At 41.5% G+C, this 72,089-nt stretch overlaps 1 long non-coding RNA gene across 1 annotated transcript; it reads right to left on the minus strand.

The window, feature by feature from the left end:
• Window positions 1–10,194: 10,194 nt before the first annotated feature.
• On the minus strand, window positions 10,195–41,573 carry LOC144584410 (uncharacterized). Its single transcript, XR_013538634.1, has 2 exons — window positions 40,783–41,573; window positions 10,195–35,353 (listed from the first exon to the last, which is right to left on the minus strand). It is a non-coding gene; the product is annotated as an uncharacterized LOC144584410 (long non-coding RNA).
• Between the last annotated feature and the right edge of the window lie 30,516 nt (window positions 41,574–72,089).

Genomic DNA, 72,089 nt, shown 5'->3' on the forward strand with positions numbered 1-72,089 from the left:
CCTCAAAATTTGGGGTGAGCTAACCCTGCTATCCACAATGAAAAGACTGTTTGACAGACAGACAGACAGACAGACAGACAGATAGAGAGAGAGAGAGAGAGAGAGAGAGAGAGAGAGAGATAGGAGTGCTATGGTCAACTCTAGCTGAGATCCTTTCTAAAGTAACTGAAACATATAATGAGTAGCTTCTACCAGTTCCACACCGCCCGTGAGTTCCCATCACTGGGTAGGGATTTGAACCCAGGCCTAGTGAGTCCCAGTCCATTACTTTATCCACTAAACTGCACAAAATGAGAGGTTGCTCTTTGGAGATGGAGCCTAAGCAGATCTGTGGTATCATGTACGGAGCAATGTTTCCAGAAGACTGAGGCCAGGATTTAGCAGGAGAAAAAAAATCAGTTATGGCCCCCTCCACCTCCAGATATCCTTTAAATGCCACATTTGAGTGGGCAATTTACCATCCTCTGGTGGAAACAGAGGCCTTCTTAGCAGCTGTTTCTTGGGGGACACCATTTGATCAATCCAGAATGGCCTAGACTTTATATTCTTCTGTGGCATTCAAAGAAATGGTTATTGTTACCCAAAATGATCCCAAAAAGCAAAGTCTCCAGCTTATACACCATCTCATAGTGCTTAAAGCTCTCTCTGGATGGCTTACAATTTAATTACGAAGGCTACAGGTTGCACACCCTCCCCCCAGAAAGCTGGGTATTCAATTTACCAAGCTCTGAAGCATCGAAGGCTGAGTCAACCTCAAGCCAGCTACCTGAGCCCATCCAGATCTAATTGCAGTCACGAGCAGAGTCTTGACTTCAATATTGCAGTTTAACAACTGTGCCATGAGGTTCTACCAGTGCAGATTGTGGCTTTGCCCCCGAATGACACACCAGACGGCAGCCAACACGAGGCTCACTATTGCAGGCAAGCAACAAAGCAAAAGGAACAGAAACAAGTAAGTAATGAATGTTACATGACTCTAATGAATGAATAATGGAACAGCTGGGGGGGGCTGCAATTACAAAAAAAAAAACAACAAATAGAATAACAAAACAAAGGGAGAGAAAATGTCTTGGACATCCTTAGAAAGAAGTAACACATCCAGGAGGCCATGAGATGCCAGGGATCCCCCCCCCTGCCAAAAAACCCCCTCTCCTGCTAGGATGTGGTTTTAATCAAAGAGCTTTTGACTGCATCTGCATATTTCCATGTTCTTGAGGATTTCAGAATAGTTGGCATAGTTAACTTCAAATCTTGCAAGTTAATTGTTGGCAAGAAAAGGACAAATTATGAGCAGGGGAACTATTCTGGGAGGATTTAGAATATTTGAATAATTTAGACCCCTGCCGTCAATGTGACAAGATTGTTTTTCTCTCCCCGTCACCTGCTGCTACAGGAATTAAAACTGTCAAGAGTGCTCTCCGGCCCAGGCCAGGCCTTTATAATGAGCTTTTTCAGTCTATAAATGAGTTTGTGCAGCAAATTAAACTGTAAATTTGGTGGGAGTGGTAAATATTTGGAGAATAGAGAAATGTGCAAAGATAATGAACAAGGTTTGGCGAAGGAAAGAAGGAAGGAGAAGAAAGAAAACAAAATGTCAGTGGTTGAAATCCTTTTCTAGTAGGGTTTCCGGAAGTTTACTGTCAAGGTTGACGGTACGTGTTACTCTGCATAAATATATATACCTCTCTAAACAGGAAGGGAACATTTAATTTCCACCCCCTTACAGAGGCATGAGAGTAAAGGTGCAGGCAGTTTGATTGCTGGAATACAGCTGAATTGAAAACTGCTTGCAAGATTTAATTAGTGGAGCAAAAATAAAAAATCTGTTGAATATAATCAGTTCAAATAGAAAGAATAACCATGTGCATAAAACTCCTTTCTAAACAGTTTCATGGCACAGAATTGGGAAAAAGCAGATACAGAACTTGGTAAGTGACTTTTTGGACCCCGACTCCAAAATAACACTGGGAAATGTGGACTAGGATGGTGGACGCTGTAACCGTTGAACCATGCCACCTTATGATAACCCTGATACGGTTTGCAAGTTACATGAGATATTTAAGAAGCAGCTTTTACCAATTTCATCCCAGTAAGCTTCTGTGGTTTTATGGGAGTTTGAACCCAAGTATCATTGCTGATCCACTGGGCTATCGATCAGAAAGTCGACCATTTGAATTATGAGATGGGATGAACTCCCGTCGCTTGTCCTAGCTCCTGTCAACCTAGCGGTTCGAAAGCATGCAAATGAGAGCAGATGAATAGATACCACCTTTGGTGGGAAGGTAATGGGGTTCTGTGTCTAGTCAGGCCAGCCATGAGACCACTGAAACTGTCTACGGACAAACAGCGGCTCTTTGGTTTACACATGGGGATAAGCACCATTCCTTAGAGTCGGACACAACTGGACTTAATTGTCAAGGGGAACCTTTACCTAGTCCATCGTTATATCAACTAAAGTGACAATACCACACTGGGTCTCAAGCTATTTACTTCTGCAGTATTGTGTTGCCATTATTTCTCTGCCAGGGAAGGACAAGTATCCCTTTCCTAAATGTGCAGTTGAAGTGAAATCATACAGCCATCCTTCCTCTCCGAAAGGCTCCCCTATTGCATGCATGTCCTTGCAGTGATTCTGAGATCAGGCATACAAGTGGTCATGCAATGTGAAACTGTCTCCATGAGGATTTAAGAATCAGTGGGAAAGATCACTATCTTCACTGACTCCCTCCTTCCACCCAAGATCATAGGATACAAGCAGTTTAGGTGAACAGCATGGTGTGGAAATAATGACATCTTCAAGCTTGGGAGATCTAAAGACCTATAATCTCAAACTAGTTAAATAGTGAAAGGTTTTGTATAACTTGGTTCAATCATCAATCCAAATGAAGACCATAGCCAAGAAATCAGAAGAAGACAGACTCCGGAGGGCAGCAATGAAGGAAATGTAAAAGCTTATCAAGAGTAAGGATGTGTCACTAGAGACCAAGATCATCCACACTCTGGTATTTCCGATCACCACATATGGGTGTGAAAGCTGGACAGAAGAAAGAGGAAAAAATGTTTCATTTGACATGTGGTGCTGGAGGAGAGCTTTGTAGAGATCCTGGACTGCCAGAAAGACAAAAAAGTAGGTCCTGGATCAAATCAAGCCTGAATAATCTCTGGCAGTAAAAAGGATGAAACTGAGGCTGCCCTACTTTGGGCATATTGTGAGAGGGTAAGATTCTCTGGAAAAGGCAATAATGCTGGGAAAGGTGAAAGGTAGCAGAAAAAAAAGGAAGACCAAATACAAGACGGATTGGGTCCCTAAAGGAAGCCACGGGCTTGAATCATTAGAGCTGAGTAAGACAGTTGAGGACATTTTGAAGATCTCTCATTCATAGAGTCACTGTAAGTCGGAGGTAACTTGATGGCATGTCACCATAAGTCCTCAGAAAGAACATATCCAAAATGCTAGTAAATTGTAAATCCACCTGCATCTGTTTCCGTTTTGCATCTGCCTCCTGCGTTTCACTTGCACATTTTCTAAGGCTCCTTACAAAAAGCACATTGATATAAATAATGTGTACATTTTACAAAACAATCGAGAAAGATTTGTTTGTTTTTCAGGCTGGAGCAGCAGAACAAAATGAGTGGTCTGGTAGTCCAGATAGGCGGGGTATAAATCAAATCAAATCAAATCAAATCAAATCAAATCAAATCAAATCAATCAATCAATCAATCAATCAATCAATCAATCAATCAATCAATCAATCAATCAATCAATCAATCAATCAATCAATGAAAGCAGTCAACAACTTAATAGCCCTCCAGTATTGTCCATGGTGCTGGAGGAGACTCTTGAGAGTCCCCTGGACTGGAAAGAGAACAAACCTATCAATTTTTAAGGAAATCAACCCCAAGGGCTCACTGGAAGGTCAGATCCTGAAGCTGAGGCTCCAATACTTTGGCCATCTCATGGGAAGAGAAGACTCCCTGGAAAAGACGCTGATGTTGGGAAAGTGTGAAGGCAAGAGGAGAAGGGGATGACAGAGGACGAGATGGTTGGACAGGGACATTGAAGCAACCAACATGAATTTGACCCAATTCCGGGAGGCAGTGGAAGACAGGAGGACCTGGCATGCTCTGGTCCATGGGGTCACGAAGAGTCGGACACAACTTCACAACTAAACAACAACAATTGTCCATGAATGGCCTCAGTATTTAAAAGAAAGCACACCTCAATCTTGAGCTAATAGTAAAGCCCATGTTCGGAATGAGACCAGGGTGCTCCTCTCCCACCACCTAGGTAGCCTCTGTTTTCACCCCAGCATCGTGTGAGGGGCTGGGGTGCCCAGTGGTGTGTCCAAAGGCAGCTACTGTGAGTGCCCTTAGCTCCTCATGCTACGCTGGTGCTTTGGTTGGCTCCCTGCTCTCTTGGAAATCTGCAGGTGGAAGGAGTGTTTGTTGGCTTTCACGAGTTGGGTGGCCCATTAGCGGTTAGACCAGCCTGAGGGGTGGGGTCCTGGTCAACCCCACAACATGTCATACCCATGTACCCTATGGAAAGACACAGGTGGTTCCCACATTGGGGGAGGGGTTTTGAAATGCTGCCACACACAGATTTGTATGAAAGTAGTAGACTAAAAAGTAATAGGGTTTCTCTCGGTGTCACTGACCTCCCATATAATCTTGAGTCAGTCCTCACCCCCCACCGAGTCTTTGCCTCAATTTCTCCTCCCACACATTTGTCTGTCTCAGATGGTGGAGAGTGTCTCTAGGAAGGCACCGTCTTTTAATATACAGGGTTGCCTCTAGGCAGCATTGTAATGCAAACACCACGCATTGCATCACCATATTCAAAGTTTGGGATTCTTCTAACCACATTTCCCGTGCCAGCCCAAATGACGTAAGTTGTAGAATTCCCTGCGTTATGCTGAGTATTAGAAAGAGCCACGGCCTCAGTTGCCCTGAGATGTGATGTTAACATGGTGCAAAAGCAGGTGAAAACTAAGCCCACCTCCCCCCAAATACCCTACCTAGAAGCTCTTGAAAGTTAAAGAGGGGCAAACTCATGGCTTATGAAGACAACATTTTGAACAGGCCCTTCTGGGCTGGGCGATTCCGGGTGCTCCAGTAAAAAGTGTTTGTGGCTTACACAAGTAGTGTGGCTTCTACGCTCTGGCCCATCAGCAGGGGACAGGTGATTTTTTTTTACTTTGTAGCCCCCACCCGGTGGTCCCAGACCCTTCCTCAAAGCTGATCTGTGCATGAAAAAAGAAGGCTGTCTACCCAACAAATAAAACTTCTCTCCCAAGTCAAACCAGGGGATTTTTTTCAGTATGCAGGGGGACACAAGACATACAGTGGGAAACAGAGAGATCTGCATTTGGTGGAACAGACATAAATGAGAGACCTCCTGTGCACTTCTTTATGAAGAACTTTAGCAGTGGTATCACATAAGACAATTTCCGGAGGCACCCTTGGTGTCCAACTGCACTCTGAAAAGCAGCAACGGCCCTGAGACAAATTGTGGGTTTAAGCAGGCTGTCATCATCATGACTCTAAGAAGGGTCCAGTGACAGTCAGAAGTAGAGATGGGCACAAACTGCTGGCTTGACGGTTCGTCCTGGTTCACTGCTGCAACAGGTGTTTGGCACTCTGCCCGGGTGCCCACTCAGAGGCAGTGCACAGAGGAGGCAGGGCAAGAAAGCTGGCATGCTGCCTCCAAGGGAGTGCCTGCCAGAGGAGGCAGGGGTGGAACCACCAAACATCTGTTGTGGTACTAAAGGAATGGGGACGAACTTCCAAACTGTTGGTTTGTGCCCATCTCCAGTTGCAACCTTCTGTAATGGAAGCTCTTGGAATGTATCTCCATTAGTATTCAAGACCCAGGGGGGAAACTGCTGTCTTCACTGACTCCTACCTCCCACTGACTCCCACCCCCCACCCAGGATCATAGGATACAAGCAGTGTAGGTGAGTGGCACAGTGTGGAAATAATGACAACTTCCAGTCTGGGAGATTTTAGGAGTGGTAAATGAACCGTGATGAACCACCAAAGCAGCAGTACGTGCCCATCTCCGGTTAAAAGATATGAGACTTTCCGATTAAGCCAAATAAATCTCAAAAAAGAAAGAAAGAGGCCCTTTCTTTCATTTTTGGTGTCTTTTGTACCTTTATGATAGAATTCCACTGAGATACAAATGATTTGGGATTCTGAAAAAAAAATCAATAATTACACTTATGGATTTCTTGTGTATTCTGTATTTCTGATTGCCCTGCTTTTTGACCTTTTGTCTTATCGATTTTTGTAGGGATTTCCCTTTATCTCCTTTATTTTGCCATGGCATACTTGCCTGTCTGCCCTTCACTTGGTGAATTACTCCCCACATTGCTGGACATGAGCTAGCAAAGTTGTAGGAGGGACAGCTGTCTCTATTATCCCCCATATGTTGAAGGCTTGAGGTTGGGAAATGTTGGTAACATTGCTCTTAGTATGTGAATTTTATTTTGATATGATCATGATGATCGTTTCTCTATCTCTTCTGTATTATTTCCCGCTAATGAACTGATGCAAATAAAGAGAATGATGGGTGACAAGTGTGAACTTCAAAGTACCATTAGTGCTTGGATAGTTCTGTGGGTTATGGATTTTTCTTTCTCCTGTACTGTTGTTGTTGCCCACTTTTGGAATGGATGATTGTCTGTTTGCCTGGCCTTAATTTTTTGGACTAGTTTTGGGGATTCCGTAGGGCTAATACTGAAAAATCAGGTGGGAAAAGCAAAACAAAAGCACTCAAAAATCTGGGAAATAATCCAGAAGTGAAAGGGGTGCTTCCTGAAGACATTGAAAGAAAAGCAACACAAAGGTTTTTCCCCTGCAGTTCTTTCCTCCCACAGCTGTTAAAGTCTCTTATAAAGTACATGTCAATTAACATCTTGTCCAGTTGAAGTTGGACTTTCTGGATAACGGTAAAGGTTCCCCTTCACAATTAGTCCAGTCGTGTCTGACTCTAGGGCATGGTGCTCGTCCCTGTTTCCAAGCCATAGAGCCAATGATTCTCAAAAGACTGTTTCCATGGTCACATGGCCAGCATGACTAGACACGGAATGCCGTTATCTTCCCACCGAGGTGGTATCTATTTACTCACATTTCTATGCTTTCGAATGGCTAGGTTGGCGGGAGCTGGGACAAGCGACAGGAGCTCACTCCGTCACATGGATTCAATCTTGTGACTTCTGGTCTTCTGACCTTGCAGCACAGAGGCTTCTGCGGTTTAACCCGCAGCGCCACCACATCCCTACTGGATATCTGGGTTGAAATCCCCACTTGGCTACGGAAACTCATCAAGTGTGGTAAACCACTCCTTGCACTTCTCTCATACAGTGAAAACCCTACTGAGGCTATCATGAATCAAACATGGCGCACAGCACACAATAAGTATATAAATATCAAGGACTTTTACCCTAACATTATCTTTCCGCATCCTTTTTAATGGGTTTCTTAACTTGGTCATCCATTTTTAAGTATATTTCCTTTTGCAAACGTAGGCTTATGCTAACATTGGTTGAGAATGCAAGCCCTTTCCCAGGCCTTGATATGCTCCTTGTGGAGCCAGTGGCTTACGAAAATGTGGTCTATCTGAATCTAGATCTATTACATTTATAATAAAATAATAGCAAGATAGAAATAGAAAACTCCCAAAGTATAATCTAAGCCAGTGCTTTATGCTGAAACAGGCTTTACCAGACCTATATTCTACTGCTAGAGAATTAAAATCTCAGCCCTGAGGACATACAAGCAACACTGTGTGTTCTGAAACCCTTGTAGTCTGCTCTACGCTTCTGAAGTTGAGGAAAGCTAATAAGTGGGAGATACCAGACAATTATAAGGAAACCAGACATTCTGTTTCAAGACCTCAGAAGGAGAACTGGTTGAGGGGATTGATTCATGTGTGAATCAAGACGAGCTGTCTGCTATTCAAATCACCTCCATGAGAATGTAGGCTTTACTGATTTATCATATTCTCCATCACCACTCCTTCAAGAAGACTACACTGTCCTTTTTCTTACATATTTGAGGTGTATGTGGACAACTGTTGGACTCCAGAATGGGATGCGGGGATCAGGAATGGTCTTAAGTTGCTGCTATCTGCCATCAAGTCATCTCTGACTTAGGCTGACCCTATTAATGAGGATGTGATCACATGGAGAAATACTGTAGATTACATCTCGAATTGCTTATGGAGCAGTCCAGTATAATCTTTCCTACAGATCACATGATGTACAGAGGATTTCACTCCAGCATGACCCTGATCCATACCCAAGTTTGACTTTCTTGGTCCAGCTGTAGGACTGCTACTTTTTCGTGCCAGGCTGGAGTAACTTACTTATTTATTTATTTATTTATTTATTTATTTATTTATTTATTTATTTATTTATTTATTTATTTATTTATTTATTTATTCATTCATTCATTCATTCATTCATTCATTCATTCATTCATTCATTCATTCATTCATTCATTTCCTGCCTATCTGGCCGATAACTCCCTAGCAGACTGAAGCATCGCTATCAGGAAAATCGCTCTCTGCAAAGTGATCCTTTCCATTGTGATCAGACAAGCCCCCTTTCCATCATCTGATTGCATCCTGACTAACTTCCCAAAATCCAGTCATTAACAGCCTCAGATCTTGCAAACTGAAGGCTGCCCCCACCTTTTAAGTAGAATCAATCCATCTCATGTTCAATCTTCAGCTGGTTTCTATGTTCAAGTAAAGGAACTTTACTTATTAAAATATATAATTATGTTGAAATCCACATTAACTATGGAAGTGGGGGGACCCGTCCTTGAATATTGCCAATAAAATGCTAAAGCAGTTCATTTATATGGCTGTGAATATTCTACATGCTTCACCTTCCTTGTGCTTTTTGTCTGATTGGATCACCTCACTTTAATTAACAAAGTTTGTAAAATGACTTTCAGAGCAGACATAATTTTATGCAGGTGCTACCTGGTTAACAAGGCCAGATGTTCCTTGCAGCCTTGATGAGCTAACGCCAGCGAATGGAATGGCCAAGGTTTTTCTATCTGTTTGTTGAAGCAAACAAAAAATAATGGGAAAAATTGAAAGCTATTTCCTACCCCAGTTGTAATTAAAATACTAGATGATGAGGTTTAGCTCAGAGTTTGGAAACATCTCTTTTTGGAACTTCAATTCATAGAATTTCATAGTGGCTGAGGGATACTGGAATCTGTAGTCCAAAAAAAGAACACCTCGAAGCACCCCTTTGTGCCCCCTGCCATTCACAAAGTGACACCAAGCAAGGGAAAATCATAGAAGCTGACCCCATCTTTCATCAGTTAACCACTTTTCACTCCAATGCAAAGTAATCCTCATGCCTGTTTATCAACAAGTAGGAATGGTAGCACAAGAGGGTATTCTGTACACTATCAGTGTTTCAGCCCCTGAAGACTGGATTCATTCCAAATAAAAATAGTGGGTGGGGCCAATTGTTCTCTTTCAAGATATGCAAGTTTTTTTTGCAATTTACTTGATCTGTTTTAAAGCTGGAGACATTTAAGGTTGCTTATTTCTGCTTTGGGGACATAAAACATTTTTTTTTTAATTTAAAAAATAATAACTTGAAAACCTGTTGCCTAAACTTCCCCAAATAGTAGACTGTCGATACATCTGTGATAAAACTGGTGCTGATCCAAAGTTCAATTTCATGGTGTGTGTGTGTGTGTGTGTGTGTGTGTTACCCTCATTTTAGATTGCCGTGTAGAATGTTGATTTGCTCTGCCAACACAATAACATCACTATATTCTCATGCCATGATAATAACAGCAACATTTTAAAGTCTTTCAGTGGAACTTCAGAATTTGCATTTAAATTGTGTGAATTATCTGGGTTCATTTTGGTAATTTGCTGCTGTGACTAGGGCATCCTCCATTTCTCTACTCTACAGTGTCATCCTTAATACTATTATTCAAACACTTCTTACATCATTAGAGAAATGTATTCTGCTAATAGCTTCATGTGATTTAGCTGTCAATCACAAGCGTGAGAAAAGACAAGATCCATCTGCAACAGTTTGCACAGCAAGGAGCTATCAAGTTTATGAACTTCCCACTGGGCGGTCAACACTGCATTATTCCACATAGCCTTTGGCTTTCAAAACTGGCTGGCTTTTTTAAAACGTACTTTAAAAAAAAACTACATCAGTTTGGGAGCCCTGGTAGGCAGAGGCGAGATTAAGAAGTGCTTTTAATAAATACAGACACAAATGTGACTATGTCTACGAATTTTGTTTAAAAGCGAATTGTAGTAAAAATTGTACTAAAAGACGGAACAGACGAAAGATAGAATGTAGAAGCTGAATGGAACCGATTTACAAGCAAACACATTCAAAATTATCACTTACCAACATTGGCTGGATTAATGCTCCCCATCCTGAAAATGCCAGGATACAACTTGTAACATTCCACAAGCAAAGCATTTGATTTGACAGACATTGAACTAAAGCCCTTCCTTTACTTATTAAAGAGGAATTCTCATGCTAGCTATGATGGCCACATGATGACACTGCTGGATCACGACTGCTGTGTTATATTTTGCTTGCATCGTATTTCTGTTTTTTAAAAAAGTATCTCTCTTTCTCTGTCCCAAACATTCCTGAAATTAGAGATTGCCATGGAAAAGTACATTTGACCAGCTTTGAAGCCCTCAGCTCGCATCTCTAATGTAGAGTCAAGTGATAATATTTACAGTTGTTGTCTTTCATGAGACATATATTGTCTAACGCTTAAAGAAATGGGGAGGGGAGATACGAAAAGGCATTAAAAACTTCTTTCTGTGCTTCCTTAATTGAGAAGGTGAGGATTTCCCAGTGGGACATAATGACATCCATGAAATAAAAACAAATATCAAGCCAAAAAAAAAAAAGAGGTGACATAGCTTACCCCTGCAACTGTACGGTGGCCTGGCTTCATTATTTCAATTCATGGACTGACAGAACAAGACTTAATAACACAATAAAAAGCAGAAACAGGGTTGGGGGTGGAGTGGGGGGAAATCACAGAAAAGCTTGAGTGTCACCCATGCGCGAAACATTGGTTTAAATCCATGTGAAAACCAGAAACACATAAGATTGCAATTTAATCTTTTTATTTGAAATATAAATATTGTTACTATCAAGCTTGACAGTATAGAAAATGTGTGCCCTGCAGCCTCCTGACAAAACAAAATTTATATTTAAAACTTCCTGGAATAATGCCTTTCATATGTAGGGTTTTGTCACACTGCAGTAACTCTAAACTTACCTTATGGTCCTGTACCTTTAATTATTTTATGCCTAGAAGACACATTTTAAATAGAAGTGGCGGGTTACAAGCGTTTTGACAGCTGTGGATGATTAAAATACTGACAACATGCACTATATAAAATTCCCTGAGGTTTTGAGCTGGGTATTCCTTGGAAAGTTAGATATTAGAATCCAAAAAGTATATGTTTTAAACCACTGGCATGAAATGTTTAGACCGCACGGAGGGGTGAATTCCACCACCCCTGCTCTCCTTTTTCCTTGTAAACCTTTTGGAAAACAAACTCCGAGAGGCGTACTTGAAAAACTGGTCAACAAACACAAATTTACTCGTGCAATCTGGTTTTTAAAGAAGTGCATCATCTTTTTGTATCCAACCATTTTAGATCATTATAAGCGATGGGCTGTGGAGGGAGCTGCGGGTTTAAGTACACATATTTAACCGTTTTTTTTGGTTCCTCTTTCCTTTTGAAAAACTGGCGATTGGATGCTTTGACCATTTCTGTGTCCAAGTCTACTTTGTCCAATGAAATTCTGATTTCATTCCAATAGGAGTAAAGTAACCTTCTACCCCACTGCTAGATCTGTTACTTCAGCATGGTCCTAGTTGTCTTGATTCATAGTAGTTGCCTTCTCCTTTTATAGATTGTGCATAGTGAATTTAACAAGCTCTCCAGGGTCCTATGAAATGGCACAATGGATCAGATTCAGGATCTCTTTAGAATGAATTGGGGTAAATCCCATTTTAGTCCCAACTGCACATAACAATGAATGGGCTTATCTATACTGTGGACTACCAGGTCTCATTAATTCCAATGGATACACTCTTAAGATGCAGATTTTATTTATTTTCCTCACTGGTTTTTACAGTGAGCACTAGTCAGAAGCTCAAAACGAAGGCGTGTAGACAGCTGTGCTCCCTTGTGCCTTGGCCGAGGTGTCAGAGCACAGCAGTTCCATTTAGCTATCATGGATAATAGAAGTGGATCAATGCATCACTCAAGGCATCTAATCCTTGGATATAGTCCGTCCTTTCATTAAGCCATGTAAACTAATGTCGGCCTTCACAAATAGCATGATTTCCATAAGTTAATTACTTCTTTTGTGAAATTGCGCTTTCTCAGTCAAAAATTATCTGCAACAATCTCATTGGAGGACTCCAAGTTTGCAAATGGCTCACAATTTTGTAGTGAAACCCTTTCTGTCCACGCAAAAAGCCCCAATGTCAATTTCAGCACCATGCTAGGCACCAAAGTTAGAAAAACTGCTTTGACTTGAGTTTGAGAGTAAGAATGTGAACCTCTCAGTCTCTTACTCCCAACAGGAATCTTAAAAAACCAAAAACAACAGATCACTCTTTGCTCTTCATGGTGAGACGTCTCTGCACGAGTCCCCATTCCACAAAATATCATAGGAAATCTCACAAGTTTCCTCCAAAACATTGGTGTCATTTTTTAAAAAAATTGGAAGAAACACCAAGCAGCATAAAATTAATAAAAGTCCAGCACAGAGTGTTACCTTTCCTGGGCAGGATTCAACCAGAAAGTACAATAGCTGTGCAACATTCCTTAGCAGAATGACGTCTTCCCTGCATAAGATTTTACCGCAAAAACCATTAAGTCTCAGAGAACGTGGCAGCTCTCTGCACAGAGCAGCTTAAAAAAGGAGAGATGGATTGATTGATTGATTGATTGATTGATTGATTGATTGATTGATTGATTGATTGATTGATTGATTGATTGATCGATTGATCGATTGATTGATCGATCGATCGATCGATCGATTGATTGATTGATTAACTGATTGATTGATTAACTGATTGATTGATTTGGCCAGTGTGCTTCTGAATGGTTATCGGTTATCAGTCCAATTCTGTGTTAATATTATCATTTGTTCAATTGTGTTAAAACTTACAATAATATAACTTTTTTTAAAAATGCATCCATTTTCAATCCTTCTGTCAGCCACTTTAGAGTGCCAACATTGGGAGAAATGTAGGATATGAGGCACTAAAATTAAAAAAGTAAATAGGATATGGTTTAGTCTCTAATATTGTCTCCTTTCGACATCTATTATAATTGCAGCCACCAGAATCTTGCAGTCATTTTACATTTGTGTAAAGGAAATAGCAGAAGTCCTGGCATCAGATCACATCTGATTAATAAGATCAATCCCGTGACCAGGAACACAACCAGCAGCTTTTTAATGGATAACAATTTGCCACATGATTTTCCTTACACAAGTATAAATTCACTATAGAATTCCAGCTATTCGTTTTTCCTTGCCTTCTCCCAAGTCACCTCCTTGGGGATCAAAACAACAACAAAAAAAGGGAGTGCAGTGAATTTCAATCTAACCTAGCAGGATTCTCCATAAGTGTCACTGCTTTGAAAAGAAATGACTTTCATTTAACACTAGATACCATGAACTAGTATCATACTATGGACATAGTTCAATGACACGTATCTGTGGTACATTTCTGTTGAATTTTCTCACCTAGTCCGTGACTTTTCTCGTTAGCACAAAATCGCTCTTCAATTTTTCTTCCAAAGATCATTTCAATTTGAGACATTCCCAAGAGTTTGTACAGCGCATCAGAAATAATGTAATTCATTTCAGCTTAATGAACAGCCATCTAATTTTGATTGTAGCGGCTGTATAGCAGGTTTAACCATACTGTGATATTAACACCCGTAATAAAGAACGAGAAATGTGTTTCTTTCTTCATCCTGCAAATGCAAGTTATTGAAGCTGGAGTTAATTGCATCAACAGGAGCCAAGAACAGTTGAAGTAGTTGATTAGAAAAGTACAAGGGCATAATAGGGATTTATCAAGAGGAGTTCCTATTTAAGTTGGCTAGCTTACAAAAATACATGTTTTAATTTCTTTCAGTTTTTAAACACAAGACGGATTTGTTTATTTCTTTGGAGAATGAGGGAGAAGAAGGTTTGCTATTTTTCTTGCCTCTGAAATACCAAATTCCACACCCACCCCCCTTCCAATCTCAAGCAGCAGGAAGTACTTACAGGAAAAATGGATTCTTGGTGCTTCACTTTTATTTTTGCTTCCTAGGGACAAAAATAAAATAAAATAATAGAAAGTACAGTAAATCTCACTAAACACATTGGGGATGTATTTTTCAAAAATATTTAATGGAGTATTAAACAATTTTTATGATAGATAGCATGGTACGTGGTAGTGTTGGCTATAGAGATCTGAGAATTATAATCCAGCAAAATAACTTTTCCATCTTTTATCATTCACAAATGTCTCAAACATTTGGTTCGATGTCTAAATCAGGAGTTGGGAACATTTGAGAATCTCACCTGGACATGGAGAGGAACAGCAATTATATAAATGGTTTTTCTGTCATGAGATCATGAACCAATTGTGCAACGGACTGCATGAAGCACATAGGGAGGAAACATCTTGTGTGATGAGCCTTGTGGAGGTGGAAATTCTGACCTTACTACTTACTATCAAAGGAGTAGTAAGTACAGGAGAAAGTCGCATGGGTGGTTTCTATGCTTGCAAGCTTTGAGGGTCTAGTCTCTGATGCCAGAGATTCTGATCTAGGTTTTTCTCTCAACTTTGTAGGATCTATCCAAACTACTGACCCATATCCCCAAAACAGGTTTAGCACCTTGAGCCTTAAAAGTTTGGGCTAAAACCAAAATTGATGTATGGCTCCATTGAGCCTCTGACTTCCATTGCTTTCAAGTGTACTCTGACAGTTGTTACAGTCTTATTCTCTCCAAACTCGAAGTGATCTTAGAGTAAGAAGAAGGAAGGAAGGGAGTCTAAAAGTAGCAATCTAAACATAGATCTAGAAAGGATGAGGAAAACACATTCTGGAACATTTAGGTTTTTTATTTGACTACTCCACCTTCCTTTAGTTTACTTGATGTCCATATTAGTGCTGTTCTCCAGCAACTATAAATATAAGAGATAGCATGTGTTTCATGGCGACATCTTTATACAGATGCTTAGTTTCTAGTATATGAAATACTTTGTGAACAAGTCATGACTTCTTTTATTAAACAATTTAATTGGGGCAAATCTCAGTTTTGCAACTGATTTTGTGCTTCCTTGCAGTCAGGGTTGAACTTACATGCTGACATCCTGGTTTTTCCTTCTCATCATTTGTTGGAAAGGTTGTTAAGTATTAATATTCTCATGTCCCAATTATGAAAAAAAGAAGAAAGAGATTTTTTTTTAGAAAAAAAGTGCAACTGGCAGGATAAATCACAGAATAATGCAATAGTATGTACTTTCTCAATATTAATTGACTTTCTAAAAGCAACTTAACACTGTAACATGTGTACCAATGAATGGCTGAAGATCTGATTGTTGAAGGTATGAGCATGTGGAATCATAATGAATCACTGGGAATATAATGAATTTCCTAACTCAGTTTTTGCCTTGAATGTAGCAAAGTATAATGTTTGGTGTTGTTTTTCCTTCCTTCTTTTTCAATTGTGTACACTTGTTCACAACAATTCCTTCCATCTCCTTAATTGTTTTATTTCTAGATATTACTATTTTTCTTTCATTTTTCCTTAAAGCATTCCACATTTTCTTAAGGCACCCTGCATAACCAGGGATCACATGAGAGGCCCTCACTTTCACGAAGCCAACATGATCAGTAAAATCAAATGAAATCTAATAAAGAGAAGGTAATGGTTCTTTATTGTTCACACAGGCCAGCCACTACTCATAGATCATTACAAGAATAATCAAACAGTTCCTTAATCTGTAATTTCCAAATTCCATGTAGCATAATTTCTAGACATCATTTTGCAGAGGAATCATTAAAAAAAAACTGTGTTTTCTTTTTCCCCCTCTATACTTTCCAAGTAAAGCTATCCTCTCCAGAAATGTTAGTAACCCCATGCAATGTGGCATTTCTTCTTGAAAAGATGGCTGTGGAACTTCTAAGAAGTCTTGCAAAATCTTCTGGAGGATTTCTCAGGATCTGTATCAACCTGTATGACAAATCTCACTGCATGAGGAAATCATGAATTGCTTCCTGGTTTCTTTCCGGCAAAACAATGGTATGAGAGTCACGTCCCTAGTTGTTTCTAATATGAACGGACCTGATGATTAAAATCAACACGGGAGGTATTGCTGCATGGCTCAGATAGTTTAGAACGGTTATCTATTTGGTCTATAGCTCACATAATCCTTAACTAGTATGGGTACTGAGATTTGTTGTGGAACTTTGATACTGAAAGTGACGTTGCCAATAGCCCATCAGGAAGCACAACTGATAGAATTCCTGAAAAATCCAATTTTTCCACTGCATTCTAAGGCCATTTGATTCCACAACCAGAGAAAGATGTGTGCTGCCTGGTAGAGAGTGAGGAGAACACATTTCATCGCTTGCATGATTGGTTGTTGTTTAGTCGTTTAGTCGTGTCCGACTCTTCGTGACCCCATGGACCAGAGCACTCCAGGTCCTCCTGTCTTCCACTGCCTCCCGGAGTTGGGTCAAAGTCATGTTGGTCGCTTCAATGACACTGTCCAATCATCTCATCCTCTGTCGTCCCCTTCTCCTCTTGCCTTCACACTTTCCCAACATCAGGGTCTTTTCCAGGGAGTCTTCTTCTATGATTGCCACTGTGCAATTACTTAAGCCAAAACTATTGTAACCTATGGTATCTATTTTAATGTCAATCCAATACTAATATTAATCCAAACTGCAACAAGAACTTTTATAAGTGTTTGATCTACCAAGTCGGTGAAAATCAAGTAAGGACGGTGGTGCTGTTGTCTTCTGACAAGCTGGAAGACAGGACGGTCTGGTGTGCTCTGGTCCATGGGGTCACGAAGAGTCGGACACGACTAAACGACTAAACAACAACAAAATTCCATCCAAAGATCTATGACAAGCTCATTATACGATCATGGCACCATGTCTGCATGCATGGCCATGTCTTTGCCTGAATTTATAAATCTGGAAGGAAAGTATTTTTAGCCACAGTTGGCTGCCACAAATCCCTGGAAGTGTTTCTTCCTCTGGATGCAACAAATTCCGTTTGTGATTTTAGACTCCAGGGCCAGTGTTTCAATAATGCGTACATTACGAACTGCTAGAACTGGCAAGGTGCATCTGTATTGTCTGTTCCAGGGAAGGATTTAGTTGCCCCATTTAGAATGAATAGATGTAGAAATCGAATCCAGCATGGAAAATGAAGGAAGTTCATAGGAAGGGTAACATTTATGGGAGACTGAACTTTTTTAGTATGCTACTAGCATGGAGATGCAGTTTTCTTTAAATATATACATACCTGAGCTCAACTGGTGTGTAGTAAGCCTTCTAGTTGCGCTGGCCACATGACCACGGAAACTGTCTTCAGACAAACACTGGCTCTACGGCTTGGAAACAGGGATGAGCACCACGCCCTAGAGTTGCACACAACTATATATATATATGGGCAAGGAATGTGTGAAATATATATAATGGATATATATTTCACGCACACACACACATAAAAAAAACATGGGTGTATAATTAAATAAGATGTATAAAGAAGACAAACAGACGGAGAGACAGACGGACGGACAGATGGATGGATTGGACATGAGATTTCTTCTCTCTGCTGTAGCTTAGGAGGGCTAGGCAGTAGTACCATGTACAAGAGCATACAATCAAGATCCCCAATAAAGCCGAAGAACTTGGGAATAGATAGGCAGAATTTGCTGGCTCTGTCCAACCAATCCTGTTCTCTCGTAGCATTAGATGTTCCCCTGAGCAATGAATGTATGCTTTGGTTAAGTAATCTGAGCTATGCCTTCCGTGGTGATGGAACGAATGAACAAAGATGATGCCCGGGTTGGTGGCTGGAGCCATGGAGCCCATAGCCCATATGTTCCTGTCTTACAAGTTTTACAAGCAGGCAAGGGAAACCATGGCTTGATTCCCTACCGGATCCAACTCAGATCTTTCAAAAGTATCTTGACACAGGAGCAGCCCTGTATGAGCCTAATGACCAATCGTAAGCCTGAAAGCGCTATTGATGATAGAGTGTTCAGTTATGTAATGATCGTATTGGGTTTCTTTTTCTTTTTCTTCTTTTGGGGGCTTCTGTTATTACAAGTAGATCAATAAAAATTTGTTGTTGATGATGGTGTTGTCATTGTTGCTGATTTGTTTGACTCCTGTCGGGAGAGGCTTGACATTTCTGCTTTGTCTTTTTAGTGCTCACCACAGAGCAAAGCCATGCTTACCCTGACGAGCATGGAAATAAGTATGGTGAGCCCTGTGTAGATTACCGTATTTTTCGCACCATAAGACGCACTTTTTCCCCACAAAACGGGGGTGGAAAGTCTGTGCGTCTTATGGAGCGAAGAAAACATTATATTTTCCTCTTTTCTTCTCCTAAAAAATTGGTGCGTCTTATGAAAAGGTGCATCTTATGGAGCGAAAAATACGGTAATTAGATAAATATCCCTATCAAAAAGCTTTGTTTCCTACTGGTCAGTCTCCACATATTGTATTCTACGGCGTCTGCTTTTGTTTAAAATAAAGAATCTTGCCTCTTCCCCGGGCTACCTCCAAGAAAGCCACCTGATCCCAATTTAACTGGTATCTGATTGAAATATGTGTGCAGGAAGGAAAACAATCCATTATTCATGAGACCAAAACAATGGGTGATATAACAGCACAGTTCATGAACCCGACTCCTTTACAGCCTGGCTTATCTCCTGTATACATTTATAAGGACATTCACATCTTTTAAACAACTGACACATTTATGGCCCAAAAGAGGGACGGGAACCCCTGACAAGCACAGCTTTTGGGTGGAAGGAACTTTTCCCTTGCTGTACTAAGTGGCTAGTCCTAATGACATAGTTTCTCACCGGGAGGAAATGTCCTTGGTTAAGGCAGGATTTCAAGATTCAACATTCTTGCACACATTAGACTTTTAATCTTGGGTCGATGAGACTTCTGAAGAGGTGGAAGTTAAAACCTCTTCAGTTTGAATAAAGCATTTGGACTCTTTTTTTTCTCGACAGCCTTTCTACTGGAGATCTCCAGTAAGATTAAATAAAGCACCAATGCTAACTTTGCATTGAAGATGTTAAGAATATTTGCTAAACTCTTTGCTCTTAAAATTGTAGGCTATGTCAATTTGACCAAATTCCTTGATGAGTAATTTTCAAGATTCCTTCCTGAGAACGAGAGAAGCAGGACTGTTTTTTTTCTTCTTCTCCTCAATCAAGTTTCTGCATTTGGCAACAACTGTCTCTGTGCAAAACCAGTGTCCTTTCATGCACGAACCACAGAGCAAAAGGCAGTTTGCCCAAAAATTGCAGAAAATCCCTCTGATGCTTTTAATCCTTAAAAGTCAACACAACAAGCAGCACTCGCCAGCTTGGGCCGGTCACATTATTTTAATTAAAATGTTATTTCTTCCGTTTGCTTAATTTGCACCAGAAGTATCATGTTGTTCTTGTTGAGAGCCTCTTAGGATACCTCACTCTCTGGCAGGGCAAGGCAAATAATTGTGTGGTTTCTTCTCTTCCTATGCAAGAATAAGACAAGTGACAAATTACATCCCTATTCTGGAGTGTTGGAACTGATAGATTCTTGGTCAGCAACCACACTGACATCCAACAATGCTTGGATTCAACAGCAGTCCTAGGTCCAAAAGAGATGGAATACAACCACAAGTCTCCTTTCACAATGATCTGTTCAAACACATACCCAAGAATTTGCACGCTCCCACAAGGAGAATCCCCTTCACGGATTGCTGCCTTGTCATGGCGAAGGGGCTTGAGTAATTCAGAGAAGCTATGGGCTATGCCATGCAGGTCATAAAGGAGAGTTCTGACTCGACACAATCCACCTGGAGCAGGAACTGGCAAGCCACTCCAGTATCTTTGCCAAGAAAACTCCATGGACAGAAACAAAAGGCTAACAGATATGACACTGGAAGATGGGCCCCTCAGGTTGGCAGGCGTCCAACATGCTAACTGAGGAAGAGCAGAGGACAAGTACGAGTAGCTCCAGAGCTAATGAAGTGGTTGAGCCAAAGCCGAAAGGACGTTCAGATGTAGACGTGCCTGGAAGTGAAAGGAAAGTTTGATGCTGCAAAGAAAAATACTGCATAGGAACCTGGAATGTAAGATCTATGAACCTTGGGAAGCTGGATGTGGTCAAACAGGTGATGGCAAGAATAAACATTGACATTCTGGGAGTCAGTGAACTAAAATGGGCAGAAATGGTTGAATTCAATTCAGACGATTATCATATCTACTATTGTGGACAAGAATCCCACAGAAGAAATGGAGCAGCCCTCATAGTCATCAAAAGGGTGGTAAAAGCTGTTTTGGGATACAATCTCAAAAATGATAGAATGATTTCAATACGAATCCAAGGCAGACCTTTCAATATCACAGTAATCCAAGTTTATGCACCAATCAAAAAGCAGAGACATCACCTTCCTGACAAAGGTCCTCATAGTCAAAGCTATGGTTTTTCCAGTAGTGATATGTGGAAGTGAGAACTGGACCATAAAAAAGGCTGACCGCTGAAGAATTGATGCTTTTGAATTGTGGTGCTGAAGGAGACTCTTGAGAGCCCCTTGGACTGCAAGGAGAACAAACCCATCCTTTCTGAAGGAAATCAACCCTGAGTGCTCACTGGAAGGACAGATCTTGAAGCTGAGGCTCCAATACTTTGGCCATCTCAGGAGAAGAGAAGACTCCCTGGAAAAGACCTTGATGTCAGGAAAGTGTGAAGGCAAGAGGAGAAGAGGAAGACAGAGGACAAGATGGTTGGACAATGTTATTGAAGCTACCAACATGAATTTGACCCAACTCCAGGAGGCAGTGGAAGACAGGAGGGCCTGGCATGCTCTGGTCCATGGGGTCACGAAGAGTCGGACACGACCAAACGACTAAACGACAACAACAACAAGGAGAACTTGGAAATGTCACCTTTTTGGATTAGAACTCTCAGAATCCCCACCAGCCTAGCATATGTGGGGATTCTGGAAACTGTGATCTTAAAAAAACAACAACAATTTTTTAAAGGAACATTTTCAAGCTCTAGCTTCCATGACTGTTTTCAGGTTTCTCCTATGCAAGTTCTGAAATGAAGTGGCAGAGCATCCATCTCATAGACATTCCTCTTTTTCATGATAGAAATGGAGATACACATGTGTACATCTGTTTCAGCTCATCCTATTTCTAACCTGTTGACCCTTAAGTCCGTTTCACCTCTTTTCTCCATCCTGAACATGCTATCTGTTCCCTCCCAACTTGGATCCACTACTCTCTGTCTCCAGACATCCAAAGGTCTACTTCTGGCCCAAACCAAGAATCACAAATGTTCTTTTTGTGGGAGTACAACTGCCAGTGACCATACAAGTTGTGGTCTTTTGGGAACTGTAATTCCAAAATGGAGCACTTCCAATTTCTAGCCCTGAGCTGTCCCATAACAACCTCCCAAATCATGCTGAACTCATCTGTTTATAGGTTTCATATTTTCCTAAAAGAGGCTGCATTACAGATTTGGTAACAAACTAGGCTGTCCCCCACCACGACTCTCCTCTGCTTTTAATATTTAAACTGCAAAGTAATATATAATTTGAATGCCTCTCTGGAAGCTTGTGCAGTAAAGGAACTTTTACCCAGTCCAAAAAAAAGGTATATACTTTGTAATATTATTATACTTGGTGAAAATAATTATTTATGATGCTGGTTTTACCTGCTGTTGATTCCACAGGGACAGGAATGGCCAGCTCACTGGACTATTCCCCTCCTTGCATCTCCTTTATACGTTATGATGATGATTTATAAATACAATACAGAATCTTGAGCTTCCATGAAGAATGCACTGACGTTTTAGGGCTGCAAAGGATGAGGACCTGGGCCAGTATCAGTTTTATGTCACTTGACATCCTGTAATTGCCTTACAGTTTGGCAGAAAGGGTGCTTTTTGCCCCCTTTTCATGAGGAGTGCTCTTTCCTTGATGATAAATGGCTTTCTTGGCAAATGAAGCATGGACAATATCCTTCTCCCTCTCATATACTCTCTGTTTTCCTTCCTCTCTGCTCCCTGTTTTCTATCTGGGTATGGCTGTCATTCAGAGTTATAATTCTCAAATTAGGGCTACTTGCATCCACATTACCAGTCAATGCCAGCTGCATCATGTAGGAGACTGCAGATGTGCTAAGCAAGGGATTCATGTATGTTTGCATGATATCTGGCTCTAGAGTAGAAAAGTGAGGAGCATTCACAAACTTTTCTGGGTGATTTTGAGAGTCTCATCAAGATGAGACTTCCCAAAGCACATAACTTAAAAGAGACAAGAGATGTTTGCTGGTGGCTGCATGTAGAATCATGACTTTAGAATTTTGTGGGCTACAAATCCCATAATTCTTCATTCTCCAAGCTCTAAATGACAGACATCTTAAAGGTAAAGTTTCCCCTTGACATTTAGTCCAGTCGTGTCCAACTCTAGGGCATGATGCTCATCCCCGTTTCCAAGCCGTAGAGCCAGCGTTTGTCCAAAGACAGTTTCCATGGTCATGTGGCCAGCGTGACTAGACATGGAACACCGTGACCTTCCCACCGAGGTGGTACCTATTTATCAACTCGCATTTTTACATGCTTTCGAACTGCTAGGTTGGCAGGAGGCAGGCATCTTACAGACACCTAAATGAGGCTCATGTGCGAGAAAAACTGGAAGGCTTTGAGACTTAGCCAGGCCTAGCTCTCCCTAGCTTTCTGTTCAGAAAGAAATATCCCAGCTAGCACTAGGGCAGGAACACGAAGGTTGGGTAGAGCTAGGCCTAGCTAAGCCTCACAGTTTCCTAGCTGAGGCCCTTCTTCCAGGTGAGCCACATTTAGGTGTCCATAAGGTATCTGTCCATCAGGTAGAATTCTCAGCATGGACAGTTATGGGCCATGCAGTCTGTGAGTCCAAAAATCCCATTCCTAGTCACTGTCTTGGATATGTTGCCATGGAGCAAGAAGAAATTGGTCACCCTAGCCTCAGACCATATGGTGAGATGGTTTGCATGGTATTCACCATCCTGTTTCCTGACAGAAGTGGAGAAACTGTCCAATCTTTCTTTCTCTCCTGTGGTTGAGGAGGTGGGGCCCACCCATAGCGGTTGGAGGTCAAGATGGCTAAACAGTAGCTTCTGCAGCCCCTCTATATCTTCTGAAAAAAACATACAGGGAGGACACCGGGTGAGAAAACTACACTGAATCTCTCTTGCTAGTTGTGTCAGTATATCATCTTTCCAGCACCCAACACACACGTTTTACTGAGACAAACATTTCCTAAAGAAACATTCTAACCAAACGTTGCTTGGCTGAGTTCCTCCTCTTCTATTCCAGCAACCTCTGTTTCGTCCAACTGTCTCCAGGCGGGAGACAGTTTATTTGACAAATTGAGGAGGCTGAAAACTAAGACATCATTGCTGCAGCCCTCCCAGAAGTGACTGCTTTTTTACTTACATCTTTTCCCTCCTCCTTTTGGTTTCAGGGGACATGGGGTCACTGTAACTTAATAGCTTACGAATTCATTTCCCAAAATCCTAGCCTTCGTAAAGCTTGCTTGGATTATTTTTAATTTGGTCAATTTGTAACAAGTATTTAGGCCATCTCCTCCACAATATTTTATGCTAAATCCTATTCAATTCTGCATGTACGGCGGCGAGCTTTATTGCTCCGCAAACATTTCATCTACTCTCCCATAATTTATATCTGAATGGGTTTATTATAGGCGGAGCATTTCATTCATTGTGCCATTAATTCTGAAACACGCTGCCTGTTTTCAGTATGGTTGCTCGACCGTTATGCGCTTTCAGTACAATTGAATTTTTTGAGTTTATAAAACAGTTTATGAATATGTAATGCAAATTATATTAACAAGGCAAGAGTGCTCTTTGTTTCTTTTATGGGCACTTCCAGTCAATGACTAGTTAAGAGAACAGGCGCAGTAAAGTATCACGCTCCACTTCTAGGATTTATTAAACCAAGCCGTATTGTATGGCTTTGTTCCTATTCTTTCTCAAAAGCACAATTCTTCCACTCTAGGCAAAACAACACTTATGATTGCTCATGGGTCTTGTCACCAGACTTTCAGCTGACAATGATTTACAGAGCCATAACTGGAATTTCCAGCATCCGGGCAATGGTATCATCTGACGCTTACTCAACCCTAAGGCATGGGCATGAGACACCCCCCGCCCCACCGCCAAGAACAAAAAGAGCAAAATGTGATGCCCCTCAAAAGAATGAGAATATTTCTTCTTTCAAAGAAAAAGTTGGGGATGGGCTGTGAGGTATTTCCGTTTATTCGCCTAATACCAGTTGATTAACCTTTAGAATTTGGTGCCCTTTGAATTTCAATATACAGTGGTGCCTCGCTTGATGACGTTAATTTGTTCCAGCAAAATCGCTGTAGAGCAAAATCGTTGTAAAACAAAATTTAAAAACCCAATGAAAGGCATTAAAAACGGTTAATGCATTCCAATGGGCGAAATACCTAATCGTCCGGTGAAGATCTTTCATAGGGCGGCCATTTTTCGGTGCGAAAAATCAGTCCTAAAAACAGCGAGGGGCCATTTTGTACAGCGGTGGCCATTTTGAAACCCAACAATCAGCTGTTGGAAAATCGTCATAAAGCGAAAAATCAGTTCCCAAAGCAGGGAACCGATCATCACTAAGTGAAAAAGCCCCATTCAATCACCATTTTGCAATCGCAAAAGCGATCGCAAAAACATCGTCGTGAAGCGGATTTGTCATTATACAGGGTAATCGTTAAGCAGGGCACCACTGTACATCAAGTTGCATTGGTAGGGGGGGTGTTTTTGGGTGGGCTCTACTTCAGTGTAGTAGCAAGTAGGATGTAGCAGAGAGAGTGATGGACTAGATCTCAGGAGGCCTGGTTCAAATCCCCACTTGGTCATGCAAACTCATGGATAGAGTGGCAGTGGCAAAATCACTCCTTAAATATCACACCTACCTTTAAAGCCTTCTCGGGTTTGTATGAGTCAGTTCTGGCTTGATGGCACACATCAACAACAGTAAACTTCAGTTCAGGAAGTATAGTATCTGGAAGTTGAGTCATGGCAACTAGACTTCTTTCTTATTAGGTTGAAACGTTTGGATACTCTTCTTCAGTCTGAGAGATGGCAGGAGACTCCACATTGGCTTCACTTCCCCCTGGTCTGAATAGACTCGTTAGAAGGACAAAGGACTGTGGGGGTAAGGGATAATCCCACTTCTGCAGTCCTTCTCCACCCATTGTCATGAAGTGCGTTTTTCACTCATCCCCCGTCCTTTGTCCATCTAACAAGCTTATTCGAACCAGGGGAAAGTGAAACCAGCATGGAGGACATATCCGGGATCTCCTCCCAACTGTCCTCAGACTGAAGAAGCTACTTGGATGAGTAGCCAAACATTTCAACCTAATAAGAAAGACGTCCAGATGCCATGACTCAACTTCCAGATAACCTCACCTGGAGGACTGAAAATCTTCATAGATATATACCACTATACAATGTTTGGAACACTTCAGTATAGGGAAGTAAACCTCACATAAAAAGAGTATAAAACAATGTATGGGTGAGTGAAGCTTAAGAAAATTATGTTTCTCTCTTCACATGCAGTATGTAGCAGACTGTGATTGCCCAGTTACATGGAGACAGTATAATTATCTCATTTTATTTTGGTTGTTGTGGGTTTTTCGGGCTCTTTGGCCATGTTCTGAAGGTTGTTCTTCCTAACGTTTCGCCAGTCTCTGTGGCCGGCATCTTCAGAGGACAGGAGTAGCACTCCGTGCTCTGGTGCAGTTTGTTTGGGAGTTGAATATTTATAGCTGTGGGATCAGCTTTTGTCCTTTTCAGGAAATGGGTGATTATGGTGATCAGTGTGTTTTTGTTGTGGGTGTATTGTTGTGGGTGTATATCACTTTATTTTCTTTTTATATGTCATTCACTTCCTGACACTGAAGCAGGACCCATCTAAAAGCACACACACACACACAAGCAACATAGTGTACATTATTAGGGCTGCCACCACAGCCAGGCATCTGAGATTTTACCATAGGGCACTAATATTTAAAGTGTGACGGAATCTAAAGGTTCATGCATGCCACCCCTGGCAAGAACATATTGCTGCGACTGTCACATATAGTTGAACAGAAGGTTGGGGCAGGACTTGGGTGTCGACATGGGTGGTAGAACCAGAAGCTGGAGATGGCAGGGTTGGTCACCTGCCACCATTATGGAGTACCCAGTCTTTGTTCTTCTTTCTCTCTGCCTTTAGTGCCTTTCACCTGCTGTCTCTGAGCTAGGAAAGAGATCACACTCCATTTCCTAGATCAGCCATGATTCTGAAAAAGGCTCAAATGGAAGACTGACCTACCAGGTATTAGAATAAGGCCTTCATACATTAATGATTCATGTCAGGAGAGGATATTCATGCCATGTTGAAGCCAAGTGTTGGGTGGAACGTGATCTCACTCTAAATCATGTTTGCCTCCTCCTGGTGTAAACATTTCTTTTTCAATGCAACGAAAATTTCCTTTTCTTGGCAGCAGCGAACACTAACACTCTTGTGCAACTGGACTCTGTGCTCTGTGATTTATACACAAAGGGTCATTTCCAATTGCTTTGGTTTACCACATTTACCTTGCTAAACCTCCCAGATGGATTTCCTAATGCAGTTTACCTGCTAAGGCACATTCTAAATCTTCGGTCTTGGCATGAAAGTGCATCAAGATGTTATTAAAAGCACCACGGTTCCATTTAATGTTTTGGCTTGCTGGGCACCAAGCGAATGCTTGCTGGCAGTGGAATAGCATCGAAGACATGTTTGTTTCTTAGTACCAGTAAGAGAAGGTGAAACGCCTTTCTGGCAACATATGGGCTATTTATCTAAGGGAGGGAAAACCCGACTACGGGACGATGGAGAAGCTAATGTCAATACTTAAAAGCTGAAAGTACTTCCTACTAATGGGAAGTTTGTAAGCAGAATGATACGGAAGTGGTGACAGGTTTCAAAATGCCAGTTTATATGGCTATTGTTGTGTACTAACTGGGGCTGGCCCTACCATTAGACAGGGTGACATGGTAGCTTCAGGCAGCAGATTTTTGGCATGATGAAAAAGAAATTGTTCATTCTTTAAATCTAGATGATGGCCCCCTGTAGTATTATCCATTGCATCCACTGGACCTAGCTTGTTCATTTAAGTTATCTGCATTCAATACAGCTATTCTAGAAAGGGATGGACAATTAGCTCCACCTGTTTTACTGCCAGGAATGGGGAGAAGGACTTGTGATATATTATGTCCTATCTGTGAAACAGACATGGCTGGATTTGGGTACTAGGTACCTTGATTCGGATAATTATGAGCGTAGTAATGATGTGTTCCAATACCTTCTGCTTTGATTCCGTCAAAATTATTTCTTACAGAGACAAACCTATTCACTTCAAGCAAATTTGTAGCCCTTCTGCATTCATTCTATCCAAATATATTAAAGTATTTATACAAACATTTAAAAACAGTTGGCTTTCTCTTTTTTTTCCACTGTGCCTGCCTGTGTTTCACACTGGGTAGGTGGCCAACTTGACACGCAAAACACAGTCAGATACTCTACCCCCCCCACTCCCCTGGGGTGGTGAAACTGTAAGTATTATTTCATTATTCAACAAAACTTTCTATTGAATGAATGTGAGTAAATTGTATGGTTCCTGAACAGGAAGGAAAGGATGAAGGAAAGAAACCAGGGGGAGCTTTGCCTGCACATTGGAGGCCGAGCCATAGTTGATGGCACTGAACTTCATCTACCACCCTAGGTCAGAGTCTATTTTCCCCATATTCATGTTTGCCTCATTATATGGACCTATACAAATACACAAACCTAGTCATCAAACAAACTGGGAAGATCATGCTCAGAAACCATTTGGAATCTAAACTGAAGTAGAGGTTCTGGGCAGGTCCAAAATGAAGTAAGGAAGCCTGAGGTTGCACTCAAATCCATTTGTAGGTGGTTTAAAAAGCTTAATTAAAAACAAAATACCAATGGGTGCCAGCAAGTTTCACTTGGAAAACAAAAGTAAACCTGCATCAGAATCAGAAGGCCCAAAGCAAAGGGAGATTGAAAGCTCAAGCATCTATCCAAGGCCAGTCCTTCCTGAAAACCAAATCATTGAGTCCCTGGGAAAGTTCAGAACAATCTGGAAGTCGAGGCTGATGACTCCAGTTTTGCAGGGGCATCTATTCTAGAGTTTAGTAGGGGAGCTATCCATGGTGCTGAATTATCTCTCTGAAACAGACTAAAGCCAGAGTGGACAGCTCAGTGGTTTTGAATGGGCAATAAAAGCCATTAACTGTACAAAGGACCTGCTCCTCCTTTGTTGATGCCAATTACCACATTGGCATGCATTTTTGGACTCTCTTTTAACAGTGGGGGTGGTAGGGGTAAGTGGATACAGGGAGTACTATGGATGAACACCTGCTGATCCAAAAGTACTCTGATGTCACAGTTGACTCCTCTGTAGCTTTAGCAGGAACATAGCTGACTGGCTTGCACATTCTCCTTGTCACATCTACAGCCAGACCAGATGGTGCAGCTGATGGGGGCAGCTTCAGGCAGCAGACCCTCTGTGATCCATTGGCAATCAGAAGATTGAAGAGCTGATAGCAAGCTGCCATCTGAGCAAAATGCCTCATCTCACTTCATGATAGGGCCAACCTTGTTCATTTTTTGTGGGGGGCGGAAGTCTCTTGTCCTCATGACAATGATCTTCTCATTTAATCTTTTGCACTGTCTGTCTCTTCTACTCCTCACAGCATCCCCATATTCACTTAATCCATAAGCATCATTTCTACACTATAAGCACTATTAGGGACATACTGTACATGCATCTTCAAATGTAAGTTGGAACACTAATTCTACCTCCAACATACATCTGAAGGTGTATGTACAGTATGTCCCTAAAATACATGGAGATCTTAGAAAAGTTTTTTTAATACATTTCCCCAGACTATTCATCCAACATGACCATTCTGTTTGAGGAATTCTGGGAGTTGTAGTCCAAACATTTTTAGTCTTTGAGACACTGGATATGTATGCATTGACTCATGCATACATGAGAAAGCCTCTGCTGACTTCTTACAATGATCAATGGAAATTCAGATGCTCTTATTGCCCATTCTTCTCTCAAATTCATGGAAGGATGCCTCTATTGTTACTAAGCCATTGAGCTATTCTGCATCTTTATGATATCCCTCAAAAGACAAATTTTATATTAAATTTAGCAGTGACCTTAAATGAAATGTTAGATAGGGAACTTTATATTTAAAATAAAATTTTATGAAATGGGCTACAGGGGACCTTAAGGCTCAACTAAGCTTTTACACTTTTATGCAGAGCGTAATCACCTTGTTCATTATTGTGACTATATGGCTCTTATTAAACAGTTTATTAGGCTATAGCATGCACATTTCCCTCAACCTTAGCCTTTCAAAACCCTGGATACATAAGACAAAAGTGTTTCACAAACACATTTAACATCTTGGGTACTTTTAAGGTGCTGGAATTGATGTAGTGCACTGATTCCAACTGTGGGTAAGCCAGGTGTTCTTGGGCTCAGATCCCAGGAACTAAGTTTATTTTTTATTTTTTTAAATGCCAAATATTCCTAGAGTGATAGTAATTTGGGGAGAACTTTGTCACAAGGTACATAAGAAATTCCCAACCCTGCTAATATTCACATTTTTGTCTCTCTTCTTTTTTTTCTTTTTCTTTTAGTGGTTGCAGTGGTTTATTTGAGCAGTCGTCTTCTGAAGAGACCCTTTTATTCTTCCTGAATGTCCCAGGTATTGCATGATATTTCTGTCCTTTACCAAAGATATACTTGGCTACAGAAGATTAACCTATGATCCTCACTTTATATATTTGCCTCTGTGACTGGTGGAAAGCAAGACTCCAGGACCATCCCCTCCCTCCTTCGGCCGTAATGTTTCCCCCTCCCTCCTCCATATTTCCTTATTGCTCCTAAGTCTTTCCAAAGAAAGGAGGCCTGTAAATCTTTGCAAAGTTCCCATGATTAGTTTCTTTTGGAGCAGCGCCAGAGGATAAGTCTGGTTCCAATACCGTTTTAGCATGCAGCTTCAATCAAAAATTCATTTATTAATCCTTCCCACTGAGCCTAGATTAAACGGCTTTGGTGTTGCAACAAGCAACCTGGTGCCCCTTGATATATACTCCCTTCCCCCAATCAAAACCACTCATCCCAAATTAGAGCTTGGAAAGATTCCAGCCTTTTTTTTATTTGGAATACAACTCCCAGAATCCCCAAAGCAGCCTGCTGGGAGTTGTCACCCCCCCCAAAAAAAAGAGCATTTCCCACCTCTAGCAAACGGAAGGTAGGATACTCTGTCAAATTCCCTGTACATGGATTTCATTTTGGTGTCCAACAGCTTACGGTGTTTACATTTCAAAGAAAAGGCTTTTCCAGATCCACTTGCTCCCTGCAGTCCTCTCTCTCTCTCTCTCTCTCTCTCTCTCTCTCTCTCTCTCTCTCTCTCTCTCTCTGCTTGTAGAAAAAAGTCTGGAAATGCTTGGGAAATACTATTTTGGGAATTGACACATGAGGCTGCAGAGGGATGAGAACAAGCAGAAATCTCTTTCCCTGCTTATAGGAATGGGTGATCCATATCTGCAGAACTAAAAATCAACACCCATCAGTTTTCCTGGTCTCTGTGATCAGCTGAATGACAGGCTCCTCTGCAGCCTACATACAAAGAGCCACTGAATTCAGTATGATTGGCTTTGGAGTAAATGGCCAGAATCCTAGTGGGAAGTTATTCCAGAGAAACTGGAGCTGTTGCAAAATGTGGCTAATTAATGAGGTGCCGGTTTCATGTCTGGTCATATGCCAGGTCCGCTAGCGCACGTCGCCATGGCAGACCTCCATTGCCTTCCCCCTCCAGAAGCAGCACGAGACACAAGAAGCACACACTCGCTTGGGTGGTGGGGTGGGGAACCATCCATAAAAGGATACTTCTCCATGTGTTCAGCATCTTTCCTAGGCTTTCGTTCCCTTAGCAGCTGTGCAGCGCTCTCAGGGAATTGTTGGCTGCCTCAGGGAGGAGATCGGAAGGATGACATTGTGGGGTGCATCGGCACTACCTGAGGTTTGAAATCGTTCAGGATCATCTAGGATCCTCAGCCTGGCCATAGCAGGACTTATTGTTAAAGAAAAATAATAATTCATTTAATTTGCATTAATTTAATTTATGTATATTAATTAGTGGTTTCAAATTATTAAGGAGAGTGGTTGGGGAGCTACTTGTGGGCCCCCGGGACTTTGTACCCTGTCTCGGGGGGCAGTGCCTTGGGGGGCTACTGAGTGGGTTCCCCCCCAATATAGGATAATAATAATAAATACATTTAAAAAAAAAAAAGAATTAAAGGAGCAGTCAAGGGCAAGATTCATCAGGATTGTTTTTATTGGAGGGGTGATTTCAGTGTTAAATATTTAGGATAGAGGAAATAAATAAAATGTGACGAGCAATTGGTGGGAAGTTGTTAATTTTTGTTTAATTACTAGTAGGTTGCACACTGATTGATAGATCCTCTTATATAGAGGGTTTTTTACCTCACTCTGGTGGGGTCAGTAGTGCATTTAATATTGTGTTAGCTGGAGGGGGGCCTGCCGCCTAAGAAAGGACAGGGTTTGAGCAAAGGAAAACAGCTTGCAAAACAAGATTGGAGGTTATGGCAGCATTTTTTAGGTAGTTTCAATGGTGTGTCATTTTGGAGAACGGAGTTAAATTTGAGGAGTGAATTCCAGGTCCAGACAGATTCAGTGGGGTCCTTGGGATTTGGTATATATTTCCAGGATCATTGGTGTATCCGCACCTGGCCAGATGATTGGCACACTCTTGGCTTAACTAGGGACCTGGCATTTCTAGAGGTTTTCCCAAAATGTCAGGAATCTAAAATACAAACGTGATTTCGGTAATAATTTTGCGGTCTATTATTTAGATATATTAGTAGACATGAAAGAGACAAAAGTGTTAATATATATATTTCTGTATCCCTAGTTCTGTCATCCCAACAAAAATTACTCAAAAGTAATTTTCACTTGATCAAAGTGTTTTCAAAGTTTACTTAGCATTATAGTCTTAGAAAACCACTTTAGACTCGTCATTCTATAGCAGAATGTTAGAGTTCTTATAGGGTCAGTCATTTAGTGGGGATACAACTGGGAGTGATCTTTCTGTTATTATTATTAAATTAAAGGGAATGAAAATGTGATTAGTTCTTAAAGGCAGCTGATAGAAGTTTTGCAGACATCTTATTGTACCTGCAAAGATCTTCCTCTACCAGAATATCCAGCATCTTTTGAGACAAACTGTCATTCTTATTTCATTTAGTAACACTTGTTTGCATTTAATTATAATGCATAAGAGGAAGGGGGGACCACAAGAGCATATTTAAACATGAGAACGGGGAAGATTTTAAATTTTAATAGAAAAATTGTAGATCATAAATATTATGACTACGAGGGAAAATGAGCCGCAGCTTGATCGCACAACGAGCGTAGCAATTAGATGTGATTGTTGGATTTGGTTTCGATGTGCGGTGTGTGTGAAGGTAAATACACTGAATGCTAATGGTTTTATAATAGTCTTATTAATTCACACAAACAGTTAAGGTTTCAAGAGAAACTCTGCGCCTTTAGAGTAATTTATGCCTTCCACTTCGGCAGAATTCCACTTGAATGAATAGGAACGCCATCCGTTTTGCACAAACGTTCTCCGAGGAGGAGAGTGCGCTAAGAATGAAGCAACGGCAAGACTCCCTACTGCTTTATTCATAATGGATCAGACCCATTCATTCCTTATTAATTTAATGGAGTACAACTGAGCAGCCGAGCAGTCTCAGCTTATGAGTGTTTCACAAATGGGGCTTTTTGCCTGTAATCGCTTAATCCTACTGGCTAGGACTCATAAATTGAATAAAGGAGCGAACTAGGTTTTAATTAAGTCTCAGGAATGAGCTCGCCTGAAAAAGATACCGCAGCCTCTTAAGAACGCAGTCATGAGAGAGTGTTTGTACACAGAGCTGGTCAAACTGGAGTTAGAGGGTTAGGAGGTAAGGGGATGTAGCCCTATCTCAGAGGGAGGGAGGACCGACTGGGAGGGCTTTTTCCCTCTCTTTAATTAAAAAAGCGTTTTCCATTCTCATTAATGGAAAGCCTCCTATAACAGATGCAGAGCACCAGATATGGGGGAGGGAGGGAGGGAGGTAAGAATTTGCTTGCTTTCTATGAGGCTTTGTGACTGCCATTGCTTTTAACGGTTGTGAAAACAAAACTATTTTTTACAAAAGTTTGATCACTTCTATTTTTTTTTGACTTATATACCGCCTCATAGCGCTACAAGCTCTCTCCGGGCGGTTTTACAATTTAATTATACAGGCTACACATTGCCCCCCCCCCAGCAAGCTGGGTACTCATTTTACCCACCTCGGAAGGATGGAAGGCTGAGTCAACCTTGAGCCGGCTACCTGGGATTTGAACCCCAGGTCGTGAGCACAGTTTTAACAGCTGCGCCACAAGGCCCATGGAGGAGGGTGGTTATTCTATAGATGATTCCATGGAGGCACAAAAAGAGATAATGTTTCTGGTGCAGTGTCTATATTTATGTCTTATACATAGGGAATCCTGGGAGTTGCCGTTCCCAAAACACCAATCTGCCAGTCTCTGTCTTCTACTTTTCATTTGTCCCAAAATGGTGCTTGAAAAAGGCATTGACACCATTAACTGTTAACATCTTCAGGCAGTCAAAGTATCGTCTGAAATAGAGTTGGATGTTGGAAGAGGAGAGGCGTTAATTGCTCAGATATTGTCAGGTCGTGATGGTCATGAGTTTCTAGAGCAATGGCTGCATTAGAAGAAACAGTACCTTAGCTGTACTGATGTTTATGCTTCAACACAGAAACAGGAAAATTGTGTTGGACTACAGCTCTCAAAATCCCATGGGCCTGACCACTGCTATGCTGCCTATGGGCTTCTGGGAAATGTGGTCCAAAAAACAAACAAAGCACACCCCACAAAGTTTCCTGTCTCTTCTTCAAAATTAGCAAGTAGCAATACCAGTGGCTAGCATCCTGTTATGCAGCTCCACCTGCATAATGGTGATAATGTCATCATAACCTTCACATCTCATTGAATTGAAGCCTTTATTTGGGGATTTCAGGGTGCACACAACTTTGTCACATTGTGTATGAGTTGTGTGCACCCTGCAATTGCCTTTAATGAGCAGCAATTTGCCATGGATGATGACATAATCACAGTTGGGAATGCAGAGTTGTTCAACAGGATCTCTCTCTCTCTCTCTCTCTCTCTCTCTCTCAAAATGATGTTCTGAATGGGGGAATTTTGCTTTGCTTCAGGAACCAATTCTTTGCAAAATGACGTTTTTTGAACAGCTGATCGACGGTTTCAAAATGGCCACTGGGTGATTAAAATGGCTCCCTGCTGTGTTTAGGGACTGATTCCTCGCTATACAGGCAGTGAAAATGGCCGCTGTATGGAGGATCTTCGCTGGACTGTGACTTTTTACCCCATTGGAACGCATTGAACAGGTTTCAGTGTGTTTCAATGGGGTTTTTATTTTCGCTTTACGATGTTTTCACTTAACAGCGATTTTCCTGGAACGGATTATCGTTGTTAAGCGAGGCATCACTGTATAGTATTAGGTTCACCTTGGACTCCTGCAAAAGAAAAGGGATAAGCCACTCTCATTCCTGCTCTCATTTCTGCTCACACACAAACACTAAAAGGACACCATGATGAAATAACGACATGACAGCATTGTTGGATTTGGAAATATTTGAAGTTGGTAGAGAGCTGTCAACTGACAATACTTTGAGTGGCCAATGGACCAGCATGCCAACTGTAGCTTGATTTAAGTTTTCCTGGAGTTGCAGGCAAGGCATCTGTGTCTGTCACTGCCGATTTCCTTTCTTCACAACATCCACAGAGGACTCCGAATCCTTAACAAAGAAACAAGCAAGCAAACGAGTAAATAAATAAATAAATGAGAAATAGATGAGCAGCATTTCTTATCAGAAGGGAGACGGGTGCTTGTCTATACATCCATTTGCTATCTGCTGACACATTTTCAGAGCAGATTTGTATCGCTTTGTGCCAAATCTTATTGTTTCTTAAAGCTCTGTGCATTTATTCAAAGGCTTTCTGGCTCCATACAGGGAGGGTTACACTTAAATAAGCCACTTCAGGCTTATTTCCTAGCAAGTCATTGGAAATAAATAGGTAGTCCCAAGACTAATCTGCAAAAGCTGAAATGCTCAACACCATGGTGGTTCTGATAAGTTTGGCTAAATGTATCTAGGGATGCATGCTGTTTACAGCAGATGTGATATATGTTTCCTGGGCTACAGGTGTGTATTCTTGTTTTTCTCCTAGCTTCTACAAACAGTTAAACCCATCCTCTCCCTGAAGCCTTTGCATTGGGAGGGGAACATTCAGTAGACCCGGAAGCCATTTTTATAGCCATTGTCTCATTCATTGTGGCCAAGGATAAGCACATTTCGAATTTGTTGGATCCATATTGTTCCCCTCCCCTGATAATCGTGAAATGCACCTACTGGAATGCGGTGCAAAATTTAGCCAGAGATTAGAAAAGTTACTTCTCTGGACTACAAAAAGAACTCTGGAAGAAAGGCAACCTATAAACCAACCCAACCCAACCCAACCCAACCCAACCCAACCAACCCAACCCAACCCAACCCAACCCACCCACCCACCCACCCACCCACCCACCCACCCACCAACCAACCAACCAACCAACCAACCAACCAACCAACCAACCAACCAACCAACCAACCAACCAACCAACCAACCAACCAACCAACAAATAAACAATCTCAAACAGTTACCCTCTCCATGTCTCAATTTAGAATGAAACAATTCTGTGCTCAGGAAATGGTTTTGAATACCAGGCCTGAATGGAATCCACGGTCCATCCACACATAAAAATGCAGCTCATTGTCTTCAAACGTGCTTGATCTGAGCAGTATAATTTAAGGAAAGGGGCTCTTTCTGTTGGTGCTTTCAAACACCTGGAAATCAGAAGTCTTTGCAGATCTACTTTGCAGATGGTCCAGAATTCTACCTTTCAATCTGACCCCAGTAGCTTTGGACTCCTCCTAAACATGCCCCTCTGTTGCTATATGACTTTGAACCGTGTTCCTCTCATACTTTGTGGTCACATCACATATATTCCAGGAGGTGTGTCCCAACACATTTTTGGTTTGCTGAGTCATTTCCCTCCAATTCCATAAGGGCTAGAGGTTCTTGTTGAGACTGTTTGACAGAAGATAAACAATGAACCAACACAAACGTATGGAATTAAAAATAAAATTAACAATAATTAAAAAGGACAGGTACGGTGACAGTAATTCAGTCAGGCTGCTATAAGATCAGTCACACATGCAGCAATGCAACATTTTTTTAAAAAAAGATCATCAACCAAAAAAGTAGAAGCCTCTGGCCAAGCACAGAATGATCTACAGTTAGCAGGCTCATCGGCTGAATGATTTGCTAATGGCCGTGTATCATGTGACCACAAATTTATGATATGAACTCAACAGGAGATGGGAAGGCAACATTTGGCTCGTGTGACCACAATCCTAGACAGCCATTTGTCAGATATAATTTGGTTTGCATTCATGCACTGAGCAGGGGGGTTGGACTCAATGGCCTTATAGGCCCCTTCCAACTCAGTGATTCAATGATTTTTCTCTTTCCATGCTTAAACAAGAAAATACCTTGACCTAACACTGCAGCTTTGATTTTATACTTCTTTGGTTCCAACCCCAACTCCCAGAAACCAAATTAATCATCTACCAAGCTTGACCATATCAGAACAATGTCTGTAGTGTGTACAGTATGTGTGCTTTGTGAGTTTAATATAAAGAAACATGTTCTTTATGTAAACTCTCTAGATTAGCCAAATAAAAGATACCACATCTCCCTTGGCAAAGGTGCAATAATATTAGACCAGACGTATTTTGCATAAAAGCTGGAGTTCAGAGTAATACAAGACCTTAATAAGAAAGACAGTACTTGCACTAGATTGCTTATGGATAATGATATTGGTGCGAGCTGATAGAAGGAGGCGTTGATTTAACAAGTAATTTTGAAAAGAGGTTTTGCTTCAGTGATTTCACATTCTGGCTTTTCTTTGGCGACTGGGCGGGGGAGCAGAAAAGCAGATGAGATGCCTTAGAATGATTCCCGTTCATTCAGAGAACCTAGGAGTAAGAACGGCCTCAATTTCTTTGACCGAGTTTGAGCCGTCCCCCTATTAGAGCAAATGAACCGCAGAAAAGTCATGCACACCAATAACTAGGAGAAAACAGGTCGTAATGAAGGGGGGGGATTGTTCTTACTAGCGGAAGCAGGATCATTAACTCTGTGTGTTATGACTGATCATTATAAGCACAGTTTTATATATATATATATATATGCAGTTCTGACTTATGGAGACCCTTTTGCAGAGCTTTCCAAGTAGACAACACTCAGAAGTGGTTTACTACTCCCTTCTTCTGGGACTGTGCGGGGTATCCAGCAACACTGCATCTTGCCCAAGGTGACATAGGCTGGCTCTAATTGCAGGAGGCACAGTGCGGAATCAAACTCCCAACCATTGGCTCCACAGCCAGATTCCTAAACCATTGGACTATCCATCTGGACAAACACATTGGAAGGAATTCATTTATAGAATTATAAGATAAGCTGCAAGTGACCAAATTAACACTATACTAAATGTGAGGATCAAAACAGGGTACCGAGATTTTGCTGAGGTAGGTGCTTTGAAAAAGTTAGAGAAGCCTTCTCTTGATTTCAACTGTCTTGATGAAAAATGCATCCTTGCAAAATGGCTGATCTTCTTAATAGGAAACGCCAGGGACTGTGATTTCCCCCCCCTTCCTCTAATCAACTTTGTGGCACCTCAAATAGTAACTGCTGTATTTTAATGTGAGCTTTCATGGGTAAGTCTGAGGAAGGGGACTTGTCCAAAAAAGCTCACATTGAAATATAGCAGTTACTCTGCCACAGAAGTTTTGTCTTTATTTTTAATTTCTATTTTGTTTGTGCCTGATATGCAAGCGCAGACTTACACGGCTATCTGTTCTAAATCTAAGCAACTTCGTGACAGATCAGCGTTATGACACAAGAGTGACAGAAGAAAACAGAATGTTCCTCAAATACGTGTGACGGTCAGAATCCTACAGGTGTTTGGATAAGGTTTCCATGACTTGTCAATTGTAGGTAATTGACAAGGTGTTGAAGCATGTCTCCCTCATATGCCATGTTCCCCGAACTTCAAAACTGGGCTTCCTGGCACCTCTTCAATAACCTGGAATTAGTGGTGGCAGATCACACACACCCTTCCATGGACACTGTTAAGACTGATCAAGCCTTAAAACAGCAACTTTAAGTATAATATTATTGCACTGTATAAGAAAACATTCCGAAGTATCTTTTAACCCCATGGCAAGCCAACTATAACTCACCTTATATTATTATCAGAAATGGTATTTTACAGCTATGGACTTACATGCCTTCTTTCCCTTTCTAATGAAACGTCATTATTCCAATACATACAATATCTTTTTTGTGCCTAGCTTTCCCTTTGCTCCCATCCTCCAGTCCTGCTATATTTCATTTCTTGCAATTACGTGACATTATTGCCAGAATCTTTTTTTTACCCCCTCCACAGCTATTGATTTAGGTGTATATGGTTATTACAATGCAAAATAAAACAGTTTGCCTATCCATTCTATCTTGTAGTGTTGAACATTAACTTGATTTGTTTCAAATCTGCATTTGATTTGGCAAAGAAACCATTTATCTTTATGAACAAAGCAATCATAAAGAAGGGATTTCAGAAGATCGCTGCTTTAAAAATTTAATAGCCTTGTGTCTTATACACTAGAAAAATGAATTAAACCTTCAAACATTATATATCTCAATGTAACCTTTTTGCATTTCATCCTATGTTTAATTTATTGTATAAAGCTTATCTTTCCCCACCCACCCCCAACACATACAAATGTACACACCTAAAGGAAATTCTTACTATATACAAGGGAGTTATTTTTACAGATGCGATAAAAAAGCCAAGGAATTATTTTTCAGGAGCTTTATAAACGAGTTGGGAGAAGGAGTATGATTAAAAACAGATGATCTCTGAAAGATCCTGCTAAAGTTAGTTTTCTGCAATACACAGCAGTTTGTTTATTGTGGTGGGCTGTGGATACTAATTGTTTGTTTCATTCACATAGAAATGGATAAAAATACATATTTTTTCCTCTGCTGTCTGTAAGACAGCAAGGTATGTTCTGGTGTTCTCAAATCAATACAGTTTGTAAAAATTTCATAACTTTTGTGAATTGTGTAAAAAGCAGTATCTGTTGCCTCATTGCATGGAATTGGAAAGTTTTATAAGTTAGAAGCATCCGATGGGTTGCTCGTATCTCTAATAACTTTCTGAGCTTGCATTATATGTGTGCTTTGCTTGTTTTCTCTTAATGGGAAAAATATTGGTTTATGGAGACTAACACAAGAATATTTCACACAAATTGCAGACACTTAGGTGGAATGGGAAGGGCTTCTTGTCTTGCTCTTGTGCTGGAGGTGGGGAAATTTATAGAACTGGGAAGTACTTCGGTGAGATGTTTTTCAGGCTGATGGGCAAAGTCAATAAGAAAAAGGATTTTACTGAGTACTCTTCAAATTCTTAGTAATAATACCAACCATGCCACAGCACAAAATGCAATATATTGATAGCTATTCAAATGCCAATAAAGCTGCAATACTGTAGTCCCTGAAGAGCACTATGAGGAATCAGAAATAGTGGATTTCCCCCTTGGGGAGGGAGATGTCCATTCTTGCATGGGAAAATCATACTCTGAAGTCAACTTTTGACCTTATTGCTTTGGAAATATCTGTAGCTGATTCTTCCCTTCAAGGGAGACATAGCAGTGTGGTAAGGGGTGTTCTAAGAGAGGTGAAGATCAAATTCAATCCACAGCTCTCTAGTCTTCAGGCTTTCCCTTTTTAAAAAACTCAATCCATGTGAGCCCTAGTTTAAAAGGGTGCAAATTTGTAGAAACTGGGGCTGTTCGCTGCCGTTGGTCAAATCCTGAATCCCAGGTTAAACTGGGGCTAATTGTTTCAATCTGGGCATAGCTTGGATTGACATGGACAGCTCTGGTGCAGATCACAACCATTCTGCGCCATGCTGGGAAAGTTCAGGATTGGGAAGATTTAAAAAATTGTCCTCATGCAAAAGGAAGACGTTGAAGTGGGATGAGATTATGAAAGAGTGGAGGGTGCTGAGCTTTGCTAACGGGCACAAGGCACAGCGCAGTACAACAACAGAACCACTTACCTTGGGAGATGCTGAGTGCTCTAAAGCTAGAGAAGTTCAAGGGAAAATTGGACCGGCATCTGTCAGATCTGCTTTGATTTGGATTCCTGTATTGAGCAGGGACGTGGTGATGCTGCGAGTTAAACCACAGAAGCCTCTGTGCTGCAAGGTCAGAAAACCTGCAGTCGTAAGATCAAATCCACGTGACAGAGTGAGGCCCCATCGCTTGTCTCACCTCCCGCCAACCTAGAGGTTCGAAAGCATGCAAGATGCAAAAATGCGAGTAGATAAATAGGTACCACCTCGGTGGGAAGGTAAACGGCATTCCGTGTCTAGTCGCGCTGGCCACATGACTATGGAGGATTGTCTGTGGACAAAATACTAGCTCAATGGGTTGGAAACGGAAATGAGCACCGCCGCCTAGAGTCGGACACGACTGGACAAATTGTCAAGGGGAACCTTTATCTTTATTGAGCAGGGGGTTGGACTCGATGGCCTTATAGGCCCCTTCCAACTCATTTTACTCCTCCTCCTCCTCCTTTTCTTCTTCTTCTTCTTCTTCTTCTTCTTCTTCTTCTTCTTCTTCTTCTTCTTCTTCTTCTTCTTCTTCTTCTTCTTCTTCTTCTTCTTTGTTCTTTGCCATTCTTTCACTTTGGGATTATTTAGATGCAAATCCATCCGGCGTCGTATAAATTGTCCTCTCTCCAAACGCAATCGATTTCAAAACCATGCAAGCAAAAGACAACAACAACAAACAAAACTAAAGCGCTCTTGGATTTTTGCAAGTATCCATGACATGGAAGCCTTTAAGTGACTCTGAGCTATTTTCCAAGCTGTCAAGCTGCCAAGCAATTTCCTCGCTAGAGATTCCCGCCCTAGGCAGCTGGCCATCACTTGCCTTTTTGGACACATGTGAAGAAATAAGCATAATTACCAACAAGATGTAATCACCGCTGGTTTATTATTAAAGCTGCTGCCATATGTTTGTTCCGATGTGTTAACAACGGCCACAAAAAAGTGGAACTGTTTGGGGGTTTCGATGCTGGGATAGAAAAAGGAAAGAGGCAGTGTGTAAATAAATATTATATCTGTGAAAACACGACATTTAAATGCAGCATCTGACTTTCCAAATACTTCACCAAAGAAAGCCTTCCACAAAACCATTTAACAAAAACAGCAGGGAGAGAAAGCGCTTTAGAACCATGATACTCCATGAAGGATTATGAAAATAGAGGTCATTGATAGACAGTGAATAGCGAATACAACTTTGAAAAGCCTCTCACATTTGTAAATACATTGAGAAGAATGTATTCCTCTCTGGTTTTGCTACCGCAGGATATTTACAGGTTTTCTGCAGGAAAAAGGGAGCAAAAGAGAACAAAAATAAGCTTTTATCACATTCGAGACACTCCCTGTGATGTGTCTAGCTTGTATCTTGCCACTGTTTGCAAGTTCTTGTCTAACCAAATTGTCCTTCTTTGATTCAAGGTGAGCATTCATGGCTCTTTCTGAAAGATGCTGAGCCCCTGTACACAAATAAAAAATGGGGTGCTAAGATTTGGGTGGCTCGGCCCCTTTGGCTTCAGTGAACTTTGTTCATACCAGAGGCAATCACAGAGTAGAAATATCAGCTAACACGATCTGGTCATTGCCCAAAGGATGCCTGGATATGTTTACCATCTTCTCAATCTTTATGGCAGTTTGCAAATTACAAAGGTCTGCAAATCTCTTCCTCCCAGTTTTATTGTTGTTACTGTTTAGTCATTAAGTCATGTCCAACTCTTGGTGAGCCCATGGACCAGAGCACGCCAGGCCCTCCTGTCTTCCACTGTCTCCTGGAGTTGGGTCAAATTCATGTTGGTCGCTTGGATGACCCTGTCCAACCATCTCATCCTCTGTCATCCCCTTCCCCTCTTGCCCTCACACTTTCCCAACACCAGGGTCTTTTCCAAGGAGTCTCCTCTTCTCATGAGACGGCCAAAGTATTGGAGCCTCAGCTTCAGGATCTGTCCTTCCAGTGAGCACTCAGGGTTGATTTCCTTCAGAATGGATAGGTTTGTTCTCTTGGCCTATGAATAAAACAAATAATAATATGAAATACTAAATAGTAGAGGAAAAAAGTCACGGCGTTCCACTGCCAGCTTGTGTTTTCCTTCTGTGTAATGAATGAAAAACATAGAGATATGTTTAAGTAACTAAAGATGGAACTTTAGTTACTTTTGAGAAGTGAGGAAGTAAAGAATCCCTTTTAAACAACCTAATGCATTGGTTATTATGTGTTGGTTTTTGGAAGAATAACTAAAACTAATTATATTCAACTTTAATTTTTCCCACCCCCACTCTGCCTTATTTAGGAGAATCTGGACCATTTTGTTTACCTAGATGCTTCACCATGCAAAGATTACTGTCTCTCAGTAACTTTAGGAGCAATGTGACATTTGGCTGCCTGCTCCTTCATGAAACGAATGCCTTCCAAAGATACACAAACAGACAGACAACAATGGAGAAGCTCTAATTAAAACAAACTCTTAAGTATATTTATTTGAAATGATAAAATTTACTGTCGCTTAATGTTCAATACTAGCCTGCTTGTCCCCCCCCCCCCCCCCCCGGTGAACGTTTAAATCAAGAGATGGCAATTCGTTTAAGGAGGACAAGGCAATGAAAAGAAAAGCCACTTGAGTTTAATGGCAACTGACAGTTTAGTTCAGACACAATTAAAATCAACGTGGTTTACTTTCTCCATTAGCAGCAACATATTCCCTTTAAGTTCATATAGGGTTAAGTTTGTCATCTTTGGAGGTTCCTTAATGGCTTGTGTTATCTCAACTTTGATTCATAATGGGGGCAGTGTATTATATTCCCAGTGCACATCTTCAGACATATTAGGATGTGGAGTGAATTTGACAGGAGAGTTATATTTCTTTTCTTCTCTGAAATACCCCATGAGGTTTTCCTGCTGCCGACCTCCCCAGACCTCGCCTTTACATTAGACTTATTGTCCTGAAGGAAGATTTAGTTAAAGCTCCCAATTCATTTCATATAGTGCTCTTCCGTTCGTCGGCAGCAACAGCCCTAACTTTAGCAATTTTGATAGGAAAGCTTTCTGTGTTTTTCTGGATAGTAAACAATTATTCTCTCATTGGGCGTTCTTATTGACTGCTGGCCGGCTGCTGTAAACTAGTTGTTTCATCTTGCTCTGTTTCTGTTATCTGGATAAATTGTTTGCTGACTGATTGAATAAGAAGAAAAATGGGAACGATGCACCAACTGGTATGCTACCCTCCAATATTCTAGATTATAGTTTGACCATCGACGGACAGAGATGCTCAGAGACAGACATTTAAAGAATAACTGTTTATCTTGCATTGAGTACGGCTATATTGCAGGTTTGCTGGGGGGGAAACCAGTGACAAAGCTGAACATACATACTTAGAACTAGGATTAATGACAACAAAAGAAGTATTGTGTTCATTGTGGGGTAGTTTCTGACTCCAAGGAGAATTCCTATGTATTGTGAGCATCACGGTATATGTGTACATATAAATCAAGTGTGATTCACTCAAGCACATAAGGCAGAAAAAAGACAGGACACACAAAATGCAGATAGGAGGTAGCAGAACATTGGCCTTCTAAATATTTACTGCTTAAAACTTTCAGGTCACTTGAAACAAATCCCATCCGTCTCTCCTAGTGATCAATTGCTGATCAAAAGAAATCTAATATGCTGCTTCCAACAACATCATGATAGCAAAAATAGACATGAAGGATGTTCTCCTTTGAATTCCCAAGCTCGTAACTCTTCTGTATCCTCCCCCTCCCAAAGTCGGAAAACATAAGGCAGAAGGAAACTAAAAATCAAGTGAAATGGAAAAATAGGTACACAGAGCACCATTTGCATGGCACGCCAACATCAGAAGCTGCCTTAAGGTGCTAACAAGGTGCTGATTGGCAATTCCCACCTTTCTGTGTTTGGCTATGTAGTTATCCTAAGTGCCCTAGTGAAAGTGCACTCCACACTGGCTTGAGTTGAAATCACCTGTGTGGTGACAAGGGGTGCTTAGCTGAGTGGCATTGGCACTTCCAAGAGTGAGCATTTACACTTGCAAAAGCATATCCGTGAACCTCAAATCTGTAAATACTGACAAACCAAAAGGTTCCTAACCAAACTCCTAAGCATGTGCTACAGCACCCAACTGGCACATTACTAGGGATTCAGTCATGGACTCATTAATTGGCTGCAATTCCCTGTTCCATGTAATGTCACTTAGTTTACACAGGCCTGCATAAATATTCACTTATATTCTAGCCACTGTCTTCCTGGGTTTCAGAGCAAGGGGATAGTTTTCTAAAGCCCTTTGTCTCAGATTCTTTCTAGCTATGGGGACCGTATTATGGCTGCATGAGTAACAATATCAGTACACTACCTTCAGGATCAGAAAAACTGTCTCAGGGTTTGGTCATATAAATGTATGAGTTTCAAGCTTACAATTTGGTGGGTCCTTCACCTGTGCACACACGATGTCTTGAGCTAAAAGCTCTAGTTTGCTGCCATCTGCTGAAAAAAATATTGTTTCTTTTTTTGGTGCACTGTTTAACAAAATAGTCAATGTCCCATTTGTCAAGTGAGGAAGAAATAGAACCCTGTAACTGCTGGCGATTCAGTGCATTTCCTTTGTGAAACACAAATCCAGATTGCTTTGGTGTGCAAGCAGAGAAGTTAAAATCAAGCTGCTGTTTGGGATTTCGTGTACATGGGTGAAAGCAGATGGGAGAAAAAGAGACACTCTTGCTTCATCAGATCCCCACATTTGCATTTGTTCCCCTTTAAATTAGTAGCTCAGAAAGAAAACATGCCAAGGGAACACAGAAATATATGCCTGTCAATGCCAGTGTCAAAGTATGTGATTTCCTGCTAATGAACATGGGAAGAGACATTAACATGGCAATTAATATTGCACTAGAATCCATGTGTTCTCCCCCTGAACAACTGTTTGCTGTTGCATGCTATCAAGTCACCTCTGATTTACGGTGACCCATTGAATGAATGATCTCTGAAATGTCTTCTCAAGAGTCTCAGCTCTTGCAAATTCAAGTCAATTCATCTTGTATTTGGTCTTCCTCTTTACTGATGCCTTCAAACTTTTCCATTGTTATTCTCTTTTCCAGAGAAAAACCTTTTCCATCATTATTGTCTTTGCCATCTCATCATGTGTCTAAAGTAGGACAACTTCAGTTTCATCGATTTTTGCCTCCAGAGAAAGTTCGGACTTAATTTGATATAGGGCCCGTTTGTTCATTTTTCTGGCAGCCCAGGGCATCCACAAAGCTCTCCTCCAGCACCACATTTCGAATAAACCAATTCTCTTCCTGTCAATTTTCTTCACTGTTCAACTTTCACACCCATGCATGGTGATTAGGAATACAAGAGTGTGGATGATCTTGGTCTCTGTCTCCAGTGAAATGTCTTCACTGCTGCCCTTCCAAGTTTCAGTCTCCTTTTGACTTCTTGGTTGCAGTCTTCATTTGGACTGATGATTGAACCAAGGTATACAAACGCTTTTACTGCTTCAGTTTCTTCATTTTCAATGTTAAAATTATGTAGTTCTTCTGCAGTCAATGATTGTTGTGTTCTTTGGGACCAGCAACCAAAAAGCCCCTCTCCTGTCTCCCCACCAGATGTGAAAGTGGTGAAACTCAGAAAGAAGCGTACCACCTTTTAGTTTTGCTTCTCATCTGTCCTCCACCAGTGTCACCTCCAGCTACCATTCCCGCCCAGTAGCTGCCTTGAAGTGGGTGGGTGCATCTTAATCTGGTGTTTTAGCTATAATCATTCTGCCCTGGGTGACCTTGCTAAGAATCCAGGCTCATATTGAATTCTGGCTCCCTGACTGCATTGCACTCAGCTTCACTGAGGGCACGGTTATAGTACTGAAAAAAACCAAATGATGGTTCAGGATTTTTGAAGTTATTCTAAAGTCACATGATAGTCATGTGGTTTTCACAGTGACAACTGATGCGAAAAACCACATGATTATCATGTGACTTCGGACAATCTTAATCCATTTCTCTTCGGACAACCTTAATCCATTTCTAAGCTGTGCTATATATTGGTTGAAGGGACAACATGGACTTTTAAAATTGTTGCATTTGAGGCTTCGTCCTGCACTTGCTGTCCATCATGCTTCCATGTGTGCTCAACTGTGTGGGGTAATGGATGCCAAGATCACGACTTTCATGCTGCCGTCAAACCTTGCAATCTGATCTGTTGTATATATATTTCCGCCGGTAATAGTGAAAAAGCACTATCCTACTTTGAAAAATAAAAATAAAAATAAAACAAACGTTAAAATAACACTGGCAGTGAAGGGCTGCGAGAGGCAGTCCGTGTGATGTCAGCCAGATGCAGGTGAAACCCTCAAATGCTTAGTATGGTTTCTTTCTTCAGCAGAAAAAGTGTGAGTACTAAGTATTCTCAAAGGCTTTCATGGCTGGGATATGATGGCTGTTGTAGCTTTTTTGGGCTGTTTGGCCTGAACACGGTCAAACAGCCTCAAAAAACTACAACATGTGAGTGCAAACTTTCACATTGCCTTGTTTGAAAAGACTCATTTCAGGATTCTGGCTGTATACTTGTAATTTTCTATCTCCAGGTGAACATTAATCTCATGCTTAGGCAGCTCCTGTATCTTCTTAAGGAGATTAAACTTCTATAAATATGACACACCATGAACTTTTAACACGGCTTTTGAGTCAAGATGTTGCCATGGAGAGAATTCTGTGTACGTCTTAAGTATGCATTTGGCTACATATGACAAACATGCATAATTTCCCCCATACCCTTGCCACTCGCTTCAACTGTCATTGTAGTTTATTGGAAAACCACACCACAAAGGAACTTTTAATAGTCTTTAATTTCTTCGTTTACAACTATTTACTGAATAGATTGCGCTGGAACCTCAAATCCTTGGCAAATATTCATGCAAAATGAATTATGCTTTTCTTTTTACCCATTTATTTATTTATTTATTTATTTATTTATTTATTTATTTATTTATTTATTTATTTATTTATTTATTTATTTATTTATTTATTTATTGAGTTGAGTTGAGTTGAGTTGAGTTGAGTTGAGTTGAGTTGAGTTGAGTTGAGTTGAGTTGAGTTATATCCCGCCCATCTGGTATATCATACCACTCTGGGCGGCTCCATGATCCATGCTCCATGATTCATGTTCTTTAATCTGTGGCTAATTTGGGTTGAATCTTCATATATTCTACAAGAAGCTAATCTGGAGCTGAATTTTGCAGGGGAGAAGAAAGTTGGTTTATGCACTTTGATAGTATAGCATAGAGTCTATGTATCTTCTCAGGGGTGTACAATCATCCCTCTCATATATTTAATGAATGCAAAGAGGAGCCAGTAACATCCTTTGTTATTTTTGTTGCTATATGTCATCAAGTTATCTCTGACTTATAGGAGCCCTATGAATGACAGTCTCCATTTTATCCTTTTTGTCTCCAGAGATAGTTCAGGTTTGATTCGTTCTTGTTCATCTTTATGGCAGTCCAGTATCCACAAAGCTCTCCTCCAGCACCATATTTCAAACAAATCAATTTTCTTCTGTCATTTTTCTTCACCATCCAAATCTCACACCCGCACATTGGGAACGGGAATACAAGAGTCTGGATGATCTTGTTTTGGTCTCCAGTGACACATCCTTACACTTGATGACTTTTTCTAAACCCCTTCATTGATGACTTTGTGAGTCTCAGTCTTTTTTTATGATTCCGTATCGTTGCTTGGCGGCACTCTTCCTTTGGGCTGACGACTGAACCAAGGCATGCAAATTTTAATTTGCTATTTCAATTTCTTCATTGCTAATAGTAAAAGTGTGAAGTGTGCCTGCTCTCAGGAAATTACTGCATTTCTCTGGTCTTCAGGAAAGGAAAAGAACCTTGAGACCACAAGGATGTAGGAGAAGGTTTGCTTTCTGTGTATTCAAAACTTTAGACTCCTCTTTATAGGCAGCAACCAAGTTACCTCAATATGAATCTGTTTATATGTGCTGTGCTTTTTTCTCTCCCCAGACTTACCTGCCCTGTCTTCATGACATCAAAACATCTCTTCCATGGGACGTCACAGGACCCGCCCCATACTGTCTAGTTTCAGCCTTGGAATTTCAGGGAATGGGATCCTGTTGACTTGGCAACTCCAGCAAAGAGCACATCTGTCAGTGTGACAGTCAATTTGTACACCTATTTACGTTCTGCCTTTTAGCCCTCAAGAAGACCCTGGCTTAGGTTACAACTGGGAGGGGCATCTATAGGCTTTCAAGTGTTGCTGGACTACTGTGCCCCTCAGCCATAGCCAATGATACATGGTGGTAGGAGTAGCAATTCAATAACACATAGAGGATCACCATTGCTCACTTCTCCTTACAACATTACAATAGTGTGTTCGTCTACATAATAATTCTATTGTCTTGTCCCAAAAAGAGAGAGAAGAGAGTACAGGGAAAGAAAAGGCAGCAGAAAATAATTTAAAACGTGGCAAAGGACTAAGGAAGTAAAGATGTTTTCTTATCCATTTCGAAAACTCACTGATAAAAGGTCCAACCAGGCCAAAAGAACAAGTCAGAAGGACAAATAATAATGGGCTCAATTTACAAGAAGCCAGATTTCAGTGGAATATCAGGAAAACCTTCCTGACTGTAAGAGCAGTACAACAATGGAACCAATTACATTGAGAGGTGGTGAGCACTCCAACTTTGGAGGCATTTGGGAGAAAATAAGACAACCATCTGTCATATATACAGTACAGGATTCCTACAATAAACTTGATAGCTCAGTGGTTTAGGTCTCTGGCTGTGGAGCCAAAGGTTGGGAGTTCGATTCCCCCACTGTGCCTCCTGGGAAAACAGCCAGCCTGGGTGGCCTTGGGCAAGCTGCACAGTCCCAGGGCACCCCGGTGAAGAAGGGAATGAGAAACCAGAATACATTACCTGGAAAATCCTGAAAAAGGTCACCGTAATTCAGAATTGATCAATGGCACATGATTATTATTATTATTACTATTAAAATGGGGTGTGTGTGGATTAGATGGCCTTATAGGACACTCCATCTGCATTAGTCTATGAATCTATGATTTTCTTGGGAGGGAACATAGGCTGTCATGACTTGAAATAATATATAGGATAAAACTTTTCTTGTTTTGGTATTTGTATATGTTTTCTTTTATATTGTCTGGAAGCCGCCTAGAGTGGTCGCAATGACCAGATAGGCAGAGTATAAATTAAATTAAATTAAATTAAATTAAATTAAATTAAATTAAATAAATAAATAAATAAATAAATAAATAAATAAATAAATAAATAAATAAATAAATAAATAAATAAATAAAATAGAGCTATTTTTCATATTTGAGAGAAAGGCCGTATGCTGTTGTAATCTGTATTGTGCCACATTAGACTCTGGATTTTTTTTTTAACCTTGAAAATGTTTGGGGTGAAATGGGATGAATAAGTGTGTGTTTGTATGAGGACATAGAGTTTGTGAGAGAGATTTGTTGCAGAAAATGTTTGAGACACATTTATTTACGTGCTTCAACAAAAATTAGAAAACGGTGTCAGACTTTCTCTCCATATAAAAAGGCCTCAAGTTTCTTCCTCTTTACTTAATGGAGAGAAGAATGAAGATAATGGAAAATACTCCTGAATTATGTTTTCTGAAATTACAAACGTGCTAAAATATTTAGGGCCGTCTCGTGTCCTGTGCACATTTCCAGTACAGAGGGAGAAGTTTGTCTTTCTGACAGTTTATGTCCTGTTGGAGACCTAGGCCAAATTCATCCCATTGTAAGCTCATGGAATGCCAATGGCATTACATCAGGAACAGAGTCAGCCCTGCCTTGCTGTATTGTGAATGCGCTGTCTTATTGTTTTTCACCCGCCACAATCAGAACAAAGTGAAATCTCAGAGTACTGATCTACTGCTGGGACCAAGCGAATGACAAAGATAATTGTCAGAAAAGCTTCCAAACTCTGCCAATGTTTATTATTCCCAGCCTTGGTCTCTTAGCCAGAGGGGAAAAGACAACTTCGGAGTGCAACGCAGTGAGACAAGTCTGACAACTGATCAGCCCGTTCCCTCTCTTTGCCCCCTCCCCATTTGTAGTGAGAGACCCCCATGGCTTATGTCACTGACTGACATTTCATGCATAACATCAATGTACCACAGGGATGCGCCGGGCTAGTCTGAGGCTTTGTATCTGCTATCCATATAGCCAACACAAACCACCTATGCAGAAATCTCTGGATTCCTCTGGATTTTGGTCCTCTAATCACTCAGCCATACTGATCCATCATCTACAAGTCTCTCTTTTTAAATCGGTAGCTACACAAAGAACTTATCATCAATGTCCAGCCCCACGGAGCACCACGTACTAATAAAACACTTACAGTGATGACTAGCATGGAAAAATCCCCCACTCTGACTATAACTACAAGCATCTTTTGCCCAGTGTGGCCATTGTCCATGCCGACTGAGAGATTCTGGTAGTCCAACAAGCAACTTCCCATCTCCAGATTATGGCAGAGTGCATTTCTCAGTCCTAATATGTTCCCCTTTTAAGATTTTAACACTTAAAACAGCGCTCTGACTGAGAACTCGGGTGGGGGGGTGGCCAAGGAGGACCAGCTGAACCCCCAAATCTTCGGGAGCTTGAAAGAGGGCGGCCCAAATTTTCCTGTGATTTCTTTCTGGACATGTGTGTGAATCTCCGCCAGGAAGCTCTAGATCACAACGTGCACATTCCAGCATGACTCAGACTCTTGGAAATCACCAAGGCTGTTGTTTGGTCCGTTTGATTTTATTTTCCTCGGAATTGACCAGCTCCCAAAGGAAAAATCAGTTCCTAGGAAAAAGACTTCCTTTGTCCCATAAGAGGCAACACTGATAGAAAAAGAAAAAAAGAAAGAAATAAGTAATAGGAATCAAATCTTTGGAGAAGTTACTTTTGTGGAACGCCACTCTCAGAACCCTAAATTAAACTACCTACACTGACTGGGGAATTCCACTGCCTGGAAAACTAACTTTTCCTGGCTTTTTGGAGAGTACCAGCGGTCCCCCACACCTGACAGCCACTTTAGCTTCGGCTCTAAATGTCTAATCAGTATAGTTAGCAAAAGCCATGCTTGCTCCTTTTGCTTCATTTTTATTACAAGTATTTCTGGACTCCTGTTTGCCTGGTCTCGTTAGTGAATTTATTGATCTGGAAACTGGAGATGATTTCACGCTGTAAGCTAGTCTGTGAGTTGGCTTTGCTACATGCTTATGACACTAAGCTGGTGCTGGTGGAGACTCTTGAGAGTCCCCTGGACTGAAAGGAGAACAAACATATCCATTTTGAAGGAAATCAACCCTGAGTGCTCACGGGAAGAACAGATCCTGAAGCTGAGGCTCCAATACTTTGGCCGTCTCATGAGAAGAGAAGACTCCCTGGAAAAGACCCTGAAAGTGTGACGGCAAGAGGAGAAGGGGACGACAGAGGATGAGATGGATGGACAGGGTCACCAAAGCAACCAACATGAATTTCACCAAACTCTGGGAGGCTGTGGAAGAGAGGAGGGCTTGGCGTGCTCTGGTCCGTGGGGTCACGAAGAGTCGGACACGACTTAATGACTAAACAACAACAAAAAAGGCATGTAAAGGGAAATTTGAAAGGGAGATGCCCATCTGCATAAGCTTGAATGCAGCATTTTCCATGAATTATCAAAACTTGTGGGGGCTGCAAGACTCTCTAGATGGAACAAAGACAAATAGTGCATGGCAGATCGTCCTGCCTTACAAGGTTAGAAGTGGAGATACACTAGTTGCTCACTCCTTAGCAGATAAAGCATTATTACTGTTGTTGTTACATGCTCTCAAGTCACCTGCAACGTATGGTGACCCCATGAATAAGCAACCCACAAAACATCCTGTCCTCAACAACATTGCTCAGCTCTTCCAAACTACTGGCTTCCTTTAGAAGAGTAATTATAATTCAATTCAAAACCTCTGGTTTATGAATGTGGGATATTATGCTTCTACACCCGTGATTCAAAAAGGCAGGAAAGGGCTCAGTGCTGCTGTACAATATAATACCTGCGTTGCCAGCATTGCTGGCAGGAAAAAGAATGCCGAGCTTTATATCGCAAAGAGCAGCTTGAATGTTGACGACACCAAGGGCGGCAGTCCAGATCGTCTACAGGATCCCCTCTTGTGCTCAGTGCCATTCACAAAGTGACACCACAGAAGGGAAAATCCCCGGAAGCGGACTCCTTTTTTCATCAGTTAACCACTTCTCACCCAAACACAAAGCAATTGGCCAATGATGATGCCACTTTGTTCAAAGGTTTTTCTGCTATTTGCTATGCACTACCTTAACCCATGAAAAAAGAAAGCCTTTTTGCTAAGTTGGAGATGCATTTCACATGGACTTTTTGTGCTTTCATTATCAGAGAATCATGCCAGAAGGAGAGAGATGCTAAAGTCAGGTGACAGGGCAAATGAATATTTGGAGTAGGGAATGTATACATATATATCAAGAGATCTTGGGGTCTTTTCCAGCTCTAAAGTTCTGTAATTCCATGCTGTGAATTTCCTGCTTGAGCAGGAAGGTGGATTCGGCAACCCTGACACCCCTTCCAGCTTTACTGGTTTTATCTGGATTTCCTGGAGCATTTTGGATATGATCAGGATGCTTTCATGAAAACATTTTGTAAGTTGATACAAGGCACCTCACCCCACTTGTACTAATGACGTATGCGTCATCCTCAGATCTCTTTATCCCTTGGGCGTTTACAGTGGCTTCGTAACTCAAGAAGCAATTGAGGACGCAGTTAATGTCTTCAGTCTGGTACACACCCCATTGTATCTTTGTTGCTTTGATCACCTTTTGGCATGCTAGGAGCACAAAGAAGACAATGACGAGCCGGCTCCTCCTTCCTGTTTCAGAGTATAGAACAGTCATAATAACGCCTTACATTTGAGAAACACCTCCCACATAAAGATTGTAGAGTATTTTGCAAACAATGAACAATGATCACAGGACATTACCTGTGAGCGGAGAACAGCTACTGGGGTATCCATTTATTTATGTACTTCTCTCTCTATCCCAAATTCCCCTTTCTACCCACCAGCCCCTCATAGCTGTTCTTCCCCCCATTTCATCCATACAGTAACTCTGGGAAGTAGAGAGAGTTGCCTGGTACTTCAAGGTCTAATATCCAGTTTCCTGTAAACCATGCACACCTGGGTCCACTCTGCACACCGCTTCTTTCTTAACACTGTTCCCACATGGTAAAGGTTCCCCTTGACAATCTGTCCATTCGGGTTTGACTCTAGGCGGCAGTGCTCATCTCCGTTTCCAACTCATAGAGCTAGTGTTTTTACACAGACAATCCTCTGTGGCCAGCGTGATCACTGAAGCCTCTGTGCTGCAAGGTCAGAGGACCTGTAGTCGTAAGATCGAATCCATGTGACGGAGTGAACCCCCGCCGCTTTCTCCCAGCTCCTGCCAACCTAGCAGTTCGAAAGCATGCAAAATGCAAAAATGCGAGTAGATAAATAGGTACCACCTCAGTGGGAAGGTAAATGGCGTTCCCACATGGTGGAACTCCATTAAATCCCAGCACAGGAGAAAAGATTCTCTGGCTAAAATCCTGTTGCTTAACAAGGGAAGCCACAACTAGAGTAGGGCCATTGAGTCAGTGGGGATTTGGTAAGTCCACTCCTCCATATATTCCACCAACTCAATGAGCTTACTCTAGGTGCCACTTACTGTGCTAATCAACAGAATTCCAGCCCTTGTTTCCAACAGGGAGATTGCAAGCTAAAAAGTGTTGGGGCAAATATGGAGCCTATGGGCATGGGCTTCTTTCGTTCTATGTTTGCAGCTGCTGGTAAACATCTCCAAGACCCGGTCCACCACCCTAAGCAGTATACCACATTGACTACCAAAAGTTCAAAATGATGGGATGAGCAATGGGATGAAAGGGAACAGATATTTTAGACAGCACAAGTGGGACCAGAATGAAAATTGGTTGAGTTATATTACTTCAGGATATGAACATAACTTGGCTGATTTCAGGAGGCAGGAGGGGCATAAGACCAATGAAGAGGTGTTGACTTTACAATGCGCAAGCATTCTAACTAGACCCCATTTTTCTACACCATCTATCCATGCTTGTGTAACATTTTTGTTACCTCTACTCAGCTCTTTTTTGCCACAAAAGACCAGGTATCATATAGCAACCTGTGCTATTGCCAACAGTTTAGTATTAGGTAATATGTTTACCATGTGTTCTGCAGGGGTGCTCGACTAAATGATGAAAGAGATCTGTTTGTCCTGAGATGGGATTGTCCATAGTTGGGATTCCTGCACTGAATGTGCTTTGCGGGGTTTTGTTTTGTGGTTTGTTTGTTTTTGTCACTGGAAACTAAAAGGAGTTGCGAATCTGACTGCTGAGGTACTTACAAGGGAAATACAGCTTCCTTTTTGGGAATATACAGTCCCTTCAGTTCTGCTTTGGTCGTAAGAGAGAGTCTGTTGGGTTGCCACATCTCGGTTACAGAACACCTATCCATTCTCCAAATAGCAATGACACTGAAATAGAGGTGGGACTCTCTTCTCTGACTTATCAAACAGACATTATAGACAGCTGGGGATCAAGGGCAGTCATCCTATCATTGGAAGACCACCACCCCCAGGACCATAGTCTAGTGGTAAATAGCTACTTTCTAAGATAAATTAATCCAGGCTCACAGGGCTGTAGTGCCCTTGGCTGCTTACTCAAGACACTCTGGGGTTTTATTTTCACCCTCCGGGCTTCCTATATTTAATTCTTATGCAACAATGATGTGAAGATATTGGAACGAGGCTCCACATGCATGCATCCAGAACGGAGAGCCATGAGTCACAGTCAAAGAATACTTGGACATCTTGTTCTCCTGCAGTCGCGCTTGCTCCGCCTGGCCTACATTGAACAAACAGCCAGGCGAGGCAAGTCAGATTGTGAGATTGCATTGGCCTCATCCAGCCCATTTCCTTTTCTTCATTTTTGATCAAGTGGCAACCTATGTGATGTCCAAGAATGTTGTTCTTGTTTTCCACTTTCACCCTCAAAAGCTGCAGGCTCATGAACGTATCCTTGCCCCTGTCTTGAACGTACTTCACCTGTCTTCCATGAAAGAAATGAACGTGTTTTGGGTCTGTGTTCTTGCAGTGCACATACTGAGATGATATGTAAGATGATAGAGTTCCTATTCCTGTCTTTTTGCAAATGTTTTTATTATACATTCAGGCAAACACTCCTATAACACGACAAAGAACTCAACACAAATTTTATGCTCCCAAAACATGCCCTGCTCATTGACAGTTTGTTATCATAGACATAGACATGGCCACCAGGTCATAATCTTGAGTCATATCTTGGGCCATATAATTTGCAGGTTGTTTGAAATGGGCCCTCACCCCATTCCTTCTCCATCTGGAATAAACTGGCCTTCCTGGACGCTGATTGGATGTGAAAATGGGTTCACAGTTATGGATCCACCTTCTTCCCACTTATTCCAGCCTGGGTGAGTCTAGAGACGCTAAGTCATTACTGTGTCTAATTACAAACCTGAGGCGGATTAACCTTTGATGACTAACCTAAGCTTCTAAATAAAATGAATATGCATCAGCCTGAAAAATTAGGATTAAATGCTCTGCCATATCTTTATGAGATCAAGCAGGTTTTGCGGTGGAGATTACCATGAAACAATTAAAATAAGCCGTAGATTACTGAAAGAAATGTCTTTCATTTGTGAGGGCCCCAATGCCAATAGTTTGCATAAACAGTAATCGATTAATCATGCCCCTCTATACATGGCTATATGTCAGGGGCTGTTTGTGTCACAACTGGAGAAACTCAGGTAACCATGAAATAAAACTTAAAGGCCCTGGACTCTGTCTTCTTAGAAATAAATCTGCTGGGCTGCTTCGCAGTTCTACAAATCCTCCTGTTCATTTATTTATTCATTACTTTCATATCCCACCTTTCCTTTCAGCAACCTCATGATTGTGTATGTGTTCTTCCTGCTGTGAGGTAAGTTGAAAGACAAGCACTAGCCCGAGGCTCACTCATGGAGTTTTATTGTCAAGCGGGGACATGAATCTACATCTTCTGAATCCTGGTACGACAGTCTAACCACTACACCAGTATCCCCCCTTTTATGAACTCTTTCTCCTATGGATGGATGCATTGATCCTTCCTTCCTTCCTTCCTCTGTGTATTCCAATGAAACATATACATCTACACCCCACACTGGGTTCATTTTTTACTTAGCATCAAAGAAGATGCCTGCCCACAATTCCTAACAGCCAAGGTGAGCAAAATTACAGTTCATTACAGTAATAGTTAAATGAGCTTGCAAACTTAAATTAGTGACAATCATTAGGTATACCATGTATGGCTTGGCAAATGTAATTAAGAAATATATTCACCACAGAAACATGGAAATATCAATTAAGACATAGTCAGCGGCACCCCACAAGGGTCTGTATGATTATCTATGTTATCCTGGCTGTCACTTCCAATGTTGGCTTGAATCTCAAAGACCTCTGAGGAGGGCTTCATCTGTCAGCTTAAATAAGTGAGAAAACCTTAACTGGGTGGGAAAAAATATGCTTTGATGCAAGCAAGGTGCAAACCTTCTTTTTTACTGGGGAACAAAGATATTGAGCTTAGCCTGAATATTATTGACAAATGTGCTTCTGTTTTCCACTGTACTTTTGAATCCACTGACAGATTTCCCCCCTTCACTTCAACATCTTTGACTGGCCAGAAGGAATGCTAGCAAATCACAGTGATCAAGATGATTCCCTTCCAGATTCTTCCCACATTTCCTCCCTTAAATTGGATGCAGAGATCAGCCTGGTCTTCACATTTCAAACAGAAGAAAGATGCCACGCATCTTCATAAGGACTAGAGCACTCCCAACGTTGGGTCCCCAAATGTTCTTGGACTGAAACTCCCAGAAGCCTTCACCACGAGCTGTGCTGGCCAGGTTTTCTGGGAATTGTAGTCTGAGAACATCTGGGAAGCCAAGGGTTGGCACCACTGGACTAGAGTCTAAATTCCAATGTGGGTCCCAACAAGAGCAGGAACAATGGGATTTTGGTAAGTGAACAGTTATGTAAGTCGAGTTGGTGAATGGGTATAACTTAGCTGGGATTAAAAAATGTTTGAGGAGGAAGAAAAGTTAGGTCAGAATGTGAAATACAGAATCACATGGTGAACATACCTCCCTGCTTTCAGGCCCATTTAGTATGGTTTAACAGAGATATAATGTGATAAACAAGCAGAAAAAAAACCAATCAGGTAGTGTAAACCAAATATGTCACCCACACACCACTTGTCTATTCCTTCCAAACGTACGCTACTTTCCAGACCCTGTTGTTAGAACATCCAATGGTCTGACAGAATTTTCATTGGATCTTATGTGTGGAGTCTAGATAGTTCTTCTTCAATACCGACTCCATGGCTGGCTCATTGTTTTTGACCTATTATAAACTCCAAAGCCCCATCTGCCTCATGTTGGTTTACCTGAAGAACCTTCTCCTTTATGAACATGCCCATGTGTCCTGGTTGTTTTGGGAGGATCTGCTCTGTTCCCTGCAAAACTCTAACAAGCCATTCCGGTGTCCAGAGTTCCACTGACCCATTGGTCAACTTTGGGTCTCCTGAGACTGTCATAGGTAGGTGAAGGGCAGAGAAATGAGGAGGACCATCCAGTCCATGATGGCTGTATCGGTTCTCACACCGAGGCCACGTCTTTTCTGCTTCATTCATCTTGAACATCAGCTGTTGGAGATGGTCCTTAGTACAGCAGTGCTGCAATGTTCTTAGAAGGTAACCAGATGTCTGATTGCACCAGAAAGGCTGCTTTAATAGGAGCAATCTCTCTTAAAGCAACTCATCCAAGGAATTCCTCCAGACTGATACCAAAAGGTAGTAGTCCTATAGCCTGACAAAAAGGGCCAAGAATGGGAGCAGCATGGAGCACACTCCCCTGTACATTATTGCCAGGAAATAGGTTGCACTAGACTGTTCCACAAGTGAATCAAATTATAATCTATTTCCCTGTGTGATCACCCTCTTAGTCTGTTATTTCGTATTTCATGTTTCCAGATCCCTGTCTCCCAAGTGACCGTCCCTGTGAAGTGTGTCAAATAACTCTAGGTAACCGCTGAATTTGGAAGGAGGAGGAACGTGAAACTTTATCTATATTTTGTTAAGTGGGAAAATGTATTCAATGCCAACCTTGCAGTTTTAGTGGGCTCCCATCATCCTCCAGGCCAAGAGTGACCCCAGTCGATATAAGATGGCAGAAAGACATGGGAGTTTGGTTGGTCTCCAAGTGAATGGCATTCTAGTTGAAAAAATAATCCCTTTTTGCCTGTGTATGTTATCCTCCCTTGGATAAGGGAGCTAGAATAGGCAGGATGGTGATCTCACCATTAGAGAATAAGAGGGCTTTAAAAATGAAAGCTCTCATCATTAATGTTTTAATGCACGCAAACGTTTTCCCCAAAAGCCACAAGATGAAATAAGAACAGAGCCCTCACCCCACCCCAGTTTTTTTGGATTTTTCTGGCAACGATGTGTCCCATTTGGACAGAAGGTTAACTCCAAGAGGTGGCCATTAACCTTCGCATTAGAACATAGAAACATTAGTCATGAATGAAGCAATGTGGAAATCTGTAATATAGCAGATAATATCTGGGTTAACGCTGAGGGAAAAGATCCCTAAACCACAACTTTCTGAGACTTCCTGCATTCCTGACTGATTCGTTCAGATGGCTATATTTTTGTCTCCTCCCCCCAAAAGAGCAGCACCCCAAAAGAGCAGTGCCCCCCAAAAAAATCATCAAAATAAGGCTATGTTATATAATAATAATCTTAGAACTGCAGAGCTGGAAGGGATTCTATGGATCATAGGGTCCAAGGAGACACGCTGGGGAATTGAACTCCCAACCTCTAGCTCCACAGCCATATGCCTAAATCACTGATCTATCAGCTTATTTTACTGTATATGTCTCCGTATCAAGTATTTCTTTTTGCTGTTTTGATCCGATGGTGAATAACCTGGGATAGTCAGGCTGCTCTTAATGGCCACCATAAAATTAAGATGCAACACACATTGCTGGTTCCTGAGTGTCTAGGATCACATTGGAAGCATGGAAAATCTTGCAGCAAGACCAACATCTGATTCTGGTTAACACAAATATTTCTTTGGGCTGATCCACAGACCAACATAGCAGTTAAATATGGTTTTATGCAAACTACTCAACAATCGCCAGACTTCTGTTTCATTCTGTTGCCGTAACTGTTGACATTCGTTCATGCCTTCTTCATCCTAACCCACCTGTAGAAAAGGAAAACATCACTTTAACAATGTTGCCCCCAAAAAACAAATGACCGAAGCCAAATTAGCAGCATATATCTCAATCTACACATGTGTTGTCCTTCCACCTCAGAATTTGTAGATGCAAAACGTGATAAAGTAACATGGAAATATGTGTTTTTTTAAAAAAGAAACAGGATGGGATTTTTCACTCTCCTGAAGTGTGCAACTGTAGCCCTCCAGATGTTGTTGGGTCCAACTCAGTCTGTCCTAACCAGCACCCCAATTTTTGAGAAATGGGCTGGAATTACGCTTTGTGATAATCCAGAGGAAACATATTTATGGCATGTTAGCTGAGAATAGAAGCGAAAACATTTGCTACCCAAACCCGAAATGTGAAGCTCTTTGCTTTGCTTTATCCTTGGGGTGTGGGTGGGGATCCTTGCTCACTTGCTGCCATGAGCATTTGGGGGTGGGGGTGTACACAGATCCACATGATGGGAATGTCATGCCCAACAGTTGAGGGAGACTGAGTGGGTAGCAAATAGGGGAGGAGGGAAGGAATCTAGTCTTGAATCCATGCTCCCTGGAGGTTCTTCAGAGTTCCTCCTGAACCGGAAGGAGCACCTTCTAGTGTATCTCAAAACTCATATTAACTTAAAAACAGCCTGGAAAAAGACATGAGTGAGAGGGTGGTGAATGGGGAGATGGGAAAGAAAAAGACAGATGATTAGCAGGGAGAAAGGATCAGTCCTATGCCACCCCAAGCTCTGGTGTATCTGTAAAATCCACAGTAGAAGAAAGCAGATTAGGGACTATTCTAAGGTGCAGTAGGGCTTAATGTTGTGTGATACTTTGAGTCACTGCAGATTCGATCCTGTTTTTATTTATTTATTTATTTATTTATTTATTTATTTATTTATTTATTTATTTATTTATTTATTTATTTATTTATATGCCGCCCACACTACCCAAAGGTCTCTGGGCGGCTTACAGCATTTAAAATACAATAAAGTTATGTAGCAATTAAAATACAATTAAAATATATATAAAATTGCCATCGGACCCACAGCTAATATTATTTCAGTTAAAAGCCTTCTGGAACAGGAAGGTTTTGACCTGGCGCCGAAATGTCATCAGCGTCGGCGCCAGACGAATTTCAGTCGGGAGGGCGTTCCATAGTCTGGGGGCAGCTGCCGAAAAGGCCCTTTATCTACAAGCCATCCCTCTTACCTCCTTGAGGGATGGCTCTTTCAAAAGGGCCCCCCGGCTAGATCTTAACTGCCGGGTAGGCTCATATGGAAGGAGGCGGTCCTTCAGGTATCCAACAGTTTTCTCAACAGTGTGGTGGTTCTGTCCATGCTGTAAGCTGAAGTCTGATAACTTTGACAGGCCATGCGTTTCCAAGTCTCTGCTGTCCTAACAGTCTGTGCAACTCAGAACACTATTCCAGAGTTTCAAAGTCAGCCTTCAAAGGCATTTCGGTATTGTAGCTATGTTTTTATCGTCTTTCTGCTCATGGGGGCTCCCAACATGATTTACAATGGATGAAAAGTATCGGAAACATTTGAAAACGTATTTAAAACCCTTCCTGCCCACTCCCCAAAAATGCAGAGCAAACACATGAGTGGCTAACTTGGCCTCCTCATCTCCTTCTATTTCCATATTTGTTTCTCCAAACGTTGACCATGGGGGAAGAGAAGAGGCAGTTTTTCAAAGTGCAGACGTACTTGTACAAACCATGTCCTTTCTGTGCACAAGAGCTTAGGGTTACTCTTGAGTATAACCAGCGAATATGTTGATAAAGGTCACCGGGGAGACCATGAATACTTTTATTTAAATAAAAATCAATTTGTTAAACAAGAAGTTGGTGGGATTATGCAGCTACAAGGGTGGGGAGCACAGAAAGATAATTATTTCTGTTTGCCTAAATCATTTTCTTATTATGCAGGGATCAGAGTGGGATGCTTTGGCTGGGAGACGGGAGGGCAAAAGAAGATCAAAATATAAATTTGCTGATTGGGATGGAGTGGCATGGTGCCACTGGGAATATGACAAGGAGGGAGATCACTACTCTCATTTAAATAAGTCAATTTTTTGTTGGTCAAGTAACTTTGCTTGGTTGTTGCTGGGCAGGCCTGGTAAATGTAACACAACTGTTTCTCAGAGGTTTTTTTTAGGTCTCTTCTCAAAATGACATTCGCTTCATCTTTGGAATGACATTCGCGTCATCTTCTGGACACTTGAACATCCTCCTAAGAGCCCTATACAATTTCATAGATCTTTAGAACAAAATCAGAAGCCTGTGTTCATCACGGCCGGCATTTATCCCAGCAAAAGAGTTAATTCTAGATTGAAGCCAGATGACCATTTTCATGACAATCCCATAAAAATTCATCTGGGCATCAAGAGATAAGTCTTGTCATTGCTGAAAGAAGCCTGTACTTTAAGAGAAGGGATAACTTGACTCTATTAAAAATGTTTGTTTTTCCCCTCTGCTAATGGGGCAGATGGAGTAGGGCAGATAGTTTGACTATTACAACAGGGGGTCACAGCTTGAAAAAGGTTGGGAACCGCTGTTCTAAACACTTGAATAGTAAAAATTATCGTTAATGATGAAAAATGAAGGCTTAGAAGAATCCATATATGTGAGTCAATGGGGAAAGACTGCAAAAATGTGTTCCAAAATTTATTTTGAAAAACTGCACACAAAAACATGAATGGATTTTTTTTAAAAAAAATCCGGCTTGATACTGAACCAAGATGGGATAAAAAAGCCAGTGGGATTTTGGAAAAAACACACACAAAAAAAACCCCCACAAGACTAACAGATGTTTGCAGTGCGGTCACATAGATACTGTTGTACTCCAGTGCTGCTAATACACAGCACCAAAGACCCTTTCTTTCTGCAGTATATTAAATGAACTCATGTCTACTACTGTCGTATATCTTTGCATTATTATGAAGAAAACTGTTTTATTGCTTTTGTGATTCTGAACAGCCTCGGGACGCTTTCTTTTCACCGACCCCCTCTTATTTCATCACAGTTTCCCTGCAAGCATCTAAAGCACACACACTTGATTATGATTAATTGAAGACTGCCTGCAAATTATGTTTCCTTTCTTTTGAAAAAAAAAAATCCCCGACCATCTAAGTCTTCCATCTGCTCTAGACAACAAAATGGGACTTCTTTACATTCAGGAGGATACTTAGGGCTCGCCAAGCAAATCAAAGCTTAGAAAGATTACTTTTGGAGACTAGGACTTCCAGAAGCCTCCCTGCCACAACATTTTTCGGAACTCTGGAGTAAATTATTTCCAAACTCTTTGTAAATAGTTAATTTTTCAAAGCACTATTCCCAAATCTACTGGTAATCAATATACTTGGGTGAACCAGCTTCTTTTACCAAGAGGGAGAATGAATTGTCTCACCGTGTTTTTCTCATCATGCACAGTTTTCTATGTGTTCGGATGTCCTCCACCCATTTAATCATTTCCTTTAAAACAAAAGGCACCAAATAGTTCATTCTTATTTCATTTGGTCTCCAGACACGTCCTTCAGTATGTTACTGGTGACTACGAAGCTATGGTAGGAAGGTGAAGATTCTCCTCACTCAGGTGTTTTTTTCCAAGGTCCCAAACCATAACATGATTGATGAACATAAATTCTCACAAAATATGTATTCCTAAAATCATTTTAGGAATATTTTAATTTATTACCTTGTGCTGTGCTATGGCTTCAAAACATAGCTGATACTTAATTTCTAAGCTATGCATTTGTCTGAGAGATGCCAAGATGACATTCCCCAAACATCCATACCTAAACCACTCCTTCCCCTCCCAACCAATGAGACTTACTTCTGAGGAGACATGATGAGGCAGCACTTTCTTGTCTCTAAACTATTGGGGGAGAAGCATGCGAAAGCAGAACGATCGATACCACCCTGCGATCCATAGGAAATGCTAAGAATAACAGCATATCATGTGCTGTGTTGGATTTACCACCCAGACATATAATCTCATCGTAAGAGAAGAGCCAAGACATAGCCTTCTCTCGTTTTCACCTAAAAGAAGCAGGGGTCGAGGGGCTCTCTAACGAAACAGATAAGGGGACAGAAGGTTATTGTCAGAAACAAATGTTATGTCGCCCCCCCCTCCTGAAAAGCTTAAAGATGTTATCAAGAAAAGCTTCAACTGCACCCAAAATGGGTCCCTGAGAAGTAATATTAACCAGGCTTTTGACAGATCATTTATTTATCTCAAGCTAAATTCAATAAAGAGAGCCATATATATAAGTGAGGGAAAATAAGGCAGCTGCTAGTAATTTATCACAGGATAGAAAGTCATTGTTATCCTTATCTTCCCAATGATGTTCTATTTCCAGCTGGTAATGAATTATGGGGGTTGCCATTTCTTTCCTATGTGGCAGGACAACACCACTCCGGAGTACAATACTGTACTTACTCAGTCAATTGTATGCCTGCCGTAAACAACTATATATTTACACATGCAACCGTTGCATGCCAGCGACCTGCTACTGTGTGATCTCCAAGATGGGTGGCAGGGGGCTGGTCCATTTCAAGAGCATTTCCTGGTCAGCGCAAAGTAAATATATTGTTGCACTGAAGCTACTCCTTATTCTTCTGCTCCCCTCCCATGGCCTTGACCTCTATGAAAACAAAACACACAGAAGTGTTGAGTCTTCAGATTGTGAGGCCAAGGTCATCCATACCCTTGTATTCCTGATCAACATGAATGTGTACGAGAACCGGGCAATGAAGAAAATTGACAGGGGGGAAAAAAACGTGATTTGATTGAAATGTGGTGCTGGAGGAGAGCTTTGGGTGGCCAAAAAGACAAACAAGTGGATCTTAGAGCACATCAAGCCTGAACGATTTCCTATGGCAAAAATGCTGAAACTGAGATGGTCCTACTTTGGGTACATCGTGAGAAAAGAAGGCAGGATCTTTTTTTGGAAAAGACATTCATGCTGGGAAAGGAGGAAGGTAGCAGGAAAAAAAGGAACGCCCAATACAAGATGGAAGCCATCGGCTTGAGTGTACAAGAGCTCAGCAGGGTAGTTGAGGACAGGGCATTCAGAGATTGCTCATTCATAGGGTTGCCACGAGTTGATGTTGACTTGAAGACACACAACAACAATAACAACAGTCACGAGGCACTTAGTCCATTACTACTACCGTTATGATCTTGATTAAGAAGGCTCAGCCAAGAAACAGGACCGGCTCTTTCATTGCTTTGTTTCATTGGTTCAAAGAGATTAACAAAATCTGTTTTCCCTCCTTCTTTTTTATAGAGGTCCTTCTAAATAATGTTTTGCTCCCTGTTATGTTCTGGGATGCATGAAAGGTACCACCAGCAGCTGAGTGGCTAACCAGGTGAGAGGGGACATTCTGCGCCCCCTTTCAATACCATTCTGACAGTGTGATCCTGTACATGTCTTATACAAAAGCAGTTTCATTCTCATCTCCTCTACATAGGACACAAGAAGCTGCCTCACACTAAGTCAGAATTTGAGGGGAAACTATCTCCTCATGCTGTCTGGAGATCCCTGGTGTACTAGCCATTCCTGCTTAGCTTCCAGGAGAGATCAGGTGTATTCGGGTGAAAAAACCATTAAAAATCTCAGTAGATATTTCCACGCAGGCAAGGGTATACATCATCTTCCAGGAACCAGGGGGCAAAACCACACTCCAAAACAATTTTAGAGAAACATACCTGATGTCCAACTTCATGCAGAAAGCATGGGAGAGAAATATATGAAAAGCAAATGCCTCGTGACTTCCTGGTTTCTCGGCTATATCTCTCAAGTGGGCATGTGAACAGAACTGGCAGATACTTTAACCGGAAGAGGAAACCATGAACAAAAGACGGTTTATGCTGGATTATTTCAAAACTTCTCCAGTCCAGCAATTATTCCCCACCACAGCAGCCAGCCTAAATCATCTATGTTTTCACAAGCAGATGATGCTGGAGACAGCTGTTCCATGATCTCTGTCTCCTCCAGCTGGTAACCATGGGTATACTGTCTCTGCACATGGGAGTTCCATTATAGTTTGAAAACTATCCAGTTTGGATTTTCCTCTCTTTTTTTAATTATTTATTTATTTTTTTGGAGATGCCATCTTAGTATTAGTTATCATCACTATATCCCGGGATAGTAAACTCTGAACTTAGCCAATATGGAAATAGAAAATAAGTCCTATTTTGAGGAATATTATTGAAAGATAGATTATTCTATATTGCCAGTTTCATAGCTGTTGCTTCCTAAGGTCATTCTGTCCTCTTTCTACAAGTTGTATGTAATATAGTTTATCTTTAAGCAAATATATATATATTGAAGGTCCCTTTCCACAAAATTATAGAATAATGGAGTTGGAAGGGAACTATGAGGCCATTCCTCTGCTCAGTGCAGAATCCAAATCAAACTATATCTGACAAATTGTTGTTCAATTTTCTCTTGAATACCTCCAGCTTTGGAGCAGTCACCACCTCCCAAGGTCAAGGGTTTCATCGTCATACTCTCTAACAGTCAGTGAGTTTTCCCTGATATTCAACCAAAATCTGGCTACCTGCATTTTCTGCACTCTGGTCGAGAACAGATCTTGCCCCTCCACTGTAGGACAGCCTTCCAAGTATTTTTATATGCATTTCATCATAAAATACATATTAGGCAACATTTTAACCTAAATATATTTATAGGTTTTTTGATACTTTTAAAAAAAAAGCTTGTCCACAAGATTTAGAGGAATAAAATCATCTGAAAAGCATGCATAATCCAATCCCTGCATTAAATGGGAATTGTAACTCTGATGGGGTCACCACGAAATGTGGACCAGGAAAATTCCCTGCACTTCCTTCCCCTGTTCCTCCCCCCCCCCCCACTTTAGTGGAAAAAGCTGTTAGCCTTGATTTTGAGGATTTTAGGAAATTTGAGCTAATCTCCGGTAGAGGATCGGACAGGGATGAATCAGCTATGGTGCAACACGTTTTATTGAGAAAACAAAGGATGCCAGAACAAACAGCTGGAGCTCTTCTCATAAAGAATGAGAAGGGCCCCGAAAATACATAGATCAGATACATACATACTGTTAGAGTCATAAACCCCCAAAACTTTGATTGGGCCTAATCTGAAACCAGTTTGTATCCTTGCCCCCAATTGGTATTCCGGCTGTGATCCAGTGAGCTCTTGGTTCTTGACAGGGAATGGAAAGAGGTGTACCCCTCCCACAATTGTCCTTCTAATATCCCCACTCCCTGGCTGCTGGAGAGCAGCTTAGATGCTGCAACCATAGATGTATTACTGAACTGGGCAAGGACATCAATTAGGGCATGATGCCAGTAAACAAGGGTGTCAAAACTGCCATCAAGAACAAAGGAGGATCATCCTTTTGATCTCTTAGGTCCAGAAATTATCTTGATAGGAGCCCTAAAGAAAATTCTGGCCTGGTCCTTACATACGCATCCCGAATTCCAACCCTAAATCCGAACCCCTTTGTCTCTGCCCTCATTCTGTCTCACAAAGGTGTTGCGTGTGCCGTATTGTTCATGTGAGGCAATGTCTGCCGATTAACATGCGCACACCGAATTCTAGGGAAAGGTGTTAGTCTTTTTCCCTCACTCAACCCAGGGAATCCATTGCAACAGCTCCTCCCTTAGGCATGTCTAAACAGCTGCTGGTAGGAGAGCAACCTCTTACCCATCTGTCATACAGCCACGCTTCTCTCTTTGGTATTCCCCACTCAGTCTTTAAGGCACAGTGGGAAAATAGTACGTTACCAGCAGCTTGTAGAAGCAACATGACTCTCCAGGAATGCATGTCTAAGCCTCCAAACAGAAGATGCTCTTCCTTTGTGCTAATTATTTTCATAGAATCACAGAACAATTGAGCTTGAAGGGGGACTAGAAGGCCATCAAGTCCAACCTCCCCCTCAAGCAGGAATCCGCCAAAGCTGATCTGACAGGTGGTGGTCCAATTCATTCTGAATACCTCCAAGTACTGGAGCACTTACCACCTCCTGAGGTCATGGATTCCATCGGTGTACTGCTCTAACAGTTAACAAGTTTTTATCTGATATTCAGCCTAAATCTGGCTTCCTGTAGATTGAGCTTATTCTGACACATCCTGTACTTTGGGATGATTGAGATGATTAAGAAGCGATCCTGTTCCTCCTCTGTATGTCTACCTTACAAGTATTTGGAAAATGCTATTATATCTCCACTACCTTGAACATCCTACTTAGGTCACTCTAAGTCAGAAGTGATTTGACAATACGTAACAACAACTGGCAGTATTGCAAGCCAGAGTCTGGCCCGTTGCTTTAAACAGGCGTTCCTACATTCTTCCTTGCACAAATGATGGTCAAGGAGGACATGGCATACACAACCATTGACAAAACATTCTCAGACAATAGAAGATTAGCCACTTAAAGTCCTACATGGCTTGAGACCTACATACTTATCAGAGTGCCTGTATCCATACAAGCCCCACCACCCACTGGGATCATCTGGAACTGTCCATCGAAAGGGGCCAGTGGCCAAAGCAGTTCAGGCTGAATGTATCAGAAAAAGATATTTCTGTGTTGTGTTACCTTCATCCTCTGCCATGCTCTTCTTGAGTCCCTGAGAAATAAGACATTCCTGCTGGCTTTCAGGAGAGGATGTCAGGGGGAACTGTTTTAGTCGACCTGTGAGGGTTAGGAAATGCTTTTCTATCATTCATGGGGCTAGGATTTTTAAAAACGTAAATGCATAAGAGTCAACTTTAAAATAACCCAAAACTCTGGTTTATGAATGTGCAATATTGTGCGTCTGTATCCACAATTCAGAATGCCAAGGAACGGTCTGATATTGCCGCAAAATGGCACACCTGCTTTGCCAGGAGGCTAAACTTTACATAGCAAAGGGCAGCCTGAATGTTGATGACACCAGTGTCAGCAGTCATGATGGTCTCCTACAGGATACCCTCTTGGGCTCACGACCATTCATAAAGAGACACCCATCAGGGAGAAATCCCAGATGCTGACACCTTTTTTTTCATCAGATAAGATCGTTTTATTGGCTGAAAACAGCAATGACTTGAAACGACTTTTAGTGAAAGTGGAAGAAGAGCTGGCCAAGGCAGAACATGAAGACCAAAATCACAACTACAGAAGAACAAGGCAAATCGGAAGGCTGACAATGAAGGCATTGAAATAGTGAAAGATTGTGTATATCTTGGTTTAATCATCAATCCAAAGGCAGACTGTAGCCAAGAAATCAGAAGAAGGGCAGCAATGAAGGAATTAGAAAAGATCATTGAGCATAAGGCTGTGTGACTGGAGATGAAGATCAAAATGATCTACGCTCTTGTATTTTTCAGTCAACATGTATGGGTATGAAAGCTGGACAGGAAAGAAAGCTGCCTGGGAAAGAACTAATTTTTTTGACATGTGGTGTTAGAGGAGAGCTTGGTGGATACCCCGGACTGCCAGAAAGATGAACAAGTGGGTCCTAGATCAAAGGACGCTTGAATGATTTTTATGACAAAACCGAGGCTATCACACTTTGGGCACACCATGGGAAGACAAGATTCCCTGGAAAAAAGGCGATAAGGCTAGGAAAGATTGAAGGCAGTAGGAAAAGAGGATGACCAAGTGCAGAACAGGCTGAATCCCTAAAGGAACCCACAGGCCTGAGTTTGCAAGACCTGAACAGGGTATTTTGGAGATCTCTCATTCATAGGGTCACTATAAGTCAGAGGCATCTTGGCAGCACATAAAAACAGCAACAGCTTTTCCTTGCTTTGTCGGATGCTCTGCCCATTTACAATGATACCCGTTGGCCCATGTACTGCTATGCCCCTCCATCTACAGCCAGTCTCCGATGCAGGAGTGGAAGCAGCTGCTAAAGACATTCTTCAACATGTATGCAAAAGTAATGAATATCCTTGCCTTTATTATATTAGTCCCAACTCAGAGCCTTCAACAAATGGGCAAATATTAACTTTGAATCTAGTTGACACTATCTACATCCTCCCCCTCCCTGCCCCCCCATCTTTGTCTGTTCAACAGCTTTCACTGTATGAACTTTGATCAGGCAGCCTGAGATAAAAAGCAATTAAAATGGCTGATTGATGCCACGTTTGCCAATTATTAGTTAATATTCTCAATTACTTTTTATTGTAACCTTTCCTCTACAAACCAACCGCGCGGAGATTGATTTCAAAGAAGACCTTTCACCCTGGATCCGTGCAGTTTTTTTTTTTAAAAAGGTCTGTCCAAATGCAGTGCATTTTCACTTAAACATACAATACACAGGTGCTCCCACTGCAGAAATGACCGTTCAGATGCATCTGCCAATACCAAGCGGAGTCCTCTAATGTGGTGTCAGCTTGTTGTTAGTGTCATCGAAAGCAAAGCAAAATGTGCTGTCGAAATAACACCCTTTTAGGCACTTAAAGCACTCTCTGGGCAGTTTACAATTTAATTCTGCATGCAGGCTACACATTGCCCCTGTAAGTGACCTCGGAAGGATGGAAGGCTGAGCGAAACTTGAGATGGCTACCTGAATCGATCAAGATCGAACTCAGGTTGTGAGCAGAGTCTTCAATACAGTACTGCAGTTTAACCACTGCAATTTAACCACTGTGCCATGAGGCTCCTTCTAAATCAACTCATGTTTGACTTTTACTGACCCAATACACTAATGACCTCCAAAAGCTCCTGTCATTGTCAACCATGTTCCAGGTCTTACAAACTAAGATGCATCCCCTCTGTTTGTGTTCTTCAAAGCAAAGATGGAAATGTAGGTGTGAGACCTGCTATGTTTGCCCACCATTTATTCCTGCCAGGGACTTATTGCATAAGGAAACAGAGCAGTTTCTTCCACCTGGCATAGTATGAGGAATTGTCAGGTATTTCAAGACTGATTTAAGCAGGGTTCATTTCCTTTTAACAAACCTTTTCCAGTTCTGGGTTTTCTGCACAAAGACTTCTGTGCATGTTGTCCACCTTTTTCTTCTTCTAAATGTGCACATTGTTTCAGCGTGCTCGTGCGCACCTTGGAATGGTGAGCATTTTTCTTTTTGCATTTCTGCAGAACTAATTGCAACACCAATGGATGGATGACCAGAAATCGCATGCATGCCGGTGTTCATTTCTAGGAAGTGCAGCTTGGGTGAACCCTTTAAAAAAAATCCATGATGCACTGAATGCCTTTCATATCCCTGGCTGACACTATCCCCTTTCTACCAGATTAAAATTATCACTGAACCTAGGCTTAGAAACATTGGCACAAGCACTCCACTGTGCTACAAATGTAAGCTAATTGTGGATATTTATGAAGACAGGTGTATATATGTCTGTAAGTCTAATTTTTTTCTGATCATTTCTGAGGTGGGAATCATCACAGGAATCATCAACATCCTCAGAAGGTTCAAAAAGAGGTATGCAAGGAGGGGCAAGTCTGAAGGGACACAGATTGCCAGCTGCCTGGCGGGGGAGAGAGCTAGTAAGAAGCAAGTCAGAAATGCCCTGGCTTCAGGAAAAGTGTTAGTGCATTGTCCGATGCACACACCCCACTCCCATAGGAGGCAGGATTACAGCACTGTATGTGGCAGCTACATGAAAATGCAGAAGCTTCTTGCACAGCAGATCTAAGGTAATGGTCTCCTTGAAGGCGAAACAGAATTGCCCCCTCTATACATTTGAAGCCAACCTTTAACAAGGCTCATGGCATCCATTCTGAGATATTTTCCTACCTTCACCCATGCCTCGTGGGCCATTTCTTCTTGTCATGTGGAAGGGTCTACGTTAAGAGGGCTAAGGTAGGAACCCCAAGGGTACGTCGGCTGAAGGAGCTGTCCATCTCAGACCCAGGTTGGCTCTTATGCAACACTGTCAAG

This window comes from Pogona vitticeps, chromosome 10, assembly GCF_051106095.1.
Source record: "Pogona vitticeps strain Pit_001003342236 chromosome 10, PviZW2.1, whole genome shotgun sequence".
Lineage (NCBI taxonomy): Eukaryota > Metazoa > Chordata > Lepidosauria > Squamata > Agamidae > Pogona > Pogona vitticeps.